Source organism: Alnus glutinosa, chromosome 10 (assembly GCF_958979055.1).
Source record: "Alnus glutinosa chromosome 10, dhAlnGlut1.1, whole genome shotgun sequence".
Lineage (NCBI taxonomy): Eukaryota > Viridiplantae > Streptophyta > Magnoliopsida > Fagales > Betulaceae > Alnus > Alnus glutinosa.
The window spans coordinates 10,322,452-10,394,540 of record NC_084895.1 but is presented as its reverse complement, the minus strand read 5'-3'; the positions used below and the strand labels follow the sequence as shown (position 1 = coordinate 10,394,540).

The window sequence follows — 72,089 nt, the reverse complement described above, 5'->3', positions numbered from 1 at the left end:
GTTGGGGCCTGAGTTGGTGCAAGAAACAAAGGAAAATATTGCACTCATCCGAAAGCATATGCTCACCGCTCAAAGTCGACAGAAGAGCTATACGGATAAGTATCGCCGTGAGCTCAAGTTTGCAGTTAGGGACTTGGTATATCTCAAGGTGTCGCTGATACGAAATGTGTATCGTTTTGGCAACGAGGGTAAGCTTAGTCCAAGGTATGTTGGACCGTTCCAAGTGCTTAAAAGAGTGAGCCCACTAGCGTACAAGATCGAGATGCCTCCTAATTTGGTGGGTGTTCACGATGTTTTTCACATCTCTCAACTGCGGAAATGTGTTCACGATCCATCACAAGTGATTAGTCACGAGCCTTTTGATATTCAGCCAAATCTAACATATGAAGAGTTGCCCGTGCAAATTTTGGATCATAAAGAGCACCGATTGAGAACCAAGTCTATCCCTCTTGTGAAAGTTCTATGGGGAATCACGGCGTTGAGGAAGCCTCATGGGAACTTGAGCAGAAAATGCGGGATAAATATTCTCACTTATTTGAGTAAACCCAGGTATGATTCTTTGATTCATATCGATTATGCACTAAATTCTCTATTCAAGTGCATGTTTACATGTGCTTATAGCGGTTTAATGTCTAAATTTCGAGGACAAAAATTTTTATGAGGGAAGGATGTAATGTTCAAGAAAATATTTAATGAGTTTATTAGGATTAAATAAAATAAGTCTATTAAGTGTGGTAAAATAAAATAAAGTGTTTTATTTTATTCTATGGACTTGTAAATGGTGGTCATGAAAAGAAAATACAAGTGGCATTTGTAAGTCTAAAGAAAATGGAAAAGAAAATAAATAGAAAAGAAAGGAAGAAATACAATATATCAATATATATATATAAGTGAGATGCACTGTGCGCCTCACTTGAAGAAGGAAAAAATGAGAATGAAGGGTCATACGACCCTTCAATTAAAGAGGCAGCACGGCTGCCTCTTTTTTTAAAAAAAATAAAAAATAAAATAAAGTGTGGGGCTTCCCCAAAACGGGGCGCAGCAACTAGTGAGGCATGCCTCACTAAGTGACGCACACCTCACTTAAAAGAAAAAAGAAGAAAAAAAAAGAAAAAAAAATAAGAAAAGGAAAGAGGCACTGCCTCTGTTCTTTGCCATCAGACCGTGAAGGAAGAACAAGAAAAAGGGGGAGGTTTTCGTAATGAAAAATCGTGATCTAGGAAGATCTAAGGGTCCAATCTCAAATCCAATTTCAGGAACATGATCTACGCGTGTGGATCTACGTTGTGACCGATCGTTTTGAGGTAAAATACTAAATTCATATTTTTGAGATTTTTTGATTAAATCTTGTAAATGTAAGCTTAATTGAGTGTTCTCCTTAGATGTTTGGCTATTTGGAATTTTCTTGAGGCTACCTAAACCTTGGGTATTAGTTTGGTGAACTTTGGGTAAGGTTTTCTTTTGGGGTTATGTATTTAAATTGCAATTTTGTGTCTAACCCTAAGTAAACCTTATGGGTTAGTGTTATTTGTGTTAAAATAGCATTGTTATGTCATGGGTAGTAAAAATAAAATGGTGGTTAGTATTTAGTATGATTGGGTTAGTGAATATTAATTTGGGATTTTTAGGTGCTTAAACCCTAGATTTTTAATTTGTGAATTAAGTGAATTTAGGGCATTGATTAATTCCAAAATTATCTATGGATTTCATGAAAATAAGTGTTTATGGGGTTAGGTCCTAATGTTAGTAACTTGTATAATCGGAGATTTTAATTATAAACCTAATAATAATTCTATGTATAGGTTTAGTTAATTAATGGGTAATAAAGTAAACCTTAGAATTTTATGAGTAACATAGTGATGTAGCCTTTGAGCGATTCAAAGTGCTACTTAGCGTGGTTATTGGTTAAGAAACTAAATGGCGTGTTGTGTTGTGTTTTAGCGGCACTTTGTGGGTCGAATCTTGAGTTGTTGGAATTTTGGAGTATAGGCAGCTCAAGTTGAGTATTCTACTTACGAAGAAGTATTATTTTCATATATGATGAATTGTAAAATATATATTGTTTTACAAACCTGAACCAACTATATGTTGATTATGATCTGTTTTGGATGATTTGAGTATATCGAAATTATGATGATATTTTGAAGTATGAATATGATATGTGATTTTAGAGTAAGTATAAGTTCGAGATTTAAGTTATGTAAATTGTTTAAGAAATGACATGTAGAATTATTTATGTTTTATAAAGAAAATACGTGTTAAAGAAATGATTCATGAAATGAAATGTATATTGTTTTAAGGCATAGGGCATACGCATATGAACGCTAAACGTGCATCAAAGTGAGGTTTATAACCCACGGGAAATTATGCTTGGGGTAACACCCATGATGTTTGGGGTAACTCCCATGATGCTTGGATTAATTTCCATGATGATTGGGGTAACACCCATGATGCTTGAGGTAACTTTTATGATGTTTGGATTAATTTCCATGATGTTCTTGGGGTAATTCCCATGATGTGCATTGCATGATCATTAATAGCATGGTTTTGATGAGTGATGTTTTTATACTATAAGTAGTTTTGGTAGATGTATTAGTATGCGTAAGAGTTTTAATGAAAAAGAGCTTATATATATTTCTATCGTCTAGTTGCATGTGTTAAAAAGTATTGTACCATCAATCATGAAAGTATTATAGTAGATGAGAATGTATGTAGATGTTTCCAACAATGAAACTTCCATGTATAAGCTCAGCTGCTTAGTATGTTTAAATATTTTGTATTAGTCGGTGTGTACTATATCAACTATGGGGGTTTTCAAACAAAAGTTTATAAAATTGGTGGTTGTTATAGTGTACACATGTCTAAAACGGAAAAGTTGGCTCTTTGCAAAAACTAAGTGAATAGTATACCTCTAAGGTCTTAGTGTATTTATTTATGCTAGGACGGTGAACTCATTATTTCACCTATACGGATGTGGCTACCCCCACAACTGTATAGATGAGGCTTCTTTGGTTACAGGTACACCCGACTTGGAGGATGACCCTGTAGCTTTTTATTTAGGGTACTACTACTAGAGCTCGACGCGACTGTTGTAGTGTGATGGACTACGGGTTGTCCATACTTTTTGGGTATTTTGTATATGGCTCGTGACAAATGCGTCACTTATTCTTTTGTGTAGCCATTCTTTTGTAATAGTTTTAATGATGTTAAACCTTAAACAGTTAGACATGTGTATGACTCTTTTGTGTAAACAATAGGTTTATGTTTAGACATGCTTTTCCGCCGAGTTAATGATTGTATCATTATGTTTTCCGCTGCATAGATAGAACTCTGATTATCAGGTGCAGGTTATAGGGCATGTGCCATATGTTGGCTGAGCGACATGTAGTTGTGCCACTATGAAGATCCGTTTTTATGTTTTTTTTTAAAAAAATAAAATAAAATAGGGTCGTCACAGTGTGTCTAATGATTTTCTTTTTGTTGTTATTCTCTTTGTTCTTGTTGTTACCATTACATGAACTCAGTCTTTATTAAGAGAGTTTTAACAAATGGAACTATAAAAGTGGTGCAAGAAAGGCGGTAATTGGCTTTCCATTTCAGTAATAACCAGAATTAGCATTTAATAATTTCAAGGGGTATAGAGAGGCGCTTGAATTTTTTAGGAGAAAGAAACAGCCTACTAATTTTTCCACTGTGATTCATGACAAAAGGCATTTACCTGTGGTTCTGTGTTATTCCCTTGATTTGTAATGGAATTCTTCTAAATTTAATTTATTGTTTTTTTATATTGCCTTTGTTTGGACACAAAAATTCAAAGTTTTTATGTTTTTCATCCTTTTGGTTCTCACAGTAGCTAGAGGGAGAATAATTGCATGGAAGAAGAGGCTTACGGCTGCTTGACTTGTTGAGGCCTAACTGGACAAATTGGTAATTTTCACACGATATAAACTTTGCTTTTTAAGTTCCTTTTATATTTGTGGATATGATAATTTGTTGCTTAAAAATTCGAATGTCCTAGATATGGAATCATCTTAATTGACATATTGCTCTTTTTGACTGTGATGATTGATCTTGATGTCCTGTGGATTCTTGGCTCATTTTGTGGAAGGTACTAGATTTGATAGGAAAGATGCCAATCTTGTGGGCATTAGATGGTCATCTCGCACACATGAAAGACAGTAGTGCCGTAATGGCTTTCTAAAGGGTCCCCTTAGTTGCTGCATGGAACCAATGTTGGACCATTTCTTTCTCCCTGGCACATCCACTCAGCCGCGCCCCCCCCCCCCCCCCCCCAAAAAAAAAAAAAAAACGTTCTAGTGCTTTATTACTTTCTTACAGAGCTGGTCACTAATTTAACTTTTTGAAATGCAGGTACCATCTAGCTACTACTTCCGCAGCTCATTACAGTTTATTGGAAGAGTCTTAAATTAAATCACCAAAAGAGCATTCATAACCTTGTTATTGTAAATGAGAATTCACCCTTTTTGTATGTAAAAGTTAGTATTTGTGTCCTTTGTAAAGATGCTGTGAGATTCTTTGTAAAGACGTTGAGATATAGACCTTCTGTGGGCTTTAATGTTATTTGATTTACTTAATGTGTATTTTCTCCTAATTGTTTTAAAGACAATTTGAAGGATATAAAGACAAAAGTAAACCACCATAACACTTGTTTTGTTTTCTTCTTTTGCTGGTTTTGTAGTACCTCTGAGTGCATTTGTTTTGATAAATATTCTTCGCCCATCTTGAATGTGCCTGTCCAGATTTTGTACTTCTGAGGTTTTAAGTTGGAATTAGGAAATGAATGTTGGTATTGGTTTATTTTTCTTTCTTTATTTTTAATTGCAAATGATCAAAATTGCATGGTTTGCATAAAATGGTTGATACATGCAAAACCTGCAGGCTGCAGCATCTGAAACATCAAGCAAGCTAGCAATATTTGCTTGACATTAAAACATCTGAAACTCAAAAAGTTTACTTCAGGGCATTCTCATGCCAATGAGAATGTAATTGAACGTACAGCATTTGCTGGAATGTAGTGAAAGCAGAAAAATTAAAAGAACTACACTTTTTTATTTTTTTATTTTTATGAATAATAATTTATTAAAAAAGCAAATCCTTCGTACACATAAAAGTGTATAAGAGAAGCGACCACCATACAGGAGTTGGAAATATAAAAAGAAAAGAATCATATTTATTTCATGTACAAAATTTCATCACATTGTACACTGTCCAAGATGCCTAAAAAATTATGCAATTTCTTTGTACGAGTTGTTCTATACATGAGATTTTCATCCGTCTCTCTTCTATCAGTTTTCCTACATGGCTTTTTTTTTTTAAAAAAAAAAAAAAAAAAGGTTGAAAACAACTCAGAGGTTTAAACTATCGACCGCCTTCTTTCATCTCCCCCATTTCGGCTTTCGATAGTGATACATGCACTAAAAGTGCACAACTCCAAAATATATTGGGGACTCACACTTGTAGGTCCCCAATATGCCTTGAAGTTATGCACTTGTTGTAATTCTAGCATTTTCCTTCGGCTTTTTCCCCAACTTTTAGTATCCCTCCATTTCTCCCCATTTTCGGCGCGGACCACCTACCGCCGCCCTCTCCCACCATCCGGCTCCCCCACCAAACGGCCAACACTGTCTGGCCCTCCCCTCTCAGACCATGTCTCTCTCTCTCTCTCTCTCTCTCTCTCTCTCTCTCTCGCTTGTTCCTCTCTCACCTTTCCTTTTATCTCGTTGCAGACCCACCGACTGCAATTCCGTTGCTGACTGGGAGCACCGCCCATTGCAGTTCTAGTGCCGCGCCAACCACCGTATTCTCTCTCTACAGTCTCTCTCTCTCTCTCTCTCTCTCTCTCTTTCTCTCTCTCTCTCTCTCTCTCTCTCCACGGTCGGCTACTGTGGGCTTTTGTTCTGTTTTTTCTCTCTCTCTCAACAGCCAGTCACTGCTTAGTTTTGTTTTGATAAATTTTTGTTGTTTACGTAGTCTTTTTTTTTTTTGGTTCTTGATGATGCTCGTTGGGTGTTTGACAAAATGTCTGAATTGAATTGTGCTTGGTTTTTTTGGTTTTTTTTGGTTCTGAAGAATCACTAATCTACACGTCACCTACCGGAAAACTGTCTCAACAGTTTGGCGCCGTCTGTGGGAACGACTTGTGACGTTTCTCTACAAAAATCCGCTATGGTGAGCACTAGATCATAAGCGAATAGAGTGTCTCGGGATGCTCAAAATGCTCGAGAGGAAGGAAACTCAAACGATCCTCAAATCATTCGGCTGAACGAGAAGATAGAGCAGATGGCCAAAAGTATCGAGGATTTGGCTACCATGAATGCCATACTCCAAGCTCGGGTTCCGGAACTCCATCGGACGGCAACAAATCTAGAAAATCGAGAGGCCTGTGATAGTCACATCGGCGAACGTCGGGAGGAAGAAAGACATGAAGGCGGCCGCGTTGAGGGGTCCGGGGAGAGAAATGACCACGAGGAAGAAATCCCCGGCAATCTGCCTCCTCCTCAAACCGAGACCGAAAGGGCGGTGCAGGGTATGATTGCCCAGTTGGAACAAAGTTGCAACGTTCTAACTGCCGCCATCCAACGAAACGATAAGGGAAAAGCTTCCCTAGTTGAAAATCTGTTACAAAAAACTACCTCTCCTTTCACCGAGGAGGTGGGCAACATTTGTTTTCCCGAGAAGTTCAAAATCCTACAAATCCCGTTCTATACAGGCCTTAAAGATCCCATGGAACACTTGGATAATTTTCGTGCTCACACGGACCTCCACCGAACACCCGAGATGGTGGCATGCTGAGCCTTTCCATTTACCCTCTCGGGTAATGCCCGCGATTGGTTCAGGAAACTTCCACCGAACTCCATCTATCACTTCGACAACCTCGGAAGGATGTTCCTCATGCAGTTCATGGCCGGGAGGGTCAGGAGAAAGCCATCTGGATCCTTGATGTCACTACATCAGAGACCCAAGGAGTCTCTCGAAGACTTTTTTATGAGGTTCAACCAGGCGCAGCTTAAAGCTGAGGCAGCAACTGATGACTTTATATATGGTACCCTTTTTCAGGGAATCTGAAAGGATGGAGCTCTCATGGTTGATATAGCCCGGAAGGCCCGTCAAAATCTAGACGACTTCATGAGTAAAGCCGAGAAGTACATCAACCAGGAGGAAACGCTCCGAGCCCTACTGGGATCCGAGCAGACTCACCCGTCCATTTTCGAGCGTCAGAAGAAGAAAAAGGATCCTAAAAAAGAAGAATGTAGGCGTGTTTAGGAAGGAAAGGAGGCAAGGCCGAAGCGAGACCGGGAGTCGCTCCGAGATCACAACTGGACCCCCCTCAACGTTCCCATCATGGATGTTCTCTTGGAGATAAAGCGAGACCTGATGTACCGAAAGCCCCGGCCAGTACTCATAAACCCAAATTCACCATATGCAGATCAGTATTGCGCTTTCCACGACACTACTGGGCACCGCACCGAAGCTTGCATTTCCTTGAGAATCTTGATAGAATGCTTCATAGAATAGGAAGCTTGTCCGATTCCTTGAAAATCAAAGGATTCTACCAAACCCAGGGCATGACAATCGCCCCCGAGAAGATGACAGTCGGTTCCACCGGAATCAAAACCATTGTCGGAATGACCGAGAAAGAGATCGGGAAAGAGCCAGAGAACCAGAGCGCAAACCAGATCCTCGGGTAGACCGAGAAAGGAGCAAGAGCCGAGCCCAGCCGGCACCACAGGAAAACCTTCAAGAAATACAGATGATTTTGAGGGGTTTCGGAGGAGGAGGAGAGTCCATCTCGGCTTGGAAGGCACATGCAAGGCAGATAAGGGATTTCAAGGTATACTCAGTCCAGAAACCTCCGAAGTCCCAGTAATGAGATGCCCAAGTGATCGGCTTTTCAGACGATGATTATGTTGGGGTGTCTCTCCCGCATACTGACGCTTTGGTATTAAGCTTAGCTATTGCCAACCACAAGATTCACCGCATTTTAATCGACAAGGGGAGCTCAGCTGACATCCTCTATAAGTCAGCCTTTGAGCTCATGAAAATCGATAGAAGGAAGGTAATCCTAGTTAGGCATTCGCTAGTCGGATTCACAAGAGAACAAGTGCTCCCACTGGGGTCGATCGAGCTCCCGGTCATGGGTGGAGCATACCCAAGGCAAAGGACAATAATGGTTTGGTTCTTAATAATAGATCAACTTTTGGCTTATAATGCCATCCTCGGAAGAACAGCACTCAATGAGCTCCAAGCTGTAACCTCAACCCCCCACCTGAGCATGAAGTTCCCCACCGAGGAAGGGGTCAGCGTTGAAAAGGGAAATAAATGGATGGCCCGAGAATGCTACAATACCAACCTGAAAAAGCTCCTTGAAGCTACGGGACTTGGGGAGAAGACTAAACACAATGGGAAGTAGCAATCACAGTTGGGGGAGTCGGTCGAAGAATTGGAGGATTTTAAGCTCGATGACTCCAAGAAGAAGATCCGGGTAGGCTCGCAGCTTTGCCCATAAATAAAGGAGGCTTTGGTGGAGTTCCTCAGACGAAACGAAGACGTTTTTGCATAGGGCCACGAGGATATGCCCGGGATACCTCCATCAGTGATTGTCCACAAGCTAATGGTCGATTCGAGTCATCGACCGGTCAAACAACGAAGAAGAAGTTTTGGTCCTAAGCAGAATCAGGCGGTAGCCGAGGAGGTGCAGAAGCTCCTACAGATCAGATTTATCCGAGAAGTGGATTACCCAGAGTGGCTGGCCAACGTGGTTTTAGTCAAAAAAACCACCAGGAAGTGGAGAATGTGCGTCGATTTCACCGATCTCAACGGGGCATGTCCCAAAGATAGCTTCCCCTTGCCTCGGATTGACTTGCTGGTAGACTCTACATCCGGGCACGAACTCCTCACGTTCATGGACGCCTTCTCGGGGTACAACCAGATTCACATGGATGAAGTCGATAAAGAAAAAACCTCCTTCATTACCGACCAAGGTCTACATTGCTACAAGTTGATGCCGTTCGGTTTAAAAAATGCTGGGGCCACGTACCAGAGACTCGTCAATAAGATGTTTTGTGATCAGATCGGAAGGAACGTAGAAGTCTACGTTGACGACATGCTCGCCAAGAGCATCGGAGCCGTCGGCCATATAGCAAATCTGAGGGAGACCTTCGAGACGCTGAGGAGTCACCAGATGAAGCTCAATCGGCCAAATGCACTTTCGGCGTCTCCTCCAAGAAGTTCTTGGGATTTATGGTCTCACAGAGAGGAATCGAGGCAAATCTTGAGAAGGTAAGTGCAGTCCTAGGAATGCAATCTCTTCAAAACACTAAGCAACTGCAGCAGTTGACCGGGAGAATAGCGGCTTTAAACCGGTTTTTCTTCCGACCCACAGATAAATGTCTCCCATTTTTCAAGATTTTGAAAAAAGCATTCGAGTGGAATAGCGAATGCGAGGAAGCTTTCGGAAAGTTAAAAGAATATTTGACAAATCTGCCACTCCTGAGCCGCTCGGGCAAAGGGTTATACTTTATCTTTACCTAGCAGTATCTCCCTCGGCAGTCAGCTCAGCTTTGGTCCGAGAAGACTCAGGTATCCAAAAACAAGTTTATTTTACCAGCAAAACCCTCCATGGAGCCGAAGAGAGGTACCCACGGATTGAAAAGTTGGCCTTCGCCTTAATCATTTTGGCACGGAGACTAAGGCCATATTTTTAAGCACATGCTATACAGGTATTGACCGAGTATCAGCTGAAGAGGATATTGCAAAAACTAGACCTTTCTGGCAGGTTGGTAAACTGGTCGGTAGAGCTGGGGCAATTTGACATAGAATTCCATCCTTGAACTTCTATCAAGGGTCAGGTCCTAGCTGACTTCCTCTTGGAATTTAGTAATACACCCGAGAGTAAAGAACTGCCCAAGAAGGAGACCTGGGTAGCATATGTAGACGGTTCTTCAGCAAACCGAAATAGTGGAGTCGGTGTCACTCTTGCAAGCCCAGATGGAGAAAGTTTTCGGTACGCAATCAAGTTGGATTTCGTAACCACCAACAATGAAGCAGAGTATGAGGCCGTGTTGGCCAAGCTTTCCATAGCCCGGGAGATAGGAGCAAAGAACGTAGAAGTCAGAAGTGATTTTCAGGTGGTAATGAGCCATGTGCAAGGACTTGCCGAGGCCCAAGGTGAAAAGATGATCCAATATCTCAACAAGGTACGTGAATATCAGTCTAACTTTAGCAGGACAGCTATCAAAAAAATCCCTCGGGAGGAAAATGCCGAAGCTGATGCCCTTTCCAAAATGGGCTCTGGTACTGGCCCCCTTGTCAAAACATCTACCAACGAAGTACTGGTGCAAACCGAGCCTATAATCAACTTGAAGTTAGAAATGATGGAAGTTAAAGAAAGATCAACCGATCCCGAGTGGGCCACGGATGTTATTTAGTACCTCCATAACGGATCCTTACCTGAAGGCAAGTTGCTGTCTCGTAAGGTAAAAATGCACTCAGCACGGTACGTGCTAATTGGAGGAATACTCTACCGGAAAGGTTATACCGAGCCACTCCTCAAGTGTCTCACTAACTCGGAATCGGAATATGTGCTCAAAGAAATACACGAAGGGGTCTGCGGGAACCATTTAGGCTATCGAATGCTGGCACACAAGGCAACGAGAGCCGGGTATTACTGGCCAACAATGAACAAGGACTCGGTCTGGCTGGCTCAACAGTGCGACAAGTGTTAAAGGTTTGCTCGGGTGATGAGGAACCCTCTCTAAAAAACTCATTCCAATCACCTCACCTTGGCCATTCGCAAAATAGGAGGTTGACATAATCGAACCCATGCCACCGAGAAAAGGAAAGCGGAGATTCCTTCTTGTCGCAGTAGACTATTTCACCAAGTGGGCCGAAGCCGAGGCATTCGCTACTATTACCACCGATAACGTGATAAAATTTCTTTGGAGCTCGGTCATATGGCGATTCGGCATCCCACATGCCTTTGTTACTGACAACGGAAAGCAGTTTGACTGAGGACCGTTTCATAAATGGTGCGCTGAACTTCGAATTTGAAATTATTACTCCATTCCGATTCATGCACCGGAAAATGGGCAAGTGGAAGCCACAAACAAAACACTTCTCAAAACATTAAAGAAGAAGCTCGGTAGGAAGAAAGGAGCTTGGGTCGAGTATGTCCCCGAGGTGCTTTGGGCCTACCGTACCACAACACGCACTCCCACAGGTGCTACTCCATTCTCTTTAGCATACGGTTCTGAGGTGGTCATCCCTGCAGAGGTCGGATCGCCAAGCTTCCGGGTAGCACACTACAATCTGGGACTCAATGATGAAGGGATCAAGCTCAATCTGGACTTATTACAAGAAAGAAGAGATGAAGCACAGGTCACATGGGCAACATAGCAGAACCGAGCCGCCCATTATTTCAATAAGACAGTAAACCCAAGGAAGTTTCAACTCGGAGATTGGGTCTTGAGGAAGGTAAGCCCGATTACCAAAGAGCCAACTGAAGGAAAACTCAGAGCACAATGGGAAGGCCCCTACAAAGTTATACAATGTCATGAAAAAGGGTATATCACCTGATCGAAACAATTGGTAGGAGACTATCGAGGGCGTGGAATGCCGAGCATCTGAAGAAGTACTTTATGTGAATCACCTGCAATTGTTTATGCTTTCAATAAATTCATTTGGTTTGGAGTTTGTATTATACAAATCAAGTATTGCCTAGTTTATCATCTCGGTTCAAATCAATCCAGATTAAATCAAACAAGCTCAAATCAACGTGTTGTCTCCCTCAGTTTGAAACATAATCGACTCGAGACACACACACCAGTCATGTTCCTCGGTAATGACTCAGAAAAATCCAAAATTTGTCTAAGTCATTGGGGGGTGACTCGGTTTAAATCAATCCAGATCAAATCAAACCAGCTCAAATCAACGTGTTGTCTCCCTCGATTTGAAACATAACCGACTTGAGACACACACCAATCATGTTTTTCAGTAATGACTCAGATAAATCCAAAGTTTGTCTAAGTCATTGGGGGGTGACTCGGTTCAAATCAAACCAGCTCAAATCAACGTGCTGTCTCCCTCCGTTGAGTTTGTTACTGACTCGGTAGTACAGGCAGCAGTTCAACACAAACGGCAGTTCAACACTTTCAAAATAAAACGGTAATTTTAATTACAAAGTAGTACTTTTGGTTACATGCCAAACTGGTTGTAAAACATAAAACTTCAATTCAAAATACAACCGGGTATATATATATAAATATTTATATACATATTTACAAATTTGGGCTGCTTGCCGTGTCAACCTCATCACCAGCTTCAACCTCCTCGGCATCTTCATTCCCTGGAGTGTAGTTCGAAAAAGAGGGCCCGGATGTCAAATCATCACGATATGGATTTGGAGCTTCCTCGGTCCAATCTGTCACGTCCGGAAAAAACTCTACGCCCAAGATTTGAAGTTCGTCAATGGTAGTCTCCGGCATCCTGATAAATTCAGGAGTCACGGTCTCCGGATCAACAGTGAAAACTTCCGGATGCAAAAGCATAGTCCTCAAGCTCTCAAATCCCTATTTCGATCCCCGGCCCCAGCTGAGGCCTCGAAGCCAGGGGACCAAAGCGAGTTGCTTCATCAAGCGCTTGGACTTGGACTTGTAATGATGGCTCTTCTTCCAAAGATTTTTACACTAGGCATGAGCCTCCTTTTGCTTTTCGGAAAGAGCTTGCTTATCGGCTGCTAGTGAGTCCCTCTCCATTTGTACCTTTGCTACTCGGGCAATCAGAGCTACCTTGGCTTCGTTAGCCTCGGATAAATTCGTCAAGACCCTATCGAGGGTCTTCTTCTCACTTTCAAGCGCTTGTGCAAGAGCCTCTTCCGCCTACTTCCGAGTTAAGGCCACATCCTTGTCCCGAGCCTTTATGGTCCAATCTCGGATTTGAATGTCCTTTTTTAAGGCTTTAATCTAAGATGCCAGATCCTCGGTCCGAGACACATCAAATTCCAGCTCCTGAATCCAAAACTGCATCTCGGCAACTTTGGCCTGCAGAGAAGGTTCACTCGCGATAGCTCCTTGCCACAAAGCGACCGACCTTATTATGCCCTATAAAAAAAGGGGGGGCTTTGTAAGAAGAAAAATAATTAGTGTAAAAAGTTATTTTCACCTCATGAGGCTTACTTGAAGTTGGGTATGCAGAAGTGCCTCCACAAGTTCCCCTAAGGGCTTGGTCCGGGCCATAGACAAACACTCCTCCAGGAGTATCTCCAGCAAGGCCTCTAAGGAGCAAGCCAGTAAACCTTTCCTCAGGGAGGTTATCAATGCTCCCGATCGGGAGGTACTGGCTTCCCCAGGGCTGGGCCGAGGGTTTTGTCCTTCAGGCTAGGGTTCCTCAAGTTCCTTGGCTCTTGGAGGTTTCATTTCCAAGCGGTCCTCGGTTCCCAAGTCATCCCCAAGTTCTGGAGAGGTCCCGGTCTACACTTGTGGTTTGTCCCCGATTACCGATCCAGCCCTAGGCTCCAAAATAGTCTCGGTGTCTCCAGTTGGGGATCGACCTAAAGGCTCCACAATGATTGGCGCCACTGAAGTAGAGGAGTCCAGAAGAGAAGGTTTTGCCGGAACCACCTGTGTAACTGGCATTGCTGGCAAAATGAAGCACGGATGCTAAAGAGAAGCTCGGCTTCACTCACCCGAGTGCGGGCGTACTCCGTAGGATCCGTGGCAAAGCGGGCCCTCTTCGGTGACCCTTGCACTTTTTCCTTTCCTTTACGCTTGCTCACACTCTGAACCAAGGGATCCTTCTTCTCCGGTTCTTCAGGTTCGTCTTCAATTTCAATCAGGTTAATTGGAGTTGGGAGCGGGCGCGACTCTAGCTGGGAGATCCTCGGGCAAGGTGGGTGGAACCTCCATCCTAGAAACTTTCGCCTAGTCCTCCGTGAGTTTGGTAGACTCAGGCGGGGGGTCAGTGCAGAGGTAGTCGGAACCACCTTGCCGGAAGCATCAGTTGATCTACTCCTGGGTACTTGGGCTAAGACGGTCGGGGTGTGGTCACCTTGTCTCGGGTTAGTGGTCGGCTTGGCAACCTTCTTCAATTGAGAAGCGTCTGCCTTCGGCTTAACGTTCTTCTTCGGCCTAGGAGCAGTTTCTGAGAATTTGGCCTGGGGGGTAGCAGCTACTTCACTACCAGTTTTTCTTGCCATTGCTTTCCATTTTCGGTTGTAGCAAACCTTGCCGAGAGGAATTTGATATTTGAGAACACTCCACATGTTCTCGTCGGTAACAATGTTGTCATAATTGATCTTTAGGACGTTGGTTGGGGTTTGAGAGAAGGTTAACATGGTGGCAACCCTCCTCCTCCTGGTTGCATTTAGGGTCGGGGCCTCCCTCAAATCGATTTGAAGGGGTCTCCACTCCTGGGACATCCTCTGGTCGTCTGCCAGGGGTGTAGCCGACTCCCATTCACCCAAGACCCTAAAGAATTCAGATCTCCACCCACGGTTGTTTGAATAACTCTGGGAGAGATCAATGAAAATCGGGTTCTCTCAGACGGTGAACTCTACAACACCTTCCCTTTTATAATTGACCCTGTACACATTGAAGAACTCCGAAATCATCATCCGGGCCTTCAGAACCGTATGCCATAAGATGAAAGACGTGAAGAGGTATCTCCACCGTTCGGCGCGATCTGACTCGGAGAAACCCCAAGGTACAATACCAGCTCCCGAGCTATGTCCAGAAAGGGGAACCGAAGCCTGGCCAGAAGCATCTACTCGTAAATAACGATGTCACCCCTTTGGATCTCCAGGGTGACTGGATTCTGAAAGTGGAGAAGAACTGGCAGAAAAGTTTCATAGTTGTTCTGAAGACGGAACTCGTCCCCGATACGAATCCTCGAAGCCCCTCGACGATCGAGGGGCACAAGAGGGCGGTGAACCATCTCTCCTTCAAACGAATCGTCACCTAGTTCGGGCATCACATCATTGTCAGACAGAGCTTCTTCTTCTTCAAGCTCTGGGACGTCGACTGCTTCAACTTCTTCCGCGTTAGACATTTGGTAAGAGAAAATGAGAAAATGATGTGCCACAGAGTTTTGGAGGAAGTCGAGAGAGGTTTTTAAAGTTCAAAGAAAATTCGAGATAAGAATGGCCGAAGTGTGGGAAGAGTATTTATACTAGCAGGTGACCCGGGTTAGCCGGTCTCCAATCATCGGTAGTCGAAGGGTCTCGTCCAAATTCCATCCTTCCAAACCGGCAGCCGAAGAGTCCCCGGTCGCACGCCTGACAGCTGCAATACACCTCAAAAGACGAACTAACGTCTAATCGCATTTAATGCGTGGCCTACGCACGTCAACGAATCCCGAGGCCTGTAAATTTTGATAAGAGAAGAAAATTTGAAAATTTGAAATTTGAATTTCGAATTTCAAATAAAATGAAAAGAGCAGGATTATAAAAAATGACAACAGAGGCCCCCGGTTGATGCAGCAGATAAAGTGAAACCTTCCAGGTATGCCACCGACTCGATTTTGGGATACAAAGCAAAAGCCAATTGATTATTTCCGGTTGTACGCATTCGATTCCGTTGTAAAACATAAAGCAAGTCAACAATGGTTGATTGTTCTTAAATTCTCTTAAGCACAAAATTTGCATAAGAGAATTGGGGGGTAGCTGTTCGGGAAAATATTGTACTCCTCGGTAGCCAGGCCCAGCCCTAGCACAAGGCCCATTGGGTCCACCCGACCGGGCCAGAGCGGTTCAAGAATTTGGCCCATCCAGGCCCTGATTCAGCCGACCTACTACCCGACCCGGATGTAGCCAACCCGAATACCAATCGATACCAATATCCACATTTATCTCGGGAGTACCCCAGGATATAAGGGACACGACGCACGCACCAAACTAGATCGTGCGCCCGGAGCTTCACCAATGTCATGCCACCCGTATAAGATCGAACACCCAAGATTAGCTGTCGTGGAACCTAGAATATCCGTGCGCCCGAGGCCATGTCTTCGTCAACTAGCGATTCCCGCATATATAGGAATAATCTCAACTGCTCCTTAATCTTTGTAAATACCAAGGTCCCCTCAAAACAATAAGGTACGCTGATTAATCTCTATAACCCTACTCTGCGCATTTACTCTCAAACAATACACTTACTTAAGCATCGGATCGGGGTTGTCAGCATCCCCCAGACGCAGTGTTTGTTCTTGTTTGCAGATAGAAGGAGTACTCTGACGAATCACTGATCTACACGTCACCTACTGAAAAAATGTCTCAACAATATTGTTCAAAAAGACGTGGATCTATCTTCTTCTTCTCTTGTGATTTATACTTTGTGTACTTTATATTGTTGCTAGTATGCTTTGTTACTCTTGCTTCTCTCGCGAGTTATTAGTTGGTTTACCATATATGATTAGATCAGAAACTTAGTCTCCAGCAGCCAAAGTTTAACCACCCACATTCATTCCAAATCCATACAACTATACCCTAAAGTGAATGTTATGCAGATAGGTCCAACACTCTTCAACACAACAAGAACAGAGCATCAAACCAATGATTTACTAATGGAGAACTCTAAATGTTGTGGCTCTTATTGTTATGGATATGTTTTAAATTTTCTCATAGTTCCTGAATTGTGTCTAGTATCGTGGCTAAAATTTTGGTCATGCTGTTGCAGCTTGAAGATAATTTGTGGGATGACTTTGGTGAGAGTGACGATCATATAGTGCCTCATCCTAGTGATGAATGTGGAGATCAATTTGCAATACAGAGTGATGGCTGTAAGAAGAGAGGGGGATGAGGGGTGCATGTGTAGCACCCCTCCTGTAAGAATCCACGACGTGAAGTAATTGGAGTGGATTCTTACAGGAGGGGTGCTACACATGCACCCCTCATCCCCCTCTCATCCTCCCTTTTCATTAAATAAATTGGAGGCTATTGCTGGTAAGTTTGGATTTAACATAATAGTTAAACCATTATATTATTGTTGGAATTTGATAATCTTCAGTTAGTTTCATTGGATATTATTTTCAGTTAGTTTCTTGAGGCTTTAAACAAACTTTTACATGCTTCTTTGCTCACACTTTATGGCTTTCGTTATTGACAGAAGTTAAATTACATTAAAATTGTTCTTGTGAGCAGGGAAGTTGAAAGAAATGGAAGAAGATGAAGACATTGATGAAGATTCCGAGATAAAGGCAGCACACTTTGGGATTGATTTTGTTGTGTAGGTAAATGAGTCAGTTTTATTTTCTTGTGAATAGAGTTCTTTCTTTTCGTTTTGTGTGAATTTTTTTAGGTGAAAAGATCAAAAGTAGTTGGGTTAGTTTCAAACACGCATTGTTCTATGCTTGGATTTCATATTTTTTCAGGTTGTAAGAACAATAGGTAGAAAAAAATTTCATTAGAAGTTATGCTTTTGATTTGTTTTTACTCATCTTTTGCTTAAAAGGTAGGGTTTGTTTGTACATGTATTTGTTTGTCTGTGCAATATATACACTTTTCAGATAATTGCATGTGGTTTTAAGTTTTGGATCCTTGCTGTTAAGAACCAATTCCTTTGAAATATCAGTTGATTTTCTCCTTACATGGCATATGGATGTTGTAAATGTATAAGCTTTTCTTTTTAGGGCATATATCTAGACTGGTTTGATCGTGGAGGAGTTAATTGATTTGATTATCTTCTAACATTTTGGAATCTCAGGCCTATTTGGTACTATGACTATAAATGAAGGGCTATATATACCTTAACTCATTTTCACTACTTAATACAGTTCTAAGCTTTGGAATGGGTTTGAGACTTGTTAAGCTATTTAGTTGCTTTAAACTTTGGAATGGTTGTTTGAGTGCAATATGTTGTGTGGCGTTTCATTTTTTCTTTTTCTTTTTTCTTTTTTTCTTTCTATTTGGGTCCTTTTAGTTGTATTTGTATTCCTTCATTCAGTTTTTACTTGTCTATTTCACTATCAACTTCCTTGATTCTCCGACTCTAGAGCAGGTTGCGGCATTGGAGGTTGTTGTTTTGCAACCAAGGCGACACAGCTAACAGACATGGAGGTGGATAAGTGTGAGGAGACCACATTGCATGATGTCGACAGTGAGGAGGAGATGAGTAGGCTTGGCAATTTTTGATACGACCCATGAACACGACACGAAAAAACTAGGTTTGGATTTGTCACAATCGAATTTAGGTCATAATTGGGTCGACCCAATTATAATAGTGTTTGGCGGGTTGACCTGCCAACACGATTATAACCCGGTAAAAAAAAAAAAAAAAAATGAAAACTTCAAGAAAGAAGTTGAACCCTATCCGCACACTTTCATTTTTCACTGTCTTTCTTTCACTTGTTCAATCAGAGACTCCGAATTAGGGGTTCACTCGTGGTTCACGCAACCACACCCATGAGCCCACGACAGCAACGACGCCTCACAGTCACGGTTTGTGGTTAAGCTGGTCAATCATTCAGGCTCTTCACAGTTCACAATTCGGTGACTTTGGTAATTCGGTTCACAATTTGTTGATTTTGGGTTCAAATTGTTGTGAGTTGTAACTGTGATTTAAGGTGGTTGGTCCTTTGTTGTGAGTTGAGAATGGGTGGAGAAATTTTTTGGGTTTTTTCTTTTTGTTTTCGATTTGGGAACTGAATGGGTTGAAGGAATTTTTGTAATTGTTTTGCTTAGAAATTTCTTTGGGCTATTCCTCATAATGGCCGAATGGGAATTTTTTTTTGGAGTTCTCTTTGTTTATTGGTTGAGCTACCGATCAGGTTGTTTCTCTTCTCATTTCAGTGCATTCTTGGAGAGATTGTGAAAAATTTTGGGTTGTGTAATCATGTTTACCGGGTCGTGTATAGGTAACACGGTTGGCAAGCAGGTCATGCTCGAGTTCCATAATTCAACTTGATTAATAATCGGGCCGAGTTCATGTTGAATCCGATTGTGTAATCAGGTTAGTCGAATATCAATGTGAACTCAACCCACCAATCCAAATTGCTAAGCCTAGAGATGAGGAGGAAGCATGCTTAGAAGTGATGATCCATTATTTGGTCGGGGAAAGTAGTTACCTATGTGTAATACTAGAGCTGAAAAATTTATTGGAGGTGGATATTGGGCAGTGGATTTATATCTTTTTTACGTGATTAGTGACCATTTTAAAAGTGTTGTTATATATATATATATTGAAGTCTTGTACTCTTTGTCACTTCATAATATGGTTGCATTTCTTTGATTTTTTGTCACCCCATTCTTGTAATTTACATTAATTTCTTCACGCCCTCCATCTTGAGTAACCTTTTTTATTCTATTGAGAAACTCGTGAGGTGAAATTTGATTTTATGATTCAGTCTTAATGTTTTCAGATAATTTCCGATCTTTAGATGGTTGTGTTTCATTTAATGGTGTAGGGAAGAATTCCAATTTGGATTATGGATTCATCTGCCTTCCAATCTAGGTTACCACGTTCCTGAACCAAACATCCTGCAAAATGATATTTCTCAGACAAATACATATTATAAGTGAGGAAGCAAGTATGCTTTTTTGTTGCTGTGATATAAGCAATGGAAATAAATCTTGCAGTAACACTGTTTTGATGCAAATCTTCTTTGTTTTAACCATCCTTCAACATATCTACTTGATGCAAATCTTCTAAAGTTAAAAGTATTTATAGAACCAAATGGTTAAATTTAATAAAACATAAGAAACGCATCCGTACTTCTGTTGTAAAATTTTCATCTAAATAACACTGCTTGAGGTAATGGAGACATGATACATTGAGAGGTCACTGAAGAGAAGCAAATATTGTTATTTTCTCTCTTAATTCAAGAATGAATCAAGTACATGAATATGGCCATCCATAGTTGTCAAAAGCACAACTCTCCCATCACTACTGAACTTTACAACATTTGCATCAGATGTTTCTCCCCCAACAGAAAAGATGTCGAAAGGACCCTAAAAGAATTCAAATTTCACCAAATAATGGCGTCATTTACAGATTTAACAATCTAGACAAGCCTAACACTCCCATGCTCTTGCATATCGCCACTAACCATTTCATATTTGCGAGCATCAAACATTCTGATGTATCCTCCAGATGCAATTGCAAAGACGAGCCCTTGTTCACCGTATGATGTAGCAGGCCTTCCTTGTACACGTAAAAGACTCTAACTCACAGATAATATATAACTCAGTTAAAGAGCAAACGTATTCTGAAAAGAAGCACTTATATGCAAATTCCTCCACCTGACACTTATCAGCTTGTTGATCCCAAAGCAATACAGTTTGATCAAGAGAACCAGAGATAAAGCATTCCTTGCGAGAGCACAAGCTGAGTGACACAACCCTAGAAACAAGAATAGAAGCTGTCCTCTTGTTACACACATGTTCAGTGCAAGCAGTAACTAGCGAATGCAAAAAGAAAATTAAAAAAAGAAAAAAAAAAATTGCCTACATTGGTAGTGTGAGAAACTAAACCTGTCATGGTGACCTTTAAAATACCGCAAATACTTGTTGTCATTTTTTGAAGAGTATATGACTGTTTTAGGGTGAGAAGTAAAGCAAACCAGATCAACTCCATACTTTTTGCTGTTAGTTGTCTTCAAACAACTGGCCAAAAAAAAAAGGGGGGGATCTCAACAATTTGTGCCACTACCAAAATAAGGGCCTATTAAATAAAGCACAACAGAAATACAAGATTTTGCGAGGTAGTGGAGGAATTTCATAGGCACAATTGATTAAGTTGCTATAATCATAATTGACTCAAGCAACAAGAATGGCATCTAAAACACGGACAAAGGATGTCTTATTACAGTTCCCTTCATTTCCTCTTTGATAAAACCTATAGCAGAAGTCACCCGCAAATAAATAATCTTATAAGCCAAGCCCATGGGTTTTCAAACTCAATATCAGGATTATTTTCATTCCTAGAAACTGAAAAAATTGTCTTGAGCATATGGTTGTTCACATTAAGAAAACTTTCCACTTACAAATCTCACAAACTACCGGGCCAAGGCTTCACAAAAGTTACTGAGTATTTGCTGATATAGGCACTTATTTTGCATCTGCGTAGATAACCAAGCATGATGACTTTATATTATCCTCAATTCCTTTTTCCAAAAAAAGCAATGTAATACTAAAATTGAGGATTATCTAGACTTCATCATGCTTCAAGAGTCTTAGTTAAACTAAATATTCCCTATCACTACTATGATCTAGGGTAGCATGGTATAGCTAATACCTATCCGGAAAATTCAGTGTCGTAAACAATCAGAACGAAATACAATAAACAACGAGAAAACAACCAAACATGGTGCTTAAACAAAGCAAAATATTACGAACAACATGATTCTCACCCATTTCCAGTCCGAGGGAACAAGAAAGCCAGTTCCTTTTGTATTCAACACAACACAAGCTGATGAAAACATACAGCCCAAAGCAAATCTAAAAAATAAAATCGAAAGAACTGGCCCATGTCAAAAAAAAAAAACGGTTTAATTAAACAATCACAGGTTTTATCCTAAATTACCAAGCTACCTACATTGTTCTTCTACTATGGTTACATGGATACCATGATCAAACCAAACAAGGAACAAATCATCAAAAACAATATATCTATGAAATTGGTGGTATTACATAATAGATCTTTTATACAACTGAACTAATTGAGCCAAGCTAATTCATTTATTTTCCTATAAGCATGAGTTTTTCTTATCTGAAACTTACATAATAGTATTTTTTTTATTTTTTATTTATTTTTTATTTTTAATTTTTTTTATAAGTAACTTACATAATAGTATCTGATTGAAAAATAAGACTGAAAACAGTTTTGCTTGCCACATTTGCCATCCTTTCTCCGTAAAAATGTGAGCAAAGACTAGTTTTTGGGAGAGACTGACAGAAATATACCAAGCAGTATAGCAGCATCAGCAACCTCATTACTGACCAACCAATTTAAACATCATCAAATCGATCATCATATTACAATCTATGGCAAATGCAACAAAAAATCACAATTAATGAGAGAGAATATGGTGATCGGCTCGGCGCTCCTGGTCGGCGGTGGAACTGCGGTGGGCGGTGCTCCGATGGGTGGCGGTCGGTGGGTCTGCAAAGAGAGAGAAAGGAAAGCTGAGAGAGAGAGAGAGAGAGAGACCTGGTCGGAGATGGGCGGCGCTCGGTCTGCTGGGCGGCGATCGGGCGGTGGTTCGGTGGCCGGCGCTGGGTCAGTGGGGTGAGGGTGAGAGAAATGGGTCCGAGAGAAAACTGGAAAATTGGGGGGGAAAGAAATGGGGGAAACACCGTCGACTTTTAGTTTAGAAGTCACCTAGGAAAAAAGACGGTAGAGATGATTTCTCATTACTTCACGGTACTGACACAGTAACGTGAGCCTAGGATTTGCACTTATTGCACCCTAGTCGCTACGTCCCACGTGATATGTCAGTAGCCCAGCGTCTTGTCTTCTCAACTTTTCTTTTTGTGATTTTACGCTTGCAGCATCATGTCTACACAGTACACACCCTTGTTGGCCTGCCTTCGATCGATCTGCACCAAAGAACCTCTCGTTGGTTTTTGGAATTCGACATCAGGAAGAGCTTAGAGCACTAATAGTAGATTTCTAATTATTTTCTTTAAATTTAGAGAACAAAACTACATTTTGCTTCCCTATAAAAAAACACCCCACAATAGATTCCCTTAACTTTCCCTATATCAATTAAATACTTTTTTTTACTCTTACTTTATTCTTTTTTTCTCTTTCCTACTTTTTTGTACCAACCAACTCCCAACTAACTCCCAACCAACCCTTCATATCTTTGTTTTTATGTTCATAAAACTATTAAATGACCATTTAAATGGTTTGATCAAAACAGCTGGGAATGAAAAAAAAAATTTCAAGGGAAGGTTCTAGAAGGTGGGTTGATGTATTGTGGATGATACCCAACACAAGTGAAAGTTGCATGGTGGGTAGCTTTGCTGAGATATTCCGTAAGCCTCAATTGACGAACAGGAACATGCAAGCAAGAAATCAACAAATTCAATAGCCACAAGCTCCTAGTCCACGCGAGAACCAAAGCCCAACATCTGATCCAAAACATGGTTTTTCACTTTTTCCCTTCCCTTGAAGCTGGTACGCAGATAGCTAGAAATCCTTAATTACAACATTAATAGTCATTAAATTGCACCAGCGTCTCGTTGCCAACTACTATCAACTGCTATCAATTGTGCGTACTCCACAGCTGTAAAAAGTGAAAACGTGTGTATACGCTTCCTACATTTATAGCTATTAAACTAGTCGGCAGTTGGCAATGGTGGTTGTGAATTAAATTTACATTTATGGTTTGTAGTTGAAACATGAAACACAATCGAACCTGAGTGTTCAAGAACAAATTTAAATAGACCAATTGCCTTTTTGTTTTCCATCCATTTTACAACCAAGCTTGTGTTCTTTCAATTTAAATAGATTCATTGTCTCACTTATTTTAATCCATTTCAATATCCTTTCCCTCTATGGATCATATTCTTGAACTTGATAGCCTTCAATATGATTCTTCCTTCGATGATGAGTTGGAAATAATTTCAACTTTTGCTATGGTAAAAAAACGATTGGATGGCGAAGGAGGATCAAGATCACGACGTGTTTCTGGTCGACGTCACAATACTATTTGGCGTAATTCTTTGCAAGGCCAAGAAAACCTATTCCGCGATTATTTTGCGGAATCGGCGGTATATCCTCCCAACAAATTTCGAAGGAGGTTTCGTATGCGCTGTGACCTTTTTATGCGCATTCACGACGCAATAATATCTCATGACAGATATTTTGTTCAAGAAAGAAATGCTGCTGGAAAGGTCGGACATTCTTCTCTACAAAAGATGACTGCTGCAATTAGGATGCTCGCTTATGGAGTAACTGCAGATTTGATGGATGAATACTTACGGATTGGAGAAAGGACCGCAATGGATAGCTTTATACATTTTGTTAAAGCGGTAGTTTCAATTTTTTCTGCCGAGTACTTGAGGTCGCCAAACTCAGAAGACATTGCTAGATTGCTAGCAATTGGCGAAAGTCGTGGATTTCCAGGAATGCTGGGAAGCATCGATTGCATGCATTGGAAGTGGAAGAATTGTCCAAATGCTTGGAAAGGTATGTATTCTGGTCATATCCGTGAACCTACAATTATTTTGGAAGCCGTAGCGTCCCATGATCTTTGGATATGGCACGCATTTTTTGGGTTACCAGGGTCTCATAATGATATAAATGTGTTAGAACGATCTGATGTATTTGCCAATCTAGCTGAAGGGCGTGCTCCTCCGGTCAACTACTCAATCAATGGTCACGATTATACAATGGGATACTATCTTGCCGATGGTATATGTCCTTCGTGGGCAACATTCGTAAAAACAATTCATGCTCCACAAGGAAACAAGAGAAAAAATTTTGCTACAGCTCAAGAGTCGGCAAGAAAGGACGTAGAGCGAGCGTTTGGAGTGCTTCAAGCACGATTTGCAATTGTGCGTGGACCTGCACGGTTATACCAACCTGAACTTTTTAAAGATATTATGATGGCGTGCATAATATTGCATAACATGATCGTTGAGGATGAACGACATATGTATCTCGGAGCAGATGAATTCAATTATGAGCAAATCAATGACGTTCCACTCGAACCACCGTCACACGAAGTTACAAATGAAGTTGTGGAGTTCATGCAAAATCGTCATCGTATTAGAGATCAAGAAACACATTTGCAACTTCAATTAGACCTCATTGAGCATTTATGGCAAATACATAGTCAATCGTAAGAAATTGTTCTCTCTAAAATTTGGTGTCATGTTATGTAGTTTGGAAAATTTGGTATCATGTTATGTAGTTTGGAAAATTTGGTATCATGTTATTTAGTTTGGAAAATATGGTATCATCTATCTATGAGTTCAGTTTGAGAACTATAAAAATTTCCATGCCTTCCCTTAATTTTTGTTGATTGAATTGGTTATTCGTCATTGCAAAAAAGAGTAACTTTGATTCAATAACCATCGAGTTGAACAATGCACCCTCTGTTGCACACACTGATGCTCATGTTTTTGCACTCTATAAATTCTGAACATGACATGCCCTTTTATAAGCACTGTTGTCGGTCAACAAAAGCTTAAGAGGACTTGCAGATACCAATATCCTCCTAATTCCCATGAGTGACTTCTATTAAAAATTCAGACGATCGAGTGGATAATGGAAGGGGTATATATATTTATGGTCATATTGTCATCATATTGCTTCAGATTATTTTATTCAATCCCAAAGTTTGAAACAAAGCAAAGCCTTGAGATTATAAACGATGGTCTCAATCTCACTCAGAATTTACACAGACAAGCAAGAGGGTCCCCTTCATTGGGTGGTTGGCATACTCCACCACATGGCGATCCGATGGAGAGGCAATGCTGATTGCAATCGGGGAACTTTGAACATGGCCCCTGGGTTACCAAGGTTTCACATGGAGCGATTTCTACTGCTGCATGCCCTGCACCCAAATATTATATATATATATATATATATATATATATATATATATATAGAGAGAGAGAGAGAGAGAGAGAGAGAGAGAGAGAGAGAGAGAGAGAGAGAGAGAGAAATATGCTTGTTGCTTTTCCCAATGACCAAACATGTCACTAGTTCATCAAGGGATTTTACCTGAGTTTAGAACAACCAAAGCAATACAGAAAAGCACTGCAAAGAAGCATTTGATGACGGAAGAAAACTTTGGGGAAGCCATTGTACAAAAAGATTTGTGCTTAATTTTCTCTCTTTCTTGTTCTTTGTTGATGGATTATGGAACCAAATGCTTCAAGCAAGCCTATTTATATTAAACTTTATATATATATATATATATATATATATATATATATAGTTAAGTCAGCCAACACAACTGCAAAACTAAAAAGAATAAGTAACTCATAAGGCCCCACTTGACTTGATTAAAGGCAAACACGTACAGGTGCTACATGTAAGCATCATCTTAATTGACCACAAACCATAAAACAAAGCTACCCCTAATTAAAGTTGAATGAATTCCTCCCAACAAATACTAAGCCAAATTTGACCTATGATTCACAGATTCAATCAACTGCAGAAGCTTCAATCTCCTTGTGTGATGGCATAAACAAAAAAACACTTAACCATCTAAGAGATTTCCCTTTTGTCTTTTCTAACTAACAAAAAACCAAAGGTATAAACAAAAAGCCAATGGCATAAACAAAAAGCCAATAGCATAAACAAAAGCCAATTACCAATGACTAGTTAGTCCTACGCTTTTGCATGATTTCCATTTGGAGAGATTGAATATATTCAAGCTGAATTGGTGACAAGTAGCTTGTATCCATCATCATAATTTCTCTTTCCTCTTTCTTTTGTTCTCTTGCCTCTTTCCTAAGTTCAACCTCAAGCTTTTGTTTCTCAATACGAACAATCTCTTCATTTGCCGTATCAATATTTTTCATTCTCTCCTCATACGATCTTTTCTTCACTTCCGTTAATTGAGTCAGAACCTCCGTTATAATCTCTTTATCTCCACAATCTTTGCTCTTTCTTTTTTTTCTCTCTATCTTTCGCGGCCTTCTTGCCTATAGGTCTCTCCAAGTCTACAATAACGTCTTCTTCATCATTGTCAACACTTAGATTGATCACAGGTTGAAGAGAAGGACTTATGGATTTCTTTCTTAGCATTGTTGGCTTCAACTGCTTCCATTTTGGCAAGTTCTTCAACAACTTCCAACAATGTTCAAATTGAAATCCGATAGAGTATTCATCCCGGTACATATCCTTTGCCAAATTAATCTGAAAAAAAGAAAAGAAAAATAATTAGAATCTTCAAACTAAATATAAGGTTAATTTACTCTACTAGTAACAATTCATTTTTACCTTATCTTGCTCAGTAGCACCACTTGGATTCTTTGTTTCAACTTGTGCCAAGTACCCACAAAATTTGTTTGTAAACTTTTGGATTGATGACCATCGATTTGATAGAGAATGAGCGGAACGTTCCACCGTGTCTTCTTTCTTGTTCTCATGATAGTTCATCCAAATTTTATCCCAAAATTTGTTGCCTTTTTGATCAGTCCCTTGAATTGGATCAATGGTAGTACTAATCCAAGCCTTTACTAGTAGAATGTCTTCTTCAATAGAGAAGTTTGTCTTCTTAGTAGATTTTATTTTAGGTTGGGATGGAATTTCTTGGTAGTTTTGCAACCCTGATTGTAAGAGTGTAATGAAGCTTTGGTTTTTGTCTTGTGAATCCATGAGAGTAGGCTACCAAACAACAGGAAGTTAAAAAAGCAAAAACATGAAGATTTAATCAACCAGTATTTAAGCCAAAGATTAAATCAACCAGTATTTACAACTGAACTACAAAGATACAACAGCCAGTATCAGAACCTCTTTACAACTTCTCCACAAGACCCAAACAAGAAGCAACCAAATATACAAAACAACATTTAAAAACCAGAAAAACAACTCCTTCACTTCTCAACTGCATCAATTCTGCAGAACCATAAACTGCATAACTAAACTAAAGTTTACAGAATCAAAACTCCTTCACTTCTCATCAACAATAAACTTCAGAAAAACAAACTTAACTACTGGACCCTCAAGATCAATTTTCACTCGGGTAAACAGTAATTCTGCAGAAAGCATCTCGTAAAAATCTCACTGGGACCAGTTTACCACTTATACCGACATTTCCTCTCTAATGCTCTAATTACGACACATATCTACATTCTCAACGTTCCTTTTAAACCTATCTTTCCCCAAAACTTTGGTTCTCACCTCCCAATTATTTTTTTTTCTTTTTCAAGATCTGCTTCTCTGTTTCTGATTTCCATGCTTGGTCTCATTTCTATTTCTCCACATATTATAAATTGTAGAGCTCAACACAAGTCTACAGATATTGGCAGCCAAAGACTTCTTTTTCCAATCACACACTCTTAGCCATACCACATCGTCCCAATCATATGGAGGATGACCAAATTCTCAAAACAGAGAACAAAACCAGAGCTGGAAAAACACCTAGCAAACCATATTATCCAGCAAGCAACAGTCTCTATGGAAGATCTTGTGACAATCTAAAACCCATAACAAAACTTTCCATAAACAAACATAAGAATCCATGGATACCAGGTTCAATACAGAACAACAAAACACACCCTGTACTACAAAACGAAAAACCAGGGAACTAAAAACACTCTACAACAAACTTAACAGAGATTACAAACTCCATAAATGAACTAAGTGAGCAAGAGCTAGGAATGGGTATTTGCCAAAACTTCTGTTCTCATATATATGTTTCTATGGCTAAAACAAAAATCCATAACAATTAAAATTTTGAAAGACCCAGATCAAGAATTTCCCATATGTCAACAGAAAAATTTCCATGAAGAATCCGGTAATGTTCTAGAGATAGAAACTCCAAAATGCCCGTCCCATGATTTACGACATGTACAACGAAAATATTGGAGATAATAAAAATAACCCACATTATTTTTCAACATTTTCTCGTGATAATCATGAAAATAGGAAGTGTACCTCATGAAACAGCTCGAAAATACATGAAAGAACCGTCAAGCTGGAAGAGAGATGCGAGAACAACCCATCGACAAAAGAATGCAAGAATCAACCGCAAACTTGACTTCAACTAACAAAGAAAAAAACCCAAAGCAACGCACAACAAGAAGTTGGTTAAAATTTAAAGAAGGAACACAAACAAATAAGTAGAAACAAAGAATGGGAAAGAAAAGAATGGGTCTGGGTGTTCACCGGCGCTGCTCCAACCACACATCAACTACCGCAAGACCTGCAGCTTGTCTTTCTCGCTCCCGCCGTGCAGAAAGCTAGTGAAGAATTTTTCATCAAAAAAAATAAAGCTAGTGAAGAATGAGGGTAGAGGCGTGATGGAGGAGTTGTTTAATGGGTATGGCGCGAGAATGAAATTCAGATGGAGGGAAATGAAAGCAGAAATGGGGTTGCGTGAAAGGCAGAGATATGGCCGATTTTTTTTTCGATTAAAAAATTTGATTGGGAAGCTACAGTGCTACCCAATGTATTGGGTAGCACTGTAGCTACCCAACCAAAATGGGTAAAATTGGGGTAGCTATTGTGGGTCACTTTTTTGTGTTTTTTATCAAATTTTCCCTATATATAGGGAAGGGAACCATTATAGGGAATCTGCTACTAGTGCTCTTAGGGTGAAGACTGAAGAGGTGGGACTAGACAAACCAGCCAGCCATTGGCCCTCTCAACAGTAAACTGAAACTAGTCGCTTAGCACCCCCATTCACTCTGAGGCCATTCAACGGCCATTCCACGAGGTAAGCCCGCTAACCCCGAAAGTCGTTGTCTCCTGATTTATGTTGAGATTTTGAGGCTTCTTGTTGGTGTTAGCTTACCTTGGTTTAGGTTAGAAATTTGTCCTTATGAGCCGGGCGAGCTGAGCGCTCGAGAGTCGAGAAGGCACTTGCTCGTCAAAAAACTGAAATATTGGCATAAAAATTAGGGAAGTGTGAAATTTCACACGTCACTAAAAGTTTGAGTGACATGCCACTATATCAAAAAGTGAGTTACCGTAGACAAGTTAATAAAGTCTAAGTTTTTTTTTTTTTTTTTTTTTTTTTTTTTGTTGGTAGTTAACAGGTGCAAATTTAATTAAATAACAGAAAGTTTAGTATTAAAATACCAATTCTCCGATGAGCATATCAAAAAATTAAGATAGTAAATAGTAATAGTAGTTATAATGACGTGAGCACATGGTGACGGGGGTAATAACGTGATAATATGGTGTCATAGTAGTGAAGTGAATGATGATGTTGGAGCTAATGGAGATGGTGATAGGAGATGGTGGTGTTGTTAATGCCATGGTGACTGTGTGATGATGGTAGTAGTTATGGAGTGTAAGAGAAGTGTATGAAAGATATAAAAGAATTATTTCTCTATGTTATATATATATATATATATATATATTTTAACAATGTTAATACTGATTTAAAAATTTGTTAAAACTATCATATGTGATAGTTATGAAATAAAAATATAGTAAGTAACATTATTTTTCTATTGGTATATCTTGAACTACCTCATTCAAAGATAACATAACTTTTTTGCACTAAGAAAGAATGGTTAAGTTACTTGGCACAAATAATAAGCACTTTTGGTTCGAGAAGGACATAATAATATTGTTATGGACTCATAACTCCATTAATGCATCAAACAATTTGAAATGAGAAGGAACAGTGACAATGCTACTGTTCACAAGCAGGACTTCTCCTTCCGGTTCGCGTTGTTGTGAATCATGTGGTCTTCATTTGATTTAGTTACCGAATAGAAAAGCTTTTTATTTATTTGTAAACCTTTATTTCGGTCATTGAGAAGCAGTTGACTTTTCTTTTTTTCCTCTTTTGCCCATACAGATATCTTGAGTAACCATGTATTTTGGTAGTTGGTTTTCCCAAACAAATATTTTATTAATAAAAAAAATAAGAATTACCAAATGATTAAACATCAGTTAATGGTCTAGAAGAAGATTAGGAAAATCCATCAAGGAATTCCTATTATTACTTTTATTGTCTTTAATTTAAGCTCCTAACCCTATTTGGATATAGTCACAGATTAAACATGGAAATAAAGGGTGGCTTGAGTACAGCTGTTCTTCAAGTTCTTGACAAAGATAATTACGTGGTTTGGAGTGTTCAAGTAAAAACCTATTTGATGGCTCGTGATCTCTGGGATATAGTTGAAGCAACCACTGAACCTCCTAAGCAAGAAGATGATGAAGCGGCTTTCAAGGCTTGGAGTAAGAAGAATTCCACGGCTTTACATGTGCTCAAGGTTTCATGTGGGCAGTACGCATTGGCTATGATTATGGAGATTAATTCTGCTCAAATTGCATGGAATACTTTGGCAGGTCTTTCTATCTTTCTCTCTCTCTCTCTCTCCCAATTTGATAAATGCACATACATGGTCGAACTAAGGCTGCTTTTGTGTGCAGCTGTTCTTCAAGTTCTTGACAAAGACAATTATGTGGCTTGGATTGTTCGGGTAAAAAGATATTTAATGGCTCACAATCTTTGGGATGTACTTGAAGCAACCACCGAACCTCCAAGTCATGAAGATGATGAGGTCGCTTTTAAGGCTTGGAGTATGAAGAATTCCACAGCCTTACATGTAATCCAAATTTCATGTGGACAGGACACATTTTCTAAGATTATTCAGATTAGTTCTGCACAAATCGCTTGGGATACATTGGCAAAAAAGTTTCTTCGAGTTCTTGAGAAAGATAACTACGCAGATTGGAGTGTTCAAATAAAAACCTATTTGATGGCCCATGATCTTTGGGAGATAATTGAAGCAACCACCGAACCTCCAGGACAAGAAGATGATGAAGATGATTTTAAGGATTGGAGGAAGAAGAATTTCATAGCCTTACACGTAATCCAAATTTCATGTGGACCGGACATAGGTTTTGAGATTATTGGGATTACTTCGGCAAAAACCGCTTGGGATACGTTGGCAAAAAAGTATGTTGTGCCTACAGGTGCTGACTCAGGTCCCTCCTCTCTCTTTGAACCGTGCAAATACTCAAAAAAGTCTGCACGTTTTCTTGTGATTTTAATTTCGTCATCAAATTTTCAATTTTGATAATTAGATTTTTAAGTTTTATCTTAATTTTAAATATGTCCATTTGTCAACTAATTTTTGAATTAATTGACATTCTGCCATGTCACACCACTAAATTGATGAAACTTAGTTGTCTACGTTTGAGAAGTTATGTGTCAATTGCACATTCTAAATCTAGCCTAATTAATAAAAAACAAAAAAGAAGAAGAAGAAGAAGAGTGGTGGCTATGAGCTAGTTCTCCCCTCACATGTATTTTAAAAAAATATAAATATCTTATTAAAGAAGGTGTTGTAACCTAATGACAGTTCCTTTTATCATTCAAAGTTTTGGTTCACCATGAGTATTACTTATTCTTTTCCAGTTCTGTTATTTAATCTAGTTCACTTTGGCGATTTTATTGTTTTTGAAAAATCATTAGTTCAATAATTTCTTATTGGTTTTATTGCAGGGTATATAGTAAACTATATAACCAAAAATTATTCTGCACCTGATTTTTTCAATTCAGCCATCAATTTAGGGTGATATGATAACTATGTAAAAAATCCAGCCAGTACTTTGTTGATGGTGCATATAATATATATATATATATATATATATATATATATATATATACACACACACACAAACACACACACACACGAGATGGAGATATTAATTAATTAAATAAAATTTTGCTTTTAATAAGATTTTTCCTTCCAAGTTCCCTATGTTATAAAAAAGTTTTAGGCAGGTATCTCACACTTGCATTGACGTGGGATATGGTTTTTGTTGGTGTGATAACTTGCCTTGACGTGGGTTAATGATACTGACCTTTACATATCGAGTTAGTTCTGAAATTTAAAATCGAATGAAAAGAACATCCCATAAATAGTTGGCATGTTGATGTAGAATGCCTTCAAAAAACTTTACTTTGCAGGCAGCGGCGAAAATGGAAATGTTGACTATGTTCAGTATGAGGCCTTAATAGAGGCTCTGAAAAGTTGTGATTGGAACACTGCAGAGGATTTCCTTAAGCGCCAGCCTGATGCAAGGAGTGCAAAAATCACATATGTGGGTGAGACGGCTCTTTCCATTGCTGTTGCAGCTGGGCATGAGCTTATAGTGGAGAAGTTAGTGGATGTAATGTCTGTAGAAGAATTGGGAATACTAGATATCTATGGTAACACACCTCTGGTTGGTGCACTTAATGCTGGAAACTACAGGATGACAGCGTGGATGCTTAGAAAGAACAACAACTTGGTCAGCATTGAAGATGAGGATAAAAGAATTCCAGTTATTCAGGCTATTGGAAATGGGGATATAGAATTGGCTCGCTATCTCTATTCTCTGACTCCGCTGGAAGATCTGACGAAAGAAAATGGCGCCCATGGCGCTACACTTTGTACCCGTGCTATATATACCAGAAGTTTAGGTAAGAACCAACTCTTTTGATGATTTGAAATCTTTGCAAGAACTCCTTGCCTAACTTTTCTGTACGCTGGCACAAAACAACAGATATTGCTTTGGATTTAATTCAGCGGTGTCCACATTTGGCACTTGCTCATGGCAAACAAGACCGGTCTCCTTTGTACGCTTTGTCTAATATGCCTAATGCATTCCTGAGTGGAGACCGGCGTGTGTTTTGGAAACGATGGATCTACTCCGGTTAGTACCAATCTCTTTTCTCTTTGCTTCTCATTGAATGATTCATCTCATTTCTTGGTCTTTGTCCCATCTTCTCACTTTTTAAAATTTCCATTTGACACTATCACTAGAATGAAAAAAGGATCAAGAAATGATGTGTAGCACATCTAAAGAAAATAACAATAATAATTAATTCACATCTAAAATGATAATTCCATATTTTCATACACACAAAAGAAAGTAATTAATACCAAATCTAACACAACACACATAAAAACATAGGGTATGTTTGGTAAAGGCTTCTTAGGTGAATTTTGTTTTCGAATAGTAATAAGAAATGATTGATGTGATATAAAATAGAAATAATTTATATGAAAAAATGAAAGTGTTTTGTTTTGTAGCGGGTTGTTTTTGTTTTAATAGTATTAGAACAGTTTTTGGTACAATGTGAATGACACATTTTTTTGATGTTCTTCACGCTTCCACGGTCACTGCAAAACAAGAACTAAAATCAAGAGACTCTTCTTGCGATCTCACTTCGATGCCTAAGTCAGTTTTTAAGAAAAAGTATGCTCAATGAACAAGAATTCAGTATGTCGTTCATACCTGGTATAAGGGTGCGCCTATTTATAAGATAAGAGGTGGGGGTAGATGACACGAGTATTGGGGTTAAAACGAATAACTATTATTTAATTTATTTTTTTATTTTGGGTAATACATTCTCCCCATTTTATAAAAATTTTGTCCCCGAAATTTCTGTTTTAAACAAAAATTTTGAAGTCCATAAAAATTGCCACATATTATCACAAATTTAAATATCCAAATCAAAAGAAATTAAATGATTTTACTATTAAGTTGACACCCATGGTGGAAATAAATGGTCATTGTTAAAGTATGATTAAATTTATTTCTTCCTATTAGCTTAAGTTTTTGGAATAAGTGATGATTTAACATGATACCAAAGCCAAAGGTCCTAAGTTCGAATCTTGACTCCATCATTTATTTCCCATTTCAATTAAATATTACACGTGTTGGGTCTCACCTATTAAAAGAAAGTTTGAGCCCACACGTGAGGGGGAGTGTTAAAGTATGATTAAATGATGAAATTTATTTCTTTCTATTGGCGTAAGTTTTTGGGATAAGTGGTGATTTAACAGTCATTAATGCTTTTTATAAAGTATAAATCTATCAATCTGCAAATTGCACCTTTGAGGAACTAAGACCAAATGGGAATAGACAGGCAAATTCGCCATTTTGAGCAAATGTCACATTCCTCACCTACCTATCATGTTGCACACTAGCATAGAGAAGGGTAGTGCCACTTGTCAACTTTTACCACTACTTTTTTCTACTACCGAAAGGGAGGTTTGCTCTCCTATTTCAAGAGGGACAACCCTTATATATTTTATAAGCATGCAATACAGAACACAGAACACGCACGAACAACCCCACACACAATACAACATAACTACAAGAGAGAGAACACTTGTAACGAGCCATGCCCAACAACAGAATATTGTTCGCTTTTAGCTCCCCTGAACCAGACTTCCTAGGAGGTCATTTATCCTGGTACTATTCTCGCATAAGCACGCTTAACTGCAGAGATCTGATAGGTTCATGACTCTTATGGCTTTAAAACACGTTGTATCAAGAAGGGTACAAATATACATATAAGCACATCCTCATTTCCATACTGAGGCGATGTAGGACGTCATAACACTCGGAAGCAAGTTGCTTAATTAAATTACCGCCGGAAGTTTTTCAGGTTTTTGTTCGCTCGAAGTGATGCTGATTATTGCCGCAAAACCATCCGGTCACATCTTTTCTCCATTTCTCACTCCCTCCTTCCCTCATTTCATATATATACTTTGCAATTGTTCATGTTAATATTGTAATTGTCATTACTACTCATTAATATTGTAATTGTCATTTCTTATCAAAAAAATTATTATATTCCAGGTTTTGTTACTTCTAGAGATGTAATTCAGATTACCGTTGAGGATTAAACATTATGTTTGTTAATTGTCTTTATGTGGGCTTTCTTGTCTAGTCAGAGTTTGGGCTTAAGTGCTTTTGCACGCCTACAATGCTCTAGTAGTCGCTAGCTACTCTAATTCGCGTGAGTTTTGGGCTTGATTCTCTCTCTTTTTAACAAAAACAAACCCAAAGAGATTGTTTACTGGAGATTTGTCACCTGGATAAAAACCAATTGGTCCCCTCAATGGGGGCGCTATTATATATTTCATGAATCCAAAAAGAAAAAATTAAAATAAAAGGAGAAAAGATAGCCTCCAAGATACCTATAAAGATGATTTATTTCGTAAAATAGTGTCTTGGTCACATTTGCACCCATATATTTGGTGCAAATTATGCTACCTATTCGGATGCTTGAACACACTATACGATAAAGCCAAATTTCTAAGGTATATTGAAGAGTTTTTTTTTTTTTTTTGAGGTAAAATCCGTGATATATTGAATAGTTATTTGTTTAATCTTTTGTGTTGCTAAAAAGAAAATTGCCCATATGTATTAACACTATTACTGCATTCTTCTTGAGATTCATTGTTTCTTTTCTGTGAAAGGCATACACATTCAACCGGCTAGTTCCATCGAGGAAATTCGTTTGAGCATTCAAAACAATGAAAGATCCCAAAGCGATCAAGTAAAAATCACAAGATCAGGTCTGTTGTTGCCTAAACTGTTTTTTCCCTAAGATTTGGCTTAGAACAGTAAGAACAATATTTTGGTCAACTTCATATTTTCTCATGTGATAATCACTTAAATGATAAAACAATGACTTGCCTTCATTAGAGAAACAATAATCCAATAACTATTTTTCTTTTAGTGTTGGCAATCTCAATGCAAAAATTACTTTGTCCATGAAATATGACATATCTCGAGAGAAAAAATAAATTAAAAATTAATGATGTATGAAAAAATTCTTATTTCGCATAGATACTTGTACAAAATTTGTTAATTTATTCCTATTGTTTTACAATAATTACAAATCTCCAGTTTAGAATTTGTGTGATATTCCAATTTTTATTAAGGGCTTCTAAAAATATTTATTGTGCGGCCCGATTCAGAACCATTTGTTTTTTTGAAACTGGATCATCAGAATAACTTGTACACAACCATTATCGTCTCTTACATGAACTTGTCATATCATAGATTAACACATAGCAGTAGAAACATTATCTTAACGAAAACTCACATAACACAGAGCTGACAAATACATCTATTTCATTAAAGTTTAAACATTGTATCCGTTACATTACAAAGAATGGCTATACAAAAGTGTCACATGCGACACAAGACATATATATATATATATATATATATATATATATATATATATATGTACATAGAGCTCTATGAACATGACAATAGATTGACTAGCTATAAGTCAAACTCAAAACGTCTGGCATCCTAGGACCTCAGTCACAATGGCCCAAGTATGCAGCTACTTGATCCTCATAACTCAACTACACCCATATGCATGTTTCCCGCTCTCTTGAGTAGCGTAACACAAGCATACAAACATATCTAAGCATGAAACCAAGAAACGTCATAACTCAGCTACATCCATGTACATTTGTCCCACCCTCTTGAGTAGCGAAACACTCGCATATAAGCATCTTTAAAAATGGAACTTATGAAAACATCATATGCAACCAGCCATAACGGTATGCATATGTTTTGTCCCATTCAGACGCATATACATACTGATACATCTAGTATAAAAACCCTGACAACTGAAAACATATTCACCATCATAAATTATGCAATGCATGCTTTCATTTGTTCCTTTTAGTCTTTTACATTTTTTCTTGCTTATCACTTTGGGAACTTGTTACTGATGGCTTTTAGGATATCCTTGCACATAACATACATAACATTATGAGGGCCTTGTCCCTAGGCAGTGAGAGCTTGCTACTCGATCATTTTGAGGAATTTTCCCCCACCACATCATTAAGTTAACAACATTGACGGCTTGCCCCAGGGACTTGTCCTTTAGGGTAATGCGGGGGACTTGTCCCAACACAATAAAATCTTATGCACATTTGTTCGTTCGTTTTCATGATTATGCTTCATGCCATAAAACTATCATACTTTTGCTTTCATGTTCATGCATCATTCAACAACATTTCAGCACTCATAATTCATCAAACGTTTGTTGAATATTCTTGAAAACATCAAAAGTAGCCATCATACAATCGTCTTGATTTCAATCCCTATATTATACTTTCATAATTATCTGAAAAACTATTCTTTTGTTCAATAAGTAAAATGCTCACTAGCCATTAAAGACGTTAAAACCTTTAAAGCAATAAAACATAGTATCTTCTTTTTGTGAGTACTATACTTCCATCTCCAACCCGAGCTTTGCAATGACTAGCTGCATTTATACATTGCAAATAGGCCATAAGACTCAACTCACAACATAATAGACTTGAGTACCTCAGGTATGATCCTCTCATGGCAACCCATAGCGAACAAGGATTTACATTTACTATCCACAAGTTAATAAGTTAACCCGTAAAGAAATTCTAGGTTTAGGGACCCAAAAAAACCAATTTACACAACTTTACAAAAATTAGGGTTTTGGTAAGCCCATGGTCATCATCTGTATATGAGATGTATTAATCATTATCTTTTACATGCATGTACTTCTAAGACTCACACGATGCATATTTCTCTTTTTAATCATATGTTTACACAAAAATACTGTTCACATCATTAGTTCTTAATTAAGCGTGAAATACCCTTAAGCTAGTTTTTAGGCAAATAGTCATTTTGTCTGAGAATACCCATTTTTCAAAAAATGGGTGCAAGCATCGATTGATCGATAATCGCGTCGATCTTCGATGGTCGGGCAGAATACCCATTTTTCCAAAAAGTCCTAACTCCACCCATTCTAACATGATCTATGGTACTAATTTGACTCTTAAAAATTGTTCTAAGCATAAACTTGTCCTTACTACGGGGTCCAGTCGTCAAAGCTCCAACCTTTCTCATCAAATATCCATCTCAACAATAAATCTACCATAATACATCTCTAAAACACATGGGTATATAATAAATCCCTTTAAACAGTAAGTAAACATTATGAACAATGAGATATTACATGCTTAACAAAAACTATAACCTACCTATTTAATATTCCTTATCAAACCTTTAAGATTGATCCTAGAAAACTTAAACAACAAACCCACACGTTTAACTACAAAAATTCAAATAACATTGTAGCTAAAGATTATGAAAACATGCTTAATATGATAATGGAAACAAGATTGGAGCAATAGGTTATCTGTAAAGCCCCTTTTTTTTTTTTAACAAAGCCGTAAATGAAAATATATCATTTTTCACGTGACGCTACTACTATTACCTTATAACAACACAACAAAAATTTTTGCACTCTCTTCAACATCATAATGCACTCATAAAACATAGAGGAGCTTCTAATTCTTAATACAAAATATTTACAACTTAAACCTTACTATTTATACATAATCATTTAAATATGCCACTTGCCACGTTTGTTCAAATCAAAGACTGACTTAGGTCAAGTTAGCACATTGCAATGGTAGACATTTATACTCGCATATGGTTCAATACTCAATGTCCACACTTGCAAGATCTATGTAATGGTGGATTTGCCTAGTTAAATCCAGGATTACATAGGCAGATAAGTGAGTTGATAGTCCTAGTAAGTATAATAAACATTGACCTTGGTAGCATAAGCCTTCTTTTTAAAAAATGTCGCTAACATGTATTTATAATAACAGCTATATAGGGTTTTTCAAGAAGAAACATTTTCCATAAAATTGTAGCTGGTAAGATAAGCATTATAGAGTTGTTTAATAATATAATAAAAATTCAATATATTTTCTTTGTCATTTTCTTTACTACGTATAACCTTAGCAATTTTTAAGGCAATAAAACATATAAATCTCATCATATATATTTACTCATGCAATATAGTCTTTTATTCTTTCATTTTCTTTTCTCTGCTCTTTCTTATTTCTTGAGGGACTTACTCCCTTGAGCATTATCTGGGCCTTACTCCCATGTTTACATCTAATAGGGGCCGTACTCCCCATGCTTACGTTTGATAGGGGCCTTACTCCCCACGTTTAACCTTCTCACTAGGGACTTACTCCCAATTTATTATTTTGTTATTAGTGCTGGGGCCCTTCAGCACCCAGCTTGGGCTCCTTCCACCTGATGTAAAAATTTTTTTTATGACCATTTCATCTCCGCAATAATCATAATATGACAATATGCAATATCATGTCTCGTTCTTAAGCAGTACATCCATTTTTAGAAATAATCGTTAATAAACATCATCTATCTTAAAACATGTGAAATTCATCGAAAGCATATATCCATATTATTTTATAAAATAATCAGGCTCATTTGAAAAACAAATATGAAAATAATAAATGACTTCTAATTTAGCCGTGTTTGTGCAATGTGTAACAAAATAATGTAAATGTGGAATTTAAAGAACACAATTATTTTGTTAACGAAGTGGAAACTCAATCAAGTGAAAAACCACTTTGGGGAAGCCAAACCCAAGAAATCTACTATTTAGAAGACAAAGCTAGTAACAAAGCAATATCACTCACATACTTCTAATGTAGTGGTCATCCCTTGAACTCTGACGCATAACCCAATGCGAATGCCTCCCAACCAAGTCACCTACTTGAAGGGGTCTTCAATGGAATCCTTTACCTTAGGGCTCCTCCCTAAGATAGACTTCAATATGAGCACAGCAACAGCAGTTCGCCAATGGCTTGAGAGCAAACTGATCAGCACAATAACTCCTAAATTAGACTCTCTAAGCTCTAAGGAATTAAATATCAAATTATTCCAAATTACATGCCTAGAGGCCTCTATTTATAGGCTATAGTAAACCTAAATCGAGTTTGGAACAATTTTCTCTAGGCTTTGTCCGGACTGTAGCTGAGAGCGTCCGAACGGCCAACTATGCAACCGGCTTTCCAAAATCGCTGATACTCTTTCCTGAATAGGGCCGTGTCGGGACGTTGTTGACTTAGCGTCCGGACGGTTGCATTTTAGCTGCACGCAATTTTCATAATAAGGATTGGCGTTCGGATAGTATAGGTCTAACGTCTGGACGGTTGCAAATTTGCTCCACGTCTTGCGTTATCAAGGTTGGCGTCCGAACGGTGTAGACCTGAAGTTCGGACGATTGTAGCTATCTTCTCATATGTGTTTCTGCGAAGGAAGTCATTTTACTTGTCAAACACTAAATAACGTCCGGATGTGTTGCTGAGATGTCCAAAAGGATGCAACCACGTTGTCTAGATGGATGTTGCTTGACTGACGAGCGTCCGGACGGCTGACAAGGACGTCCTGACGGATGCAAGGGATTCAACTTCTCTGTCTTGAAATCCGCACAAAATCTTCTTGAAGCACATAACTAAAATGTAGACTCTGAATAACAACAACATCCTTGTTTAAAAGCAACATTACATAGAAGTGATTTTGTTTAACATAATGCAGCCAATTAAAAACTAACAAACTCCCATTTTGGCCATTCTAGGACAAAAATACTTGATTGGTTTAAAAATACATTCCCAGTCCAATCAAAAATCACTCCCCATTTTTGTATTAAAAGGACAAAGAGTAGAACAGAGTAAGAAAGAACAGAAAATAAAATTACTCCCCCTTAATGTTTCAACAGGACAAGGGTAAACAGAGTAAATAAATCCCAGAGTTATAAAGTTTTACAAATAATAAACAGGATAATAAAAATGTCTCAAAATAAGTTAAAGCAAAACACACAAAAAAAAAAAAAATCAATCCTCCTCAGCATGAGTGGGATGATCCTCGTCATCACGAGTTGGATGATGGTGCTGAAGACACTTCTAGGTATCTAGCTGGCACTGCTCTACACGGAGGTTAATAAAATGAACAACCCGCTGCATCGAACTCATACCTCCATGCAGTGATTCTAGAGAAGCTAGAATTTAAGTCAAAACTGCATCAGATTGGGGAGGTGGAGGAACAGTCTTTGAAGATGATGCAACACTAGGCATCTCAACATGAATAGGAGGAGGTTAAGGAGCTTCATCTTGGCCTTCATGCCTCAATTGGGCATTGGACTCCATCAGTGTCTGATTGCCGAGGGGGTCCTGTATCTTCATCTTGAGCTCTCCAGAGATGTTTATACTAGACATAATAATAATCTGCGTGATCAAGCAGCCGAAAGGAAGTCCTGTAGTAATCTCATCTTGGGCCTCCAGCATAATATTGAGAATATGCTTACACAAGCAAAATGGCAATCTCATAATGATGGCATACAAGAATTGAGCCCTCTTCTGAATCAGATCACTCCTATGAATAGTAGGCCAGAGATTGTACTGGACAATCTTCGCAAGCAGGTGGTGCAAGGGAGAAAAAGCACCAATTCTGATATTTGTAGCTCGCTTTTCGCCTTGAGGAATAGCATGAAAGAACTCTCTAAGATCCTCTAAAGAGGGAGCCAACAAAACCTTATTGAATGGGCTGGCAAAAATCTAAAGCAGTGGTACACCAATGATTCGGTTGATGACCTGTGGATCAATTTGAATCACATGCCCCTCTATAGTAGATTGAAGGACAATGCCATTGTCCTCATCCTGCACAAACTCCAGATGCGTGTAGAACTCTCTAACAAGCCTGGTGAGCACGATGCAGGCACAATTGAAAAGGTAGCCCCAGTTATATGCCTGAGTGATGTCATTGATAACATCAAGGGGGGCCACTAATACATCAGCCCTGACAACATTCCTCTCTGAAATGACTGGCCTGTTGGCTATTCTGGCTCTAGAAGCAGCACTGCCTTCCTCTGTCCTCTGGTAGACCCTACACTGAGAGCTGTTGGCAGATATGATTTTGCAAAGAATAACCAAAAACTATTTGCCAAAAATAATACCAATGATATTAGATTTTGTTAGTCCAAAAAAAAATTCGACATTATAACAGCAATAAAATGGACTTCCCAAAAAAATTACAAATACATTAATATCCTCAAAACAGTCCGAGTAAATGTCAGAAAGATAACCCAATCTCAGCAGTAGACATCACAAACAAATTTACGCAATCTTTATCACAAAAATATTCCACAAAAATATCCTAACCATTAAAAGGACTAAAAAGAAGGTAAAGAATAGAACAAAATACCTGGAAATAAGATAAAATGCAGAAAGAGGACAAAATAAGCCAAGAACTCGCGAGAAACCACAAGAAAAAAATGCACCAAAAAGACAGTCAAGAAAAATCAAGTAAAAATGAAGTAAGGTGCGGCGGCTAGGGCTAAAAAATGCAATTTTAAACCTGTAGGGTAACCGCCTGGACGCATCACTAACCTGTCCGGATGCGGGACACCACATAAGCATTCGACAGAATTGCGCGTGTCCGGAAGTGTCACCTTACGATCCGGTAGTCTGAGCCGCACCAGTTTGAATTCAAGAGGAGACCATCCGGCCGCCTCACACTGAAAAATAGACACTGGAGAAAAATTTGTAGAAATTTTTTTTTTTCCTAAAGTCAGCTTCAGAACACACATGTATCATTGCAGAGATATAATTGAGAGTTAAGAGTTCAATTAGCATAAAATTTCCTGTTGATAGAAATTTTAAATAGATTACTTAACTCATTTTTTTTTTAAAGTAAGAAAGTTTTATTAAAAGCGTAAGGTGCCCCTAAGTACACCAAGGGGTATACACAGAAGCAGCCAAAGCCAGCTCACAAAAAAACAAAAAAAAAAAAACCCAAAAAAAAAATCCCAAGAGCAACCCAAGCCCGAAACCCGCAAAAAACCACAAAAGAAAAACCCTAGAACCCTGAAAAAACACCCAAAACAGCCCACAAAAGAACCCTAGAGACAACCCTAAGGCCCACCAAAGACCACAACCCTACAGCATGAGGCTGTTTCCTTTCCTACGCCTAGAGGAGTCTAAAGCAACACCATAGTTTACGGAGCTTTGCGAATTCTGCAACTCCCTCTTTCCTTTCGATTTCTGGTGCGCTATCATCTTCTCATGCAGAAATTCCTCTTCTATGGCATCCTGAATTGCCAATGCCTCCTCCTCAAAATCACCATCTATAGTCCAATCCAAGGACAAACCATCTCAAAAATCATTGACATCCTCCTGAACCACAACCACCCCGTTATGATCAAATCTGACCGGCCAATTTCAAGATTGGGAGAAACCATTTCCTTCTACAGTAGCAGGACAGCCTCTCGGAGGGGAGGAAGGGTCAACCATCCCTACAACATTGACCTTCCGAGGCGAAGTGGGAGAAACTGGCACCTTCGAGTGATGGTTGAGGAACCCCTTCTTAAGACCCATCTTCACTGGAGGGTCCAGAGATTCTGCAACCTTCATTATTGGATGCTCATTGACAGCACAACCAGAAATTAGACTAGAGGAGGCAGGAACTGGAAAAGGAGCTGGATCTGCAGGACAAATTAGCTCAGATGACGGTGCAGGGGGAAAGCAAAAAAATAGCCCTTCCCCCAGAAGAGGGTAGGCATGGAATCGCCCTAGGAGGAGGCGACGACGGTGGTTTCGGCTAAAGAGGGCACCTAAGAGTATCTGACGAAGCCAAATCCGCGGCCGCTGTGGTCCCAACAAAGCAACCTCCAAACCCCCAATAAAAGATCGAGCCAGACGCAACCCAGAAGACAACTCCAACGTCGACTCCGGCAAGGATCTAACTATCGGTAGAGCCGTCGCCGCTGCCTCTGGGAAACTCTTAAACAAACCCAAACTAAGGCACGATTCCAGACTTGATACTCGCTCCGAACTCGTTTCAGAAAAAAAAAAAAAAAAAAAAAAAAAAGCCTTCTTACTGCCCAAATCAGCAACCCTAGTAGTATTTGGTTTAATCACCTTGGGCCTAGCACAAAAACCGGTTCCTTTGAGAGCAACCCTACATCTCTTGAGAACCCGGCCTGCCACAAAGCCCAGCCTACGTTTAATACTAAACAAGGACTTAAAGTCCATCTGCTTTGAAGACCCGCAAGCCCAGACAAATGCCTTAGAGAGGCGTTCAATTAGCTTAATAATCTTCCTGAGCATGCCAGACAGTGCAGACATGCCATCCTTCAGCAAAGAAGTGTCGCCCTCAGTAGCGGCATCCCTAGACACGCAAGCTGAGTCACAGACGCACACTTAAGAACTGGGCTTCTCAACAACTCGACAGTCCTTACCCATAGGACCAAACGTTTGCTTCTCCATAGACAACATGCGAGTCAGCTTTTCATCAATGACTCTTTCTAATTGGAGCTGTGTCTCTAGCAGCTTCTCCTCTAGCTCTTGTATTTTTTGCAGCAAGGAACTCTTCTCAGTTTGCAAAATGTTCAGATCATGAATTTGCTGCTTGCGACCGTCCCTTAGTTTTTCATACTCTACATATAGAGTTTTGTATGCCTCCTTGAGTTCTTCCCTATCATCACTATGCTCCAAGTAATAAGAATCATCTTCTTGAACAAGTGGAGCTATAAAGGCTAGAAATTTTTCTGACTCAGGAGTTTCTTCTTCTTCTGACTCATCACTAAGAGTCACTTGGTATGCCTTCCCTTTGCCTTCGTGAGGTTCCCAAAATCAGCTCGTATATGACCAAATCCTGAGCACTCAAAACATTTTGGACCTCTGGGATCCTTCTTTTCTTCTTCCTTAGGTTCAGCTTCTCTAGGAGCTTTCTTCATCTTTTTAGAAAACTTTTTCTTGAATCTGTCATCTCTTATTAGTCTTCTAAATTTTTTTGCCAACATAGCCACAAATTTTTCTTTCTCCTCAGAGTCATCTTCAGATGAGGCTTCTACATTTTTTTTGGAAGCTTTCAGGGCAACGGTCTTCAGCTTCTTGACTAGGGGCAGGGATAGCTAATAAGTTTGAAGAGATCCCACTAACTCTTCAATCTTTATTTCTTCCAGATCTTTGCTCTCTTCAATTGTAGTTACCTTGATCCTGAAACGTTTAGGCAAAGATCTTAGAATCTTTCGGATGAGTTTTACATCTGAGACAAGTTTCCCAAGACTCACCATGGAGTTTCTCAGGCCACTCATCTTGGAGTAAAACTCTCCAAATGTCTCTTCTTCCAACATCTTAATTTCTTCAAATCTAGAAATCAACATTTAAAGTTTGATAAATTTTACAAGTTTGGTGCCTTCATATATTGTTTCCAACATTTGCCATGCTTCTTTAACGGATTCACAATTTAAAATCTTTGCAAATTCAGATGGTGAAAGTGCTTGATAAGGAGCATGGAGGGCTTTATCATTAGAAAGCTGTGAGGTTTTCTGAGGGACCAATTCGAGGGTTGCATTCTTTGGTTTTGTCCAACCAGTTCCAATAATACTCCAATAGTCAATAGATTTTAAAAAGAACTGCATATGTGGCTTCCAATAGTCATAGTTCGTACTGTCAAAGGCAGGAACTGTATTAAGAGTTTGAGACATTTTAACAAATAGAAGTCAAAATAATAACACTCAAGAATTGAATCTAAACAGAGTGTATCAAACTTTGAATAATACCCTAAAATAATTATCATGTTCTATTAATTATGATGCGCGAAGCGGAAGTACCTCTCAGAGTAGGTGCAAAGGGAGGGCGCACGGAGGTTTTTTATGAAGCCTAAAATTCTTACATGGAATGTCAGAGGTTTAAACGAGGGTGGCAAGCGGTTGAAAGTCAGAAGCTTAATTAGGCAATGGAAGGCAGACATTATTTGCTTGCAAGAAACCAAATTGGAGTTTATCTCCAACAGCTTAGTGAGGAGCCTGTGGGGATGTCACTTTGTTGATTGGTGCTACTTACCCTCTTGCGGGGCCTCTGGTGGTATCCTAATCATGTGGGATAGAAGGGTTGTTGAGAAGTTAGATGTGTATGTGAGGGAGTTTGTTGTTGCTTGTTCTTTCAGGACCGTTGCCGATGACTTTACTTGGGCCTTCGCTGGGGTATACGGTCCGAACTTTGACTCTTTAAGAAGCTCGCTCTGGGACGAGCTGGCTAGCCTTGCTTCTTGGTGGGAGTTGCCTTGGTGTATTGGGGGTGATTTCAATGTCACGCGCTTTCCTGCTGAAAGGTCTAGGGAAGTTTGTCTTAATGCTGCTATGATGGAGCTCTCAGACTTTATTTTCGAGCAGGGACTCATGGACTTTCCTCTTGCTGGAGGGACTTTCACGTGGTCCAATAATCAGGAGAATCCTTCTTGGTCTCGTCTTGACAGATTTCTGGTTTCTCCAGACTGGGAGGTCAAGTTTCTAGGGTCTATTCAGAAAAGGCTTCCTAGATTGTGTTCTGATCATTTTCCTATCCTCCTAGATTGTGGTGGCATTCAATGGGGGTCCAGACCGTTCAAGTTTGAGAATATGTGGTTGAAGGCTGAAGGGTTTGTGGATAGGGTTCGGCTTTGGTGGGCGTCTTACCACTTTCAGGGTTCTCCTAGCTTTATCTTCACTCAAAAGCTTAAGGCCTTAAAGGTTGATCTCAAGAGATGGAACGATCAGGAGTTTGGTAATGTGGAGTTTCGCAAAAAAATGCACATGGAAGAATTATGTACTCTTGATAGGTTGGAGGAACAACAAGGTTTATCTTCTGAAGAAAAGGAGAGGAAATGTATGGTTATCAGAGACCTGGAGAACTCTATCTTACAGGAAGAGATTAGTTGGAGATAGAAGTCTAGGGTTCTTTGGCTAAAAGAGGGTGATAAATGCACCAAATTCTTTCATCAAATTGCTAACTCGAACAGGAGGTCTAATTCCATAGAATCGCTCTCTATCAATGGCTCTATTTCTTCCGACCAGCAGGTTATCAGGGAACATGTTGCTCAATTCTATGAGTCTCTCTTTACAGAACCTCTCCCATGGAGACCTAGAATGGATAATATTGCTTTCGACACTTTGGATGCAGCTGAGGCCTCTTCCTTAGAGCTCCCTTTCGAGGAATTGGAGGTTTTAGAAGTGGTGAAATGCATGAATCGAGATAAGGCACCTGGTCCTGTTGGGTTTTCTCTTGCGTTTTTCCAAGACTCCTGGGATGTGATCAAGACAGATCTTATGAGGGTTTTCTGGGACTTTCACTCTCAAAGCAAGTTTGTCAAAAGTGTTAATGCCACTTTTATTGCCTTAATTCCGAAGAATTCTGGGGCTGTGGATCTAAAGGACTTTCGTCCTATCAGTCTTGTAAGTGGCGTGTACAAGATCATAGCAAAAGTCCTTGCAAATAGACTTAAAAAGGTTGTGGAGAAGATTATCTCGTCCCCTCAAAATGCTTTGTGAAAGGTAGGCAAATTCTTGATTCAGTTCTTATAGCCAATGAGTGCTTGGATAGTCGTATCAAATCCGGTAAACCAGGGTTACTTTGTAAGTTGGATGTTGAGAAGGCCTATGATCATGTTAACTGGGATTTCTTATTGTATATGTTGAGAAGATGTGGCTTTGGGGAGAGATGGTGTTCCTGGATAGCGCATTGTATTTCTACGGTGCGGTTCTCTGTGTTGGTGAATGGCTCCCCAACTGGTTTTTTCAGCAGCTCTCGTGGCCTTAGACAGGGTGATCCACTGTCACCCCTCTTGTTTGTTATTATGATGGAGGCTCTTAGTAAGTTATTCTACGCTACTGCCCAAAAGGGCTACCTATCAGGGTTTTCTGTGGGATCTGGCAACAGTGAAGCGATTAACATTTCTCATCTATTGTTTGCAGACGATACTTTAGTCTTTTGCGGGGCTAATTCAGATCATCTTCATTATCTTCGTATGCTACTTATGTCTTTTGAAGCTGTTTCAGGATTGAAGATCAATTTGGCTAAATCTGTTATGGTTCCTGTGGGTGAGGTGGATAATATGGACGGTTTGGCTAGCATATTGGGCTGTGGAGTTTCCTCTCTCCCTATAAAGTATCTTGGTCTTCCGTTGGGAGCTCCTTTCAAGGCTAAGTCTTGTTGGGATGAAGTTGTAGGTAAGATTGAGAGGAGGTTGGCTAGCTGGAAGCGGTTGTATCTGTCGAAAGGGGGCAGGGTTACCCTTATAAAGAGTACTCTCTCCAACCTTCCTACGTATTTCCTCTCTTTTCCCTATTCCATCCAGTGTTGCTAGTCGTATTGAGAAGTTGCATCGAGACTTTTTGTGGGGTGGCATGGGCGATGAATTCAAATATCACTTGGTCAGTTGGTCCAAGGTTTGTTCTCCTATTTCCGAAGGTGGTTTGGGCATCCGAAACTTGAGAATTTTCAATAAGGCTCTTTTAGGGAAGTGGTTGTGGCGTTATGCTTACGAGAGAGAGGCTTTGTGGAAATCTGTGGTGGATGCAAAGTATGGTTCTACTAGGGCTGGTTGGTGTTCCTTAGACCCCCCTGGGTCTCACGGTGTGGGGATCTGGAAGAACATTAGGAAGGGGTGGAGCTTGTTTTGTAGCTATACCAGACTTATCTTGGGTAATAGGTCCAGGATCCATTTTTGGGATGATGTATGGTGTGGGGAGATGTGCCTCAAGTAAGCTTATCCAGTTCTGTATGAAATAGCTTGTGTCAAGGATACTCTGGTGGCAGACCACTTGGTAGTGGTAAGTGGATCCTATCAGTGGGATGTCAGATTTTTTTCGAGACGTACACGACTGGGAGGTGGATGTTATGGCTTCCTTTTTCTCCTTACTGTATTCCTCCAAGGTTGCTCAAGATGGGGGAGACCGGCTTTGGTGGTCCCTTTCTCACAAAGGGTCTTTTGATGTTTGTTCTTTCTATAAGGCTCTTGCTTGCAAAGAGGCTATTTTATTTCCCTGGAAAAGCATTTGGAGGACCAAGGCTCCATTGAAAGTGTCCTTCTTCGCTTGGACGGCAGCGCTAGGGAAAATCCTCACCTTGGACAATCTCAGAAAGAAGCGTGTCATTGTGATTGATAGATGTTGCATGTGTAAAATGACCGGGGAGACTGTGGATCACCTTCTTCTTCATTGCGAGGTTGCACGCGCTCTTTGGTATGTCATTCTTAGTCGCTTCGGTCTGTCTTGGATGATGCCTTTTCGGGTGATAGATTTATTTGCCTGTTGGTGGCCGGGGGGACGCTCCCGAAGCGCGGTCGTGTGGAAAATGGTTCCTTGTTGTCTTATGTGGTACTTGTGAATGGAACGCAACGATAGACAGTTTGAGGACAAAGAAAGAACCATAGAGGAGCTCATTTCCTTTTTTATTCACTCTTTGTACTCCTGGACGGCTGCGTATCTCGCACCTCTAGGGATTAGTTATAATGATTTCCTTGTATTGCTTTCTTCTTCTTCTTGATTGTCTCTCTTGTATACCCCCTGTATACTTGATTGCGCTTTGCGTTTTTTAATAAAATTCTCTTACTTATCAAAAAAAAAAAATTGAATTGACTTTTAACACAAAGTAAGTTTGTGTGTGAGCAAAGTGTTAACAAAATAATAACAGTGCGGAATTTAAACAACACAAGAATTTTTGTTAACAAAGTGGAAACTCAATATGAGAAAAACCATTTTGGGGCAGCCAAACCCAGGATATCCACTATTCAGAAGACAAGATTAGTTACAAAGTAGTAGCACTCACATACTTCTGATGCAGTGGTCTTACCTTGCACTCTAATGTGTAATCTAACACGAAAGCCTCCCAACCAAGTCTTGATGTGAACCCGTGAGATCGATCTCCCTTGAACCCACAATCAAATTGATACCTACCCAAGAAAGCTAAGAATTAAGTCGGCCCATCAGGTCTCCTACCTGAAGGGGTCTTCAATGGAATTTTTTACCTTAAGGCCAACCTCTAAAATAGACTTCAGAATAAGCGCAGCAACAACACACACAACAACGGCTTTAGAGAGACCAACTCAGCTCAATAACCTCACAATATAGCTTTCTAAGCACTAATGGAATTCAATACTGAATTCTTGCAGTTCTCAAGCCTAGGGGACTTTATTTATAGGCTGAGGGTTCAAATGAGCGCAAGGGATTGTAAAGTGTCATTGGTCGTCCGGATGGACAACTGTGCGATCGGCTTTCCGAAAATTTTGTTGAAAATCTTCCTGTTTTGAGCCACGTCCGAATGGTCGCACGTCCGCTGCAAGTAATTTTCATATAAAGGCTTTGCGTTTCCGGACCAAGGGGATGGTCGTTCGGATGGTTGATTTGATGCACGCAATTTTCATATCTGATGCTCGCGCGTCCGGACCATGCTGACTGGTGTCTAAACGCCTGGATTTTGAATACGATACTTGCCTTATGGATAAGCGCGTCCGGACGAGAATCTACATCGTTTGGATGGTTATAGCTATCTTCCCATATCTGTGTTTTGGAAAGAAATCTTGAAGCTTGGTCGAACACTGAGTGTCGTCTGGACATGCTGCTGAAACGTTCGGACGGATGCAAGCCAGAGCAGTTCGAAGCTTCTCGTCACAGAGGAAGGTCCGAATGGAATGTTCTCGTTGTCCAGACGGATGCTTTGTTCAGTTGGGCGTCCGGACAGTATATCACGTCGTCCGGACGGCTAACAGGAAACCAGATTTTTCTGACTTGTAGATTGAGTAGAATCTTCTGGAAACACTTTGAATAGCGGAATCCCTATTAAAAAGCATTATTACAAAGAAGTGATTTTGTCCAACAGAATGTGGCCAATTACAAACTAACATAGGTTACAGAAGACCTAAATCGAGTATGGAACAATTTCTTCTAGGCGGCATCCGGACGGTGGCCGAGAGCGTCCGGACGGCCAACTGTGCAACCGGCTTTCCAAAATCGTTGATATTTTTTCTTCAATAATGTCAAGTCCGGACGGTGTTGCCCTAGCATCTAGACAGTTACACTTCAGCTCCACGTAATTTTCATTATAAGGACTATCGTCCGGACAATGTAGACTTGACGTTCGAACAGTTGCAAATCTGCTCCACGTCTTGCCTTATCAAGATAGCGTCCAGATGATGTAGACTTGACGTTTGGACGGTTGTAGCTGTCTTCCCATATTTGTGTCTGTGAAGGAAGTCTTTTTACTTGTCAAACACTGAATGACGTCCGGACGTGTTGCTGAGACATCCGAATGGATGCAACCTTGAACAGTTTGAAGCTTCTAGACACTGATGGAAGTCCGGACGGAATAACCACTTCATTTGGACAAATGTTGCTTGACTGATGAGCGTTCGGACGGCAAACAAGGACGTCTGGATGGATGCAAGGGATTCAACTTCTATGTCTTGAAATTTGCACAGAATCTTCTTGAAGCACATAACTAAAATGTAGACTCTGAATAACAACAATATCCTTGTTTAAAAACAACCATACATAGAAGTGATTTTGCCTAACAGAATGTAGCCAATCACAAACTAATAAAATATCATGCTTTTAAAAGTAAGTGTCAAGTCTCGGTAAGTAATATAGTTACTATACTAGTATTATGTCTCAATAAGTAATTTATACTCACAATTTCACAAATTGTTAAGGTGGACTCCCGACAATGTAGACTTTCTCCATTAATATTGTATCTATGCATTAGCCTGTATTCTTTATATCAGATTCCTAAGCCATTATTCAAATCTTATGATTTTTAAAATACCTCGAGCAATATTATTCCTATGTTTCGCCTTTATCCTAAAATTTGGGCAGCACAATGACATTTTTAAAATGTCACAGTATCAATTGGGCATTATAATGACATATCTAACATCACTTGGGCATTACAATGGTGCAATTGTATAATACCTAATGAAATTAATGGAGCACAATGATGCTTTCGTAATATTTAAAGGATGATTGAATATAATAACCTTCTCTAAAATATTCAACCGTACTTTCCCAATCAATTTAAGAATCATAACGACATAATTTAACTCTAAGAACTAGAATTTGCATAAACTAGAGATAAAAATGAATTTATCGAGCAAGTTTGGAAAAATCACTTTCCGGGCTTCAAGAACACTATTCCCAAGCTGCTTGGCCGTTCTCTCTCTAAAATCTAGGGCTTTCTCTCTTTACGTATGAAAAACATAAGTAAAAGGAAATTTGAATGAAAAACTAAAGGGTGGAAGCACCCTTCTACAGGCCACGATTTTGGCATGGATGGTGACGCATGTAACCATCTTGGATAACCTTGATTGGCCACGCTCAAGCTGCAATGCAGCATGACATGTGGCAAATGTGTTTGTCTCCCTTCGAAGATAAGCTTTGATGTTGATTTGTGTAATACTCCGGTCCTATATTGGGAAGATGAGTAGTTCACATAGAGTGAGTGATTTATAGAGATAATTATGAGTGTTAAGTCCCATATTACTTAATTATTAGGTGAAATTGAGATTTATAAGAAATTTTTGGGAAACTTCAAATTGACTAGTCCTTTTGGGATAATAGCGCAGATGTGGCTAGCGCTGGTGATTCAATTGCTTGTACCATGTGGCACAAGTTACTGTCCAAAAATGTTGTTGCCACATGGCAGCCAGCCATTGGCTACCAGGTGCAATCTTTTTTCGACCTAATTTTGACCCCTTAACGATCTCTAAATGAGCTGAACATTTACCAGTAGATAGATAACTCCTCGACAGTTATTTTGATAGATCACAACAAGCATTTAGAGTTTGTTTGAACCTGTTTTCATGTGCCCAAAGCAGCAGGTCCGAAAATCATTTTAACTTTATTATGCCACCTAAACTTACTTCAATAGGTCTAATATTTTATGAGTCATTTTACGAGTAACTGGGTAACTTCTAAACAAACGTTTTCACATCTCCCTTGAAGAATTTAGAGTTTATGAAGACCCTTTATTTTTTTGTAAACAAAATATATCATAACAATGGCATGACAGTTAGTTATAAGCCAATATCAAGACAACACTTCTCATAACATGTGCATAACATATCAGAGATAATACATAGCATCAAAATATTTGAACATTAAATAATGACTATATACAACATACAGAGCTAAATAATACATCTATATGCTTAAAGCTTGATCATTGTATTCTTTACATAGCAAAAATATGGTTATACAAAAGGTGTCTCATACGACATGTGGCCCTATACAAAAAATAAAACTACACAAAAGATGGACTATCCACAAGTCTAACACAGACAATCGTCGCAATAAGCCTCAGTCGTAATATCTCAAATACAAAACCATATGGTCCTCAATGACGTCTATGGTACCTGCAGTCCAAACATCATCTATACGATCGTGGTGGTTGCCATCTCCGCATAGGTGGAATAATGAGTCCACAATCCAAGGAGTATATAACTCACTAAATGTTTGCAATGACCCAACATTTATCTTTTTCTACCATACGTTAACAATAACAGCTATTATTAGTAAATACTTATTCGTAAAATGTTTCATTGCTGATAAGGTAAACACAGATATTCCATAAATATATGAATTCATACTACATAGCTGTGAATATAAATACATGTTCCAATCTCCCACTTGGAAATACGCACTTACAAATTCGTCTACATCATACTATATATATATATATATATCATGTGACTCTGCTATACTCTTATACAAGTTTTCCAAACCTTTAGGAAATACGAGCATACGAATACATCTAAACCTAAAACAAATGACATCATTAACTAGCTATACTCATATACAAGCATTTCAAACCTTTGTGAAATACAAGAATTCATGTACTCCTAAGCATGAAACAACCTAAACCATGATATGCAAACCAACCGTAATAATATTCATATGTTTTATTCCATTCAAACTAATAGACATATTAATACGTCTAGCATGAAATACCACATAAATCATTTTATGCAATTTAACTGTAATGGTATACATATGTTCTATTCCATTCAAACTCATATACATATCAATACATCTAGCATGAAATCCATTATAAAACATGTCACACATCATCATCATGTCATGCTTGCCTTTCATTCGTTTTCATTGTTTCATAGTGCTGCTGGACTTGAGTCCATGGTCTTACACTTGGTACCAATGGGACTTGAACCCATGGTCTTCATTCTTAGTACCTATGGGACTTGAACCCAAGGTCTTGTTTCTGATGCTGGTGGGAATTGAACCCACAGTCTTAAACTTGATCTGCTGATGGGACTTGAACCCATGATTACGTTCAATGTTCATGATTTCATTCATGATCACACTTATGCATCATTTAACATAATATACTTTGCATGTCATTTTCAAATGTAACATGAAGTCTATAACTTATCATGAAACCCATAAAACTTATCATAATTCTCAATTTGCATAAACATACCTTAAAACTCATAGGTCATCATCAAAATCGTATCTCCACATAATTCAAGGTATTGAAAGCATTCTTACAGCATATATTATCACAAAATATCATCGGCTCGATTTAGGACATGTATAGCCTTTTGTGACATCATGTAATCACAAAACTAAATATATTTTGTTAGTGAGTTGATACTCACCTAGGCTACTTGAATGATGGCTTATGAAAGAGTTCCCAACAAAAGCCTCGCAATATACCACTGTATATACATTGCAATGACACATGAAACCCACAACATTTCTAACTCTAAATCTCACTTACCTTGTTAATTTGTCTCAAGAGCCACAACCCATGGAAATTCATAGAATTTCTAGGGTTCCATTTAATAACCCATTAACTAATAACACTATCCCATAAGAAAATCTTTGACTTAGGCACCAAAATCATCAATTTACTACACTTAACCAAAATCTAGGGTTTGGGGCTTAGTTATAGTTTGATTTCTCACCAAAGATGTACATGATGTTTGGAAGTTGTCTACAATACCTCTAAACACAAAATACCGAGAGAAATTTGAGAGATTAGGCTCGAACTCCCCAAGATCAAACAAAAATATAAGAAAAGCTTGGGCTTATGGATTTATCTCAAACCAATCGGTGAAAATGATGGTTTTACACCAAGGATCACGTTTCCGGTTTCAGATTTGAGTTTGGAAGCTTCAAACTATCAAGATCTAGGGTTTGGGTGTAAACCTTAAGAGAGAGAAGATATATTTTCGTTGGGGAATAAGAGAAATGGGTTGAAAATGCGTTTAGCCATTTTATACCCCAGCCTGTCCGGACAAGTTAATGACCCTTCTAGACACGCCAAAGTGAAACACACATCTTGACTCACTGGTCACACCATCCAAACACTAAAATGTCTTGTCCGGACAGCAGCGAACGAGACCCTACTGCCTAACCCATCCAGGCATAGAGAATGTACTGTTCTGACACACATCCCATAAATTCATACTTAAACAATTTTTATGTGTTCTTTTCAATTCTTTACCTAATTAGTCTATTTTATGTTTTAAACTTTTAATTAATATCTTGGACGTTACAGAGTTCATTTGCCTATTGTTTGGTGTGACCAAAGATTCAGGTCACACATTCACTTTGGCTCGCTTATGACCCCTAAACGTAGCCCTATCAATGTCATGTTTCTATAGCATGTTCACAAGATATATAAATATATAAAGATACGATCCCTTTTGCCCTCTGATAATAAACATTAACAATTTTTTGTTCTTCACTTAGCCTCTAAGTTTAAGATTTTAAAGCTTCAAATGGAGGCAAACATCGTTAATTAGAAAAGTGTATACCATCATATAGATTTAATGTGATTATCAAGTAACTCCACAGCAGCATGGTCATTCATGATCTTATTCACATCTCCTCTATCTCTTAAGGAAGTCTATCCTTGTAATTCGCAAAGTAAAAACACCCTCCGCAGGGAGCATGACCTATGGTCAACTCGAGATGCCTTAACTGTACATTACTATAGGCTAATGATGGAGCTTATGAGACTCAAATCTTGAATCTCTATCTCACTTGATGTTTTGAAAAATGCGGGTTTTATTGAAACCAATTGTGATCTCGTGTCAATTGTGACCTCGTCACAATTGTGACATTGCCCTTTCATATCTTTCCAAAAGTGAATCACTTTCCTAATCACATTAGGAACACTAGTTTGGGTAGTAATCCTAGTTGAACTAGGTTAACTCATCCTACAAAAGTCCTATCTTAAATTTAGGAGTCCTAATCTCATTAGAATTTCACCTTAAAATAGGAATCAAAGTCTTGATAAAAATTCCTAGTTCAACTAGGTTTTCCTATCTAGTTAGGAATCCTAGTCACAATTGGAAACCTAAACCTACTTGGACTTTGGAATTCTAATCACATTAGGGTTCCTTATCTAAGTAGGTGCTTGGTATTCTAATCATATTAGAATGCCTTCAATTTATTTTATTCATTTTGGAAATAAATTTTCTCAAAACGGAACCCTATCCAATAAGATATGGTTAACCAAATCACATTAGGAGACCATATTCCAATCACATTGGAATCTATCTTGTTTTAAGTTGGAGGAGTCATATTCCATTCCATTATATATGAAATTAACCCTAGGTCATGTCTTTCCTAAACTAGGGAACCTTACACAATTATGTCATCCTAATCACATTAGGAGATTAAATTACAATCAAGTTGAAATCTGTCTTGTCGAGGCTTGGGAGTTATATCAGCCAATCCCTTCAAAAAAATCATCCAAGCTGAAGTATTTTGAGATAATAAAAATTTAAGTTAAAGGTTAAGGTTAGGAGTAGGAGCTAGGGGGTGGCGGCAATCCCTTGCGCTGTAAAGGTGGTGCTGCAGCCATGGTTTGGACCCATGGTTGGTTGCCCAAGGTGGTCCTACCATCCTACAAACAACCCATAAGCAAATTATTTTCTATTGAAAATCATGCCTCAACAATCAAAAACACTTTTCGAATCACTGGGCATCAACAAAATAATTTTATTCAATGAAAAACAATTTCAAAAGAAATCATGTGTTGTAGGCCATCAATTTGAAAACAATTTAAAGGGCTACAAGAACACATGAAACAAACTTGTAAATTGATTCTTTTATGATCCAAATATGTTATAGACACTTTACAACATATTCCATAACCAAAGAAACAATTTTCTTCGATTATCGATCAAAAGGAATTTTTACAAATCAAGCATGTTGCTGGAATTCTGAATTCCAGTCATGTTAGCACGTTACAAACAATTATAAAAAGTGTATAGAACTATTCTAAAACGCTAAATTTTTTTTTTTTTCGAATGTGTTATCCATGATTTTAACATGCGAAGTCAATCATCAAAACAAATTTTGAACAGTTATAGGCATTATAAAAAATAACAACACAAACAGGTGTTGCTTTAAAATTTTTGAATTGGTCTGTTTTATTTATTAATTTTGTTTTAGTAATAATTTTCTAATGTGTATGAGTGACCGAATTGGGTTTTTATTTTGCAGTGCTAGCGCTATTGCACCAGCCAGTTTCAATTCTCCTTAACTTCTTGGGTATAGCACGTCAATTCTATTAATACCATACGTTGCTTAATTTGTTGAGCCTTGTTTTTTTTTTTTAAAAAAAAACAATTATAGTTTCATTTAGCTAAGTTGTGATTGTTTGGATAATTCACACAGGAATCCAGCATTTATATGAAATGAAGTTAGTTCCATTCACAGTCCCATAAACTTCTTGATCGCATGTGCAAAGAAGTATCAAAATCAAATCATGAGCAAAGGCTGAAAGGTGGCGTTTATGATGCCGTCATCTGTTCTGTCGAGAGAGGGAATTTTAAATTTGTTTTTGATATAGTCAGAGCAATCCCAAATCTTCTGTGGGTCCGTGATGGAGACTCAACATCCATATTTTCATTTGCTGTCTTACATCGTCAGGCAAACATTTTTAGCCTTATATACCAGCTTGGCGTGAAGAAAACTATGACAAGTTGGATTAATAAAAAAGGCAATAACATATTACATATGGCTGGGATGACAGGAGCTTCGATTGAACTTAATCGAATCCCAGGCGCAGCTTTGCAGATGCAAAGAGAACTACAATGGTTTCAGGTCATTTCTCTCTTTTCTAACTTTTACCTTCACTGTTAGCTGTTAGGATTAGTAGCCCAAAATCAAAATTGAATTGGAATTTTTATTTTATTTTTAAATAAATAAATAAATAAATATATATATATATATATATTCTTATTGTTTTTGGTTGAAGCATATATTCATATTGTTTAGGTGCTTTAGTTGTAATTAATGCAAAAAATATCTAAATCACAAGGTCGATATGTAATGTCCCACTTCGACTCGGCATTGGAATGGGGATGTGCATATATATTTACACCCTTCTTAACACTTGTTAAAAGTGTTTTAAAACCGTGATGACCATAAACTTATCAGAACTCCGCAGTTAAATGTGCTTATGCGACGGTAGTACCAGGATGGATGACCTCCTCGGATGACCATGTTGGCTAGAAGTTACAAAGTGAGCATTTTATAAATCAAGGCATGCATGATTCATGACATTTTCACCTTGATGTATAAACTCATTTGAATTTATAGAAAACAATGTTTCACGTATCCCTCATTGAAGCATTGTCTCATATTAGCATACCCGTATATAAATTCTCATACGGTGGAGGTTACTTCATCATAATAGCATACTCGTATATAAATCCTCATACCCTTCACCTCATCATAATAGTATATATATACCCATATATAAATCCTCACACAAAGGAGGTTGTTTCATCATAATAGCATACCTGTATATAAATTCTCATACGGTGGAGCTTATCATAACATACCGGTACCCTCGCCACAAGGTAGTGTTACATACTAGTATCTCAACGTCGTATCATATCATTTCAAAATTTTAAGAACATTTATTGTTTCTATTTACAATAAAATAAAGAAAGATTTTATCCACTTCAACAATGACTTTTACTCACCTTGTGCGTTGCTATCCTCCTTTAATTCCCTTGATATTTTCAAACCTCCAAATCTATGAAAAGGTCCATCATCAGTCACTCATCTTAAGCTAAAATTTCCAAAACTCTAAACTATTTCAAAATGAGGTCATTGCCTAGCCTCGATCATTCGGCAGGAGTCATCGAGCGTTCTCCCTCGATATTGAACGATCGGTTCCAGACAAAAACCAAATTTTCAACCCAAGTCCTAACTAAACCTCAATCTAACACATTCCAAAGTTTTCTCAATATACCAAACACCGTCCTACTCACAAGCATCTTCCTTATGCAAAGCATATCTCATGATACACTTTCAACAACCAATCCATCACTAGATCTAGCATAAATCCTTATCATACCATGTGTTTACTCAAAAGATCTTACACAAAAAGTTATTCATACCAAACCAACAAGATATCAAGATCTAGAGTATAAACCATCCTTGACGAAACATCAAGATAGCACCTTCTCCCTTCAAAACCCACACTCTCACTCTGAATAGGGTTCTCTCAACTTAGGTGGCAAAAATTAAATGCTCTCATATTGACATCAAATGTTCAAGATCCAACTTGAACATTTGCCTCTACTGTTCTCTATCCAACTCCGATTATTCTTTATCCAACTTCGATCGTTTGGTCTTCACAAAAAGTTCAAAATCCCCCATCCTTCCACTTGGATCCAACCCTATCATCCTATATTTTTCTATTGAGTCTCTTTTATCCCTAATTAATATTTTACAGTGTTACATGCTCGAATAACATGCTGCCCGGAGATGGCAAGACTAGTTTGGTGCTACTGCCATCCTTGTTGGAGGACCTATCTACATCCATCACCTATACAACGCCTTCTAACTTGTCTTCAAGATTGACGCGTTGTTGGAACAATTGATTACGAAATCAGGCATGGCTTGGCTCTTGATCGCAGTCTTTGGCAGATATTCAATGTGACGTCCAACATCGCCTGCATATGGGAATGGGGATGTGTTTATATGTATATTCGCATCATTCTCAATGCATTTTAAAGTTGTGATGGCCATGAACCTATCAGAACTCTACAGTTAAATTTGATTTTGTGAGAGTAGTACCAGGAATGATGACCTCCTGGGAAGTCTAGTTCAGGGGAGGCAAAAGCGCACAATATTGTATTGTTCGGGGGTAGGTCGTTACAGATGATTGTGACGTCCCACATTGCCTAAGTATGAGAATGGGTATGTACTTATATGTATATTTGCACTCTTCTTGACACAACGCGTTTTAAAGCCGTGATAGTCATGAACCTATCGGAACTTCGCAGTTAAGCATACTTCTGTGAGAGTAGTACCGGGATGGGTGACCTCCTAGGAAGTTTGGTTCGAGACAACCAAAAGAGAACAATATTGTGTCGTTGGGGGTGAGTCTTTACAAATGGTATTAGAGTCATTGTCCAATCTAAGATGGAGGAGCATGCACAAGCCCATGAAGGTCGCCATCGGACACTCATTGGGACGCCAAGAATGAGGGAATGAGGGAATCCTATTAGGGTCGTCACTGGGGATACTGGATCCCAAGAGGGGGTGATTGCGACATCCTACATCGCCTGGGTATAGGAATGTGTATGTGCTTATACGTATATTCGCATTTTGCTTGACACAACGCGTTTTAAAGTAATGATGGTCATGAACCTATCAGAACTCTGTAGTTAAGCGTGCTTCTGCGAGAGTAGTACCGGGATGGGTGACCTCCTAGGAAATTTGGTTCATGAGAGCCAAAAGCAGACAATACTGGGTCGTTGGGGGTACGTGGGTCGTTACATTCAATAAATAACGTACCTAGTTCGACAGACCATTGGACTAAACACCTTGAGGTGTGGGGCTTAGGCTTCAAAGGTTTGTCTGTAACACCCAACAAATTTCTTAGGATGACTAAGAATACGTTGATATAACCATTGGTATATATTTGGAAAAATATATTTTATGTCTAATTTTATGTTCACATTTTAATATGAGAAGTGGACAGTTCAAACTAGGCACAAAGATAAAAGAAATTTTGGAGCTTGAAGAATTTTCAAGAGTTTTGTTTTAAAAGAATAAATAAATAAAATATTAACAATAACGAAAAATGTCAAGAAGGCTCCAGGTTATTGAGGAAATTTGTTCTTAGAATGTAGTTCGGTCACTGTACAGTGACGAATTACTGGGATTTTAAGAGATTGTTTTGGAAGTTGAGATTTCACCCCATTTTTTTTGGTATACTATTAACACTTCGCGCGAAATGCTAGAACATCCTGGATTTGTTTCTTTTCACCTTCACACACACTTCAGCATGTACATGTGAGTTTTAGAAGTTCCTGGTGAAACCAAATAATTCTGGAAAAATTTTACACGTCTTCTAAGATATTCTACAGTATTCTAAAAGCCTTGTTTCACGCCTATTTTAACTACAGCGTGCAAACACTAAAAATAATAACAAATTCTACCGTTTGATTCTTTTCTTAAAATACCGTTGAAGTGCCAGAGGTTTGCCTATAAATAGGCCAAACCTGTGCAGTATTTTTCATTCGAAAATTTACTCTCTCTCTCTCTCTCTCTCACAGTTGCCCAGCACTCTAGTGCAAAAAAAAAAAAAAAAAATGAAAGAAAAAAAAAAAAAAGAAGAAGAAGAAGAAAAAAGAGAGAGAGAGATAAATATTTAGAATAACAATAAGCTTTGGAGCTACTCTAGCTAAGTGAGAGTGTTAGGTATAATTCTTTTATCTTTAGTTTATGTCAATTATAGTTATTAGAATTTAAATTATGTCGATATAATGCTTAAATTGCTCAAGAAAGTGATTGAATATCTTAAGGAAGAACATTTTTTTTTATAAGAATATCTTAAGGAAGAATATTATATTCAAACATTCTTTTAAATATGACAAATGTGTCATTGTGTTGTCTAAATATTATTAGGTATTTTACAATAGCGCCGTTGTAATATCCAAGTAATGTTAGAAATTTTAGATAAATATTATACCAGTGCCACAGTAATACTCGTGTGAAAATACGTGGTAATGCTATATAGTTGTTATGATATCTAAATGACATTATGACATTTTAGAAATATGCCATTATGCTGTCCATTTTTAGACAGAACATAAGGGAAATAATCAATGGTCTAGATATTAGCTTTTTAAAATTAATATTAGACTAATATACTGTCACGCGTGGACGCAATAATTTGCAGTGAATTATTAAAGGCAAAAAGAGCTTTTAGATAGTCTACAAAGTGGTAAGTATAACTACTTATTAAGAAATGATACTATTTTTATGAACATTTTACTTATTGAAATATTTGATAAATTTTTGAGATATGATTATTTAAATTACATGAGCCTAAATATTTTATAAATGACATGATTATATGTTTTAATTATTTTTACATGTATTGAAATAATTTCTAAAATTAAATAGGTTGATTATGAGAACAAAAGAATGACGTTAAGATAGACATGTTATTACACATCGTTGATTAATGAGAATAAAAGATAGATAAGAAACTAGAAGATTTCCTATGTTAACTGTGGAAGCCGAAGGGGCCTTCCAAGTTAAATAAAAAACTAGAAGGTTTTACTATATTAACTGTGGAAGTCGAAGGGGCCTTAAGAAGTCAGAAGTTTGACGGCGTTCTTAAGTTAACTGTAGAAGCCGAAAGGGCCTTCCAAATTAAATTAGAAACCATAAAGTTTTTCATGAACAATGTTTAAACGAGAAGCCGAAGGTGCTTCCTGATAGTCATAAACGAAACGTTAAAGTCCTTTAGAAAGCCAGATGAGCCAAAAGAGTCTCCAAAAACAAAACAAAACAAAATTGAGAGAAGGTTACATTGCATCTAATGAATAATGTGATTTATATGTTTTATAGAATTGTTTCATTAATTTATATTTATATACATATGCATTTTATGAGATGCTAATAACATGTATATTGATATATGTATAAAGCTATACGTATTAAATAAATGTCAGTGAATAGATAAGTGGATTTTATTATGTACAACTCTACAGTGCTTATCTTATCAGCTATGAATTACATAAAATAATTCTTTTTGGTAAACCTAACATAGCTGTTATTATAATCACCATGTTAGGGATATTATCGAAAAAGATGGCTCATTTTGGAAATGTTTAGTAATTCTTATACTTATTGAGACCGTGGATTCATTAATCCGCCGCCTATGTAAATGTGGCAACACCACAATTACATAGATGTTGATGCAGGTATAGAAGTAGGTCAAGAGGATCCATATTCCTGTCTAGGGTATTATGGATAAGGTTTTCTTGTGCCTTAGTTGTAGTAAATATCTAGAAAATGTTTATTTTTTGGAATGTATCTAATTGGACATGTTTTAAGTACTTTTGATGTATAGCTTCTTATGTGCTGTTTTTTGGCACTTTTGACTTGTGTTGTTTTATCATGAAAATACAATGTACAAATCATATATATATATATAAAAGCCGAGTTCTTCCTTAGAATGGCATAGAATAGTGACACGTGGCATGAACCAATATTTTTTAGTAACTAAACTGGTCATTTAAGTACTGAACCGGTCTTTTAAATAATATTGAACCGATCTATTTAATCTCTTTTTCTTTTTCTCTCTCTCTCTATTAATGATACAAGTAGCCTCTTTCTCTCAATTAATGATTTAAGTAGGACTCTTTGGTATTTTTATATTTTTGGTTGAAATCTAAATATGTTTCCATTTTGTTCGTGAAATTTGTGGTTGAGCAATTCTTTATTGAGAAATGCTTGGTTGTACACTCTCATCCCACTCCTATCCCACCTTTGTCTACTTGGACCAATAATGTGAGAGATAGTGGAGAGAGTGTAGTGGGACCCATTTTTTTTAACAATATTATTGGTCCAAGTAGACAAAGGTGGGATAGGAGTGGGATGAGAGTGTACAACCAAACATTTCTCTTCTTTATTTAAATGTTTATGAGAATTTTTTTTTTTTTTTGTTCATTTGCTTTTTCGAATGTTCAGAATTATATAGGATTGAAATATAATAGGTATCACATCGACATTAAAAAAAATTCCTACTAATTTTTTATTTTATATTTTGATAATCAAAATCGTGGTTTTCTTCTTGCTAATTTTCTTCTTCATACTTATTTTCATTCTAAACTACACTAATGGGAACAAAGATTTTAACATATTTTAATTTATATGAATTAAACAAAAAATAAGGGTTTTATGTTTTAATTCATTTAAATGTTTTATGAGATATTTGTTTTTCTTTTATGTGATTTTACAATTTTCACTTATTTTTTGTAAGTATTATTCTGTTTTTGAAAGCCAAAAAAGGAAAAAATTTTATTTGATTATTGTGCACAAAAGGAATATAAATGTTTTTAAAACACTAAAGAGTTAATTAAGCATTAAATTTGAAATGATTTTTTTTTTTTTTTTTTTTAATGTTCAAAATTTTATGGATTTTATTTTTATTGAAAGATATCATATCATATATATATATAAGCCAAGTTCTAACTTACAGTTGGCCTAGAATTAGGACACGTGGCATGAATCCATACTTTTTAAACATTGAACCGGTCATTTGAGTAAAAAATTGATAATTTAAGTAAAACTAAACCAGTGTGCATATTTCAAGTAAAATAAACGGTGCATTTAATATGACTAATTAACTCTTTTATATTGAATAAAAAATTAATAGAAACGTCAAATTTTTTGTCATTAAACTCTCACTAATTTCTACCTCTCTCTTCCTTTAAGTAAAACTGAAAAAAATAATCCTAATCAAATCTCTTCCATTGAATAGAAAATGAATAAAAACATCTTATTTTGTTATTAAATTCTCACTAATTTCTACCTCTCTCTTCCTTTAAGTAAAATCTTTTACTCAAACACCGCTTCCCCTCCCACTAAATGTCTGTTACAAACTAAACTTCAAAGAGTCAAACGTAGTTTTTTTTTCTTTGGGAAATGTCAAAAGTCACTCCAATATCTCTCGCTTTCTAAAATAAATATATGGAGAAGTAATGGTTTGTGGTTATGCAAAACTGCAATGTTGTTTACATTACTGGAGAGTGGTGCTCAAAGTAAAGAGAGCAAAATTTTTGCTATTGTTAGAACCTTTTTGTTTGTAATACTGCTATAGCCTTTATTTTTTTAGTTTGCCTTTTAAGTTTGTCGGTGTTGTGTTCATTAAAATTGTAAATAATATATTTGTATTTATTTTATGTGCTTCTGTCTTTTTGATTTGATTTTCTATCATTATTTTTGCATTGATAATTTATTTATTTATTTTTTATTTCTGTTGAAAAAGCAATTTCTTTTACGCTATATATAAGAATGATGGTATCATTTTACATTTTTTTTTTTACTTTATTTTCTATGATTTTGTTCTTTCTTTACATTTTTTTTTTGTCCCTATTTCCTAATTTATATTATTTTTTTTTGGTTCAAATTGCCCTTTTTTTCTTTTTTCTTTTTTCTTTTTTCTTTTTTTTTTCTTTTTTTTTTTTTTTTTTTTTTTTTTTTCTAAATTTTACATTGAATTCAAGGAAACCATGGAGAGAAAGAGAGTTTACATTAATTGTTGTTTTGGTACAATGTATGACGATTTTTTAATTTACATTGTTCATTGATTTTTTTTCCTGTATAATGCACATTGTTAACATGCTTAATTGATAGACAATATTGATTTTCAAGGTTTCATATGAACCGGAAATATATATGGAAAAGAAAACTCTATTCTATTCAATTAGTATTTTTTATTTTCTATTTTTTGTCTATATTTTCTACGGTTCTCTTATTTCGTTTCCTCTTTTTTCTTTTTCTTTTTTTCCCTTATTTTTTATATAATTAATATATTATTGTTCATTCAAATTGCTTATTTTATCTTTTGTAAATTTTACACTAAATTCAAGAAAATAATGGTGAGAGAGAGTTTCTTATGGTTGTTTTTTGTATAGGGTATGATGATTTTTTAATATATTATGTTTATTGAGTATTTTTTTATTACTTTGTGTAATACGGAAAAAATAACACTATTATATTATATTAGTATTTTTCAGTTTTCATTTTTTATCTATATTTTTTATGCTTCTCTTCTTACCTTTTTTTTTTTTTTTTTTTTTTTTTTAATTTTTTATTATGAAACTAAATTATAAGGAAGAATCCCGTGCATAGCACGGGTTACGAGCTTGTCTGTATAATATAGAAGTCATCATTTTCAGCTCTGATGTGTTCTATGAGGATTATCTTAAATAAATAAATTCAGTTGTGAAATATATAAACTCTGATGATATTGAAGTTGAGTTAGTAGTGCTTAATAAGTGGAGATTGGAGATTTTCACTTACGCTTTCATTAAGTGAAGGTGGGGCGCTACATTGTCTGTTATGACTATGACAATATGTGCTTAAAAGTAAGGTTTTAGCCTTCATGCTGAAGTGACTGGGGCAAATACAAGTTTCTCTAGTTTTTGGTAGCTATGTTTTGCTCTGGACATGGCTCAGCTGGTATAATAGACATGTTTCTGTGCCTAGTTTTCAATCCATATTAGAATCGATCGAGCTAATAGCCATCGATATTACTACTAGATGCCTATAGTGGTTCACAAAGTTTTGTCTTGCCAAGGAGCAAGAGCTTCCTGAGATAGTTTTTGGGCTCCTGGAAGGCCTTTTCACAATCTGCATTCCATTTGAATGCCTTTCATGCGACTTTAAAGAAGGGAAGGAAACGATTTGTGGATTTGGAGATGAATTGATTTAAGGTTGCCAGCTGCCCAATTAGGCGCTGCAATTCCTTGGTGCTTCATAGTGGCTACATCTCCAAGGCTTTCTTGATTTTCTCAGGGTTGGCTTCAATCCCTCGCTCAGAAACCACAAAGCCTATCAACGTGCCTGATGATACTCTGAAGGTGTACTTCGCGGGTTCAAATTCATTTGAACCTTCCTTACTGTCTCAGAGGTCTGTTGGAAACTCAACAAATCCAAAATGTAAGAAGGATATTTAATAAAGAAGCTAGTTAAGAGTTCTTTTAATAAAGGCATTTAGTTTATTGATGTCTTAAGTTCTCTTCAACTGAAGTCTTAAATTAGAAGAGTTATTGGTGTTAATTTATTGTAATAAAGAAGAAGTAGAAAAAGCTTTGGTCGTTCATGTTTTGTATGCCTATATATATGGGCTTTGTAAGGTGTTTTGAAATATAAGAAAAGTGAAGAAGAATTCATCTACTCTTCTCTATTTTTTCCACTCTTCTCTAAGTCATATTTTTTAGTAATAAAAGTAAGAGAGAGTAAAAGAGAGATAGAGAGGTAACTAGTTAGTAAACTAGTTTGTCTTTCAAATTGGTATCAGAGCATACTTCACCAAATGTCCATATGAGCATGCTGTTTGTATGAAGAAAAATCATTGAGGTGGATTTCTAATTATTTGCCTATATGTTGACGATCTGTTAGACACAGGAAATAGTAGTGAAATGTTCAAGAAATTCAAGCAATTAATGGTTAGGGAGCTTGAGATGACAGATAACGGGTTGATGTCCTACTTCCTTGGCATTGAAGTGAAGAAACAACATGATGGAATTTTGATATCTCAAAAGAAGTACATGAAGGAGATATTAGAAAAATTCAAGATGGAAAGCTACAACTCTGTGAGTACCCTAGTTGAAACAAGTATAAAGTTGTCAAAAGAAGGAGATGATCGAGTTATTGAACCAACTCTTTACAAGAGTTTGGTTGGAAGTCTGAAATACTTGACAATCACAAGACCAGATATTTTCTATGGAGTTGGAATTGTGAGTCGATACATGGAGAAACCAATGCAGACTCATTGGTTAGCTACAAAAAGGATTCTAAGGTACATCAAAGGTACTATGAATCTTGGTTTATTCTATGTGTATGGTGATGAAGCAAAATTAGTTGGTTACTCAAACGGTGATTGGGGATGTGACCAAGATGAGAGGAAAAGTACTACTGGCTATGTGTTCTATTTTAGTTCTATAGCATTTTTTTGGACATCCAAAAAACAAGCAATTGTAGCCTTGTCTACCTGTGAGGCGGAGTATGTGGCGGCTTCATCTACTGCTTGTGAAGCTATATGGCTAAGGAATCTCTTGAAAGAACTAGAACATCCACAAGAAGAACTAACTATGATTTATGTGGATAACCAATCAGCAATAAAGCTAGCGAAGAATCCAGTACAACATGAGAGGAGCAAACACAATGACACTAAATATCACTTTCTTAGAGACCATGTGAAGTGGAAGACAATAAAGCTCCAATATTGCCACACCACTGAACAAGTAGCAGATATATTTACTAAGCCATTAGCAGGTGCAATTTTCATGAGGCTAAGAGACATGCTAGGCATGAGGACAATTTTGGTTTGAGGGGGCGTGTTGAAAACTCAACAAATCCAAAACGTAAGAAGGATATTTAATAAAGAAGCTAGTTAAGAGCTCTTTTAAAAAAGGCATTTAGTTTATTGATGTCTTAAGTTCTCTTCAACTGAAGTCTTAAATTAGAAGAGTTATTGGTGTTAATTTATCGTAATAAAGAAGAAGTAGAAAAAGCTTTGGTCGTTCGTTTTTTGTATGCCTATATATATGGGCTTTGTAAGGTATTTTGAAATATAAGAAAAGTAAAGAAGAATTCTTCTACTCTTCTTTATTTTCTGTACTCTTCTCTAAGTCATATTTTTTCGTAATAAAAGTAAGAGAGAGTGAAAGAGAGATAGAAAGGTAACTAGTTAGTAAACTAGTTTGTCTTTCAAGGTCTTCAGTAGATTTGCTTGATGCTGCTCGGCAGCTTAGCTTTATACTAGCATGTCCTTTACTTAACCTCCAGATTTCTTTCGATCTGGGCTTCAAACATGGAGTTCACAAACCTCTATCATGTGGCTCCTGTATTATTTAAGCCAAAAGGCAATGACTCCATAGTAGTAAAAGTTTGTCAGTGATGAATTATGCCTTTTCCTGATCTGACTCCTCCATTCAAATTTTGTTTTAGCCAAAAAAAATCCACAAAACTCAAAAGTTCATACCCGATGGTTAAGTCTACAATCATGTTGATCCTTGGCAGGGAAAGTATCATTGAGGCAAGCGTTATTCAACTCAGTCAAGTCTACGCGCATTCCCCATTTACCGCCGAGCATCTTCACCACAACTATGTTGGCCAGCCATTTTAGATACTATACTTGTCTGATGAAACTGACTTGCAATAACTTCTCAACCTCATCGGCAATCACCAAGTTGTTTTTTGGTGCGAAATTTCTCATTTTTTGCTTTATAGGCTCAATCTTGGAGTCCACATTAAGATTGTATACTATCAGGTTGGGATCGATGTCTGGCATGGCATCGTACGTCCAGGCGAACACGTCCTCATTCCTTTAAAGGAATTCCACTAGCTAAGCTTAGTGTTTTTTTTTCCTAAATGGTTGCCCAAGAGCATTGTCCAGCTGGGGTCTTCACCTAAATGTATATCGATGAACTCCTCTACTGGTTCAGTTTGTTGTAGGGTTTTTTCGTTCCTCATTTCAACCTCGCCTACAGCTAATGTAGCATTCGCTTGCAGATCTTTAAGGGATGCAAGATAGCACCTCGACACCGAAACTTGATCACCTTTTACTTCTTCCACTCTGTGCTCCGTCGACAATTTCATCTTTAGGTGATACGTGGAAGTCATTGCCTTCATTTTGTTACCCATTGTTCTGAAAGACAAACTAGTTTACTAACTAGTTACCTTTCTATCTCTCTTTCACTCTCTCTTACTTTTATTACTAAAAATATATGACTTTGAGAAGAGTAGAGAAAATAGAGAAGAGTAGAGGAATTCTTCTTTTCTTTTCTTATATTTCAAAACACCTTACAAAGCCCATATATATAGGCATACAAAACAAGCGACCAAAGCCATCTTCGATTCTTCCTCTTTATTACAATACATTAATAACAATAACTCTTCTAAATTAAGGCTTCGGTTTAAGAAAACTTAAGACATCAATTTTAATAAACCAAATGTCATTATTCATTAAATGCTCTTAACTTCTTTATTAAACAATTCTCTTACGTTTTTGATTTGTTGAACTTCTAACACGCCCCCTCAAATCAAAACTGTTCTCATGCCAAGCGCATCTCTTATCCTTATGAAACTTGCACCTGCTAATGGCTTTGTAAACATATCTGCTACTTGTTCAGTGGTGTGGCAATATTGGAGCTCTATTGTCTTCCGCTTCACATGGTCTCTAAGAAAGTGGTATCTAGTGTCAATGTGTTTGCTCCTCCCATGTTGTACTGGATTCTTCGCTAGCTTTATTGCTGATTGGTTATCCACATAAATCACAGTTGGTTCTTCTTGTGGATGTTCTAGTTCCTTCAAGAGATTCCTTAGCCATATAGCTTCACAAACAGTAGATGAAGCCGCCACATACTCCGCCTCACAGGTTGACAAGGCTACAATTGCTTGTTTCTTGGATGTCCAAGAAAATGCTGTAGAACTAAAATAGAACACATAGCCAGTAGTACTTTTCCTCTCATCTTGGTCACATCCCCAATCACTGTCTGAGTAACCAACTAATTTTACTTCATCACCATATGCATAAAATAAACCAAGATTCATAGTACCTTTGATGTACCTTAGAATCCTTTTTGCAGCTAACCAATGAGTCTGCATTGGTTTCTCCATGTATCGACTCACAAGTCCAACTCCATAGACAATATCTGGTCTTGTGATCGTCAAGTATCTTAGACTTCCAACCAAACTCTTGTAAAGAGTTGGTTCAATAACTCGATCATCTCCTTCTTTTGACAACTTTATGCTTGTTTCAACTGGAGTACTCACAGAGTTGCAGCTTTCCATCTTGAATTTTTCTAATATCTCCTTCATGTACTTCTTTTGAGATATGAAAATTCCATCATGTTGTTGCTTCACTTCAATGCCAAGGAAGTAGGACATCAACCCGTTGTCTGTCATCTCAAATTCCCTAAACATTGATTGCTTGAATTCCTTGAACATTTCACTACTATTTCCTGTGTATAACAGATCGTCAACATATAGGCAAATAATTAGAAATTCACCTCGATAGTTTTTCTTCATATAAACAGCATGCTCATATGGACATTTGGTGAAACCATTCTGATGAAGGTAACCATCGATGCGTGCATTCCAAGCTCTTGGTGCCTGCTTTAAGCCATATAACGCCTTTTTAAGGCGGTACACCTTCCTTTCTTCTCCTTTCATTATGAAGCCTTCCGGTTGTTGTACGTATACTTCTTCTTCAAGGATGCCATTGAGAAAAGCTGACTTGACATCAAGTTGGTATATCTTCCAATTATGATAGAAGCAAGTGCGATCAACAGTCTTACTGTGTCAAGTCTCGCAACTGGTGAAAATATCTCTTCATAGTCGATGCCGTACTTTTGTTTGTAGCCTTTAGCTACTAGTCTTGCCTTGTATCGAGAAACTTCACCTTCTGCAGTGCGTTTGATCTTGTATACCCACTTGACACCAATTGCCTTTTGGTTTGATGGGAGTGTTGTCAACTCCCAAGTATCATTCTTTTGAATAGCATGTATCTCCTCCTCCATTGCGGATCTCCAACAATATTCTTCAACAGCTTTTTGAAAGGTAAGAGGCTCATGATCAGCATATAGGCAGAAAAGATTAGTCTCTCCTTATTCAGTTTGCTCATAGATTTCCCTAAGACTTCTCATCTTACTTTGATTTGTGGAGGATCTGCTACTGCTACCTCCCATAGAAGATGTAGAGTCTCTATGTGCTGTGGACGGTGTGGTAGGCTGAGAAGATGGTGGGGTACTTGGTGGAGCTTCTGTTGAGAGCTCTTCAGGCTCCTCCAACACTTGTTGTTCTTTGGCCTTGTCTTCATCTCTCCAGCTCCACACATTTTCTTCATCAAAGATAACGTCTCTACTAACCACTAATTTTTTTGTTAGTGGGTTGTAGAGCTTGTACGCCTTCGACTCTTCGCTATATCCAAGGAAGATACATTTCTCACCACGATCATCAAGCTTCTTCCTATTGGATTCAGGAAC

General features: G+C 38.0%; 3 protein-coding genes and 2 long non-coding RNA genes across 5 annotated transcripts; 3 read left to right on the top strand and 2 right to left on the bottom strand.

Annotated features, from left to right (window-relative positions):
* The first annotated feature begins 16,936 nt into the window (after nucleotides 1–16,936).
* LOC133878849 (uncharacterized) lies at nucleotides 16,937–18,790 on the top strand. The gene is made up of 3 exons (XR_009902005.1): nucleotides 16,937–16,951; nucleotides 17,150–17,238; nucleotides 18,006–18,790. It is a non-coding gene; the product is annotated as an uncharacterized LOC133878849 (long non-coding RNA).
* Nucleotides 18,791–19,794: 1,004 nt separating this feature from the next.
* On the bottom strand, nucleotides 19,795–22,584 carry LOC133879022 (protein ANTHESIS POMOTING FACTOR 1-like). Its single transcript, XM_062317573.1, has 6 exons — nucleotides 22,558–22,584; nucleotides 22,155–22,306; nucleotides 20,477–20,608; nucleotides 20,246–20,345; nucleotides 20,053–20,166; nucleotides 19,795–19,954 (listed from the first exon to the last, which is right to left on the bottom strand). Exons 1-6 carry the CDS (start codon nucleotides 22,582–22,584, stop codon nucleotides 19,820–19,822), a joined length of 660 nt encoding a protein of 219 aa, XP_062173557.1. The 3' UTR covers nucleotides 19,795–19,819.
* Nucleotides 22,585–23,506: 922 nt separating this feature from the next.
* Nucleotides 23,507–24,799, top strand: LOC133879021 (uncharacterized). Its single transcript, XM_062317572.1, has one exon. The coding sequence runs from the start codon at nucleotides 23,507–23,509 to the stop codon at nucleotides 24,797–24,799; it is 1,293 nt and encodes a 430-aa protein (XP_062173556.1).
* A 1,485-nt stretch (nucleotides 24,800–26,284) lies between these two features.
* LOC133879020 (glutathione S-transferase T3-like) lies at nucleotides 26,285–27,287 on the bottom strand. Its single transcript, XM_062317571.1, has 3 exons — nucleotides 26,910–27,287; nucleotides 26,612–26,825; nucleotides 26,285–26,514 (listed from the first exon to the last, which is right to left on the bottom strand). The coding sequence occupies exons 1-3, from the start codon at nucleotides 27,285–27,287 to the stop codon at nucleotides 26,285–26,287; spliced, it is 822 nt and encodes a 273-aa protein (XP_062173555.1).
* Nucleotides 27,288–35,883: 8,596 nt separating this feature from the next.
* LOC133879674 (uncharacterized) lies at nucleotides 35,884–57,813 on the top strand. The gene is made up of 3 exons (XR_009902135.1): nucleotides 35,884–35,956; nucleotides 57,556–57,603; nucleotides 57,730–57,813. It is a non-coding gene; the product is annotated as an uncharacterized LOC133879674 (long non-coding RNA).
* Nucleotides 57,814–72,089: the final 14,276 nt, after the last annotated feature.

What these genes read in the sequence shown, in the direction of transcription:
- LOC133879022 (XM_062317573.1), bottom strand. Translation starts at nt 22,584, where the DNA reads ATGTCGAATTCCAAAAACCAACGAGAG. An exon ending in TTTAAAGGTCACCATGACAG is followed by an intron (nt 20,346 to 20,476) that starts GTTTAGTTTCTC and finishes TCTTGTTTCTAG; the next exon opens with GGTTGTGTCACTCAGCTTGT. An exon ending in AACAAGCTGATAAGTGTCAG is followed by an intron (nt 20,167 to 20,245) that starts GTGGAGGAATTT and finishes TCTGTGAGTTAG; the next exon opens with AGTCTTTTACGTGTACAAGG.
- LOC133879021 (XM_062317572.1), top strand. Translation starts at nt 23,507, where the DNA reads ATGGATCATATTCTTGAACTTGATAGCCTTCAATATGATTCTTCCTTC.
- LOC133879020 (XM_062317571.1), bottom strand. Translation starts at nt 27,287, where the DNA reads ATGGATTCACAAGACAAAAACCAAAGCTTCATTACACTCTTACAATCA. An exon ending in GTGCTACTGAGCAAGATAAG is followed by an intron (nt 26,826 to 26,909) that starts GTAAAAATGAAT and finishes TCTTTTTTTCAG; the next exon opens with ATTAATTTGGCAAAGGATAT. An exon ending in AGACTTGGAGAGACCTATAG is followed by an intron (nt 26,515 to 26,611) that starts GCAAGAAGGCCG and finishes AATTAACGGAAG; the next exon opens with TGAAGAAAAGATCGTATGAG.